The following is a 71,002-nucleotide window of genomic DNA, read 5'->3' on the forward strand; positions in this document are numbered from 1 at the left end:
TGGAACGAAATTTGAGGCTCCTCTCAGATTCCAGAACTTTCTGCCACAGAAATGTGAGGAACATGTGTTTTTTTAGCCAAATTTTGAGGTTTGCAAAGGATTCCAGGTAACAGAACCTGGTCCGAGCCCCAGAAGTCACCCCATCTTGGATTGCCCTAGGTCTCTAGTTTTCAGAAATGCACAGGTTTGGTAGGTATCCCTAGGTGCCGGCTGAGCTAGAGGCTAAAATCTACAGGTAGGCACTTTGCAAAAAACACCTCTGTTTTCTTTCAAAAAATTTGACGTGTCCACGTTGCGCTTTGTGGCATTTCCTGTCGCTGGTGCTAGGCCTACCCACACAAGTGAGGTATCATTTTTATCGTGAGACTTGGGGGAACGCTGGGTGGAAGGAAATTTGAGGCTCCTCTCAGATTCCAGAACTTTCTGCCACAGAAATGTGAGGAACATGTGTTTTTTTAGCCAAATTTTGAGGTTTGCACAGGATTCCGGGTAACAGAACCTGGTCCGAGCCCCACAAGTCACCCCATCTTGGATTCCCCTAGGTCTCTAGTTTTCAGAAATGCACAGGTTTGGTAGGTATCCCTAGGTGCCTGCTGAGCTAGAGGCCAAAATCTACAGGTAGGCACTTTGCAAAAAACACCTCTGTTTTCTTTAAAAAAATTGGAGGTGTCCACGTTGCGCTTTGGGGGATTTCCTGTCGTGGGTGCTAGGCCTGCCCACACAAGTGAGGTATCATTTGTATCAGGAGACTTGGAGGAACGCTGGGTGGAAGGAAATTTGAGGCTCCTCTCAGATTCCAGAACTTTCTGCCACAGAAATGTGAGGAACATGTGTTTTTTTAGCCAAATTTTGTGGTTTGCAAAGGAGTCTGGGTAACAGAACCTGGTCTGAGCCCCACAACTCACCCCATCTTGGATTCCCCTAGGTCTCTAGTTTTCAGAAATGCACAGGTTTGGTAGGTTTCCCTAGGTGCTGGCTGAGCTAGAGGCCAAAATCTACAGGTAGGCACTTTGCAAAAAACACCTCTGTTTTCTTTCAAAATATTGGATGTGTCCACGTTGCGCTTTGGGGCATTTCCTGTCGCGGGCGCTAGGCCTACCCACACAAGTGAGGTATCATTTTAATCGGGAGACTTGGGGAAACGCTGGGTGGAAGGAAATTTGTGGCTCCTCTCAGATTTCAGAACTTTCTGCCACAGAAATGTGAGGAACATGTGTTTTATTAGCCAAATTTTGAGGTTTGCAAAGGATTCTGGGTAACAGAACCTGGTCCGAGCCCTACAAGTCACCCCATCTTGGATTCCCCTAGGTCTCTAGTTTACAGAAATGCACAGGTTTGGTAGGTTTCCCTAGGTGCCGGCTGAGCTAGAGGCCAAAATCTACAGGTAGGCACTTTGCAAAAAACACCTCTGTTTTCTTTCAAAAAATTTGATGTGTCCACGTTGCGCTTTGTGGCATTTCCTGTCGCTGGTGCTAGGCCTACCCACACAAGTGAGGTATCATTTTTATCGTGAGACTTGGGGGAACGCTGGGTGGAAGGAAATTTGAGGCTCCTCTCAGATTCCAGAACTTTCTGCCACAGAAATGTGAGGAACATGTGTTTTTTTAGCCAAATTTTGAGGTTTGCAAAGGATTCCGGGTAACAGAACCTGGTCCGAGCCCCAGAAGTCACCCCATCTTGGATTGCCCTAGGTCTCTAGTTTTCAGAAATGCACAGGTTTGGTAGGTATCCCTAGGTGTCTGCTGAGCTAGAGGCCAAAATCTACAGGTAGGCACTTTGCAAAAAACACCTCTGTTTACTTTCAAAAAATTGGATGTGTCCACGTTGCGCTTTGGGGCATTTCCTGTCGCGGGCGCTAGGCCTACCCACACAAGTGAGGTATCATTTTTATCGGGAGACTTGGGGAAACGCTGGGTGGAAGGAAATTTGTAGCTCCTCTCAGATTTCAGAACTTTCTGCCACAGAAATGTGAGGAACATGTGTTTTCTTAGCCAAATTTTGAGGTTTGCAAAGGATTCTGGGTAACAGAACCTTGTCCGAGCCCTACAAGTCACCCCATCTTGGATTCCCCTAGGTCTCTAGTTTTCAGAAATGCACAGGTTTGGTAGGTTTCCCTAGGTGCTGGCTGAGCTAGAGGCCAAAATCTACAGGTAGGCACTTTGCAAAAAACACCTCTGTTTTCTTTAAAAAAATTGGATGTGTCCACGTTGCGCTTTGGGGCATTTCCTGTCGGGGGCGCTAGGCCTACCACACAAGTGAGGTATCATTTTTATCGGGAGACTTGGGGGAACACTGGGTGGAAGGAAATTTGTGGCTCCTCTCAGATTCCAGAACTTTCTGCCACAGAAATGTGAGGAACATGTGTTTTATTAGCCACATTTTGAGGTTTGCAAAGGATTCTGGGTAACAGAACCTGGTCCGAGCCCCACAAGTCACCCCATCTTGGATTCCCCTAGGTCTCTAGTTTTCAGAAATGCACAGGTTTGGTAGGTTTCCCTAGGTGCCGGCTGAGCTAGAGGCCAAAATCTACAGGTAGGCACTTTGCAAAAAACACCTCTGTTTTCTTTAAAAAAATTGGATGTGTCCACGTTGCGCTTTGGGGCATTTCCTGTCGCGGGCGCTAGGCCTACCCACACAAGTGAGGTATCATTTTTATCGGGAGACTTGGGGGAACACTGGGTGGAAGGAAATTTGTGGCTCCTCTCAGATTCCAGAACTTTCTGCCACAGAAATGTGAGGAACATGTGTTTTATTAGCCAAATTTTGAGGTTTGCAAAGGATTCTGGGTAACAGAACCTGGTCCGAGCCCCACAAGTCACCCCATCTTGGATTCCCCTAGGTCTCTAATTTTCAGAAATGCACAGGTTTGGTAGGTTTCCCTAGGTGCCGGCTGAGCTAGAGGCCAAAATCTACAGGTAGGCACTTTGCAAAAAACACCTCTGTTTTCTTTAAAAAAATTGGATGTGTCCAAGTTGTGCTTTGGGGCATTTCCTGTCGCGGGCGCTAGACCTACCCACACAAGTGAGGTATCATTGTTATCGGGAGACTTGGGGGAACGCTTGCTGGAAGAAAATTTGTGGCTCCTCTCAGTTTCCAGAACTTTCTGCCACAGAAATGTAAAGAACATGTGTTTTTTTAGCCAAATTTTGAGGTTTGCAAAGGATTCTGGGTAACAGAACCTGGTCTGAGCCCCACAAGTCACCCCATCTTGGATTCCCCTAGGTCTCTAGTTTTCAGAAATGCACAGGTTTGGTAGGTTTCCCTAGGTGCTGGCTGAGCTAGAGGCCAAAATCTACAGGTAGGCACTTTGCAAAAAACACCTCTGTTTTCTTTAAAAAAATTGGATGTGTCCACGTTGCGCTTTGGGGCATTTCCTGTCGGGGGCGCTAGGCCTACCACACAAGTGAGGTATCATTTTTATCGGGAGACTTGGGGGAACACTGGGTGGAAGGAAATTTGTGGCTCCTCTCAGATTCCAGAACTTTCTGCCACAGAAATGTGAGGAACATGTGTTTTATTAGCCACATTTTGAGGTTTGCAAAGGATTCTGGGTAACAGAACCTGGTCCGAGCCCCACAAGTCACCCCATCTTGGATTCCCCTAGGTCTCTAGTTTTCAGAAATGCACAGGTTTGGTAGGTTTCCCTAGGTGCCGGCTGAGCTAGAGGCCAAAATCTACAGGTAGGCACTTTGCAAAAAACACCTCTGTTTTCTTTAAAAAAATTGGATGTGTCCACGTTGCGCTTTGGGGCATTTCCTGTCGCCGGCGCTAGGCCTACCCACACAAGTGAGGTATCATTTTTATCGGGAGACTTGGGGGAACACTGGGTGGAAGGAAATTTGTGGCTCCTCTCAGATTCCAGAACTTTCTGCCACAGAAATGTGAGGAACATGTGTTTTATTAGCCAAATTTTGAGGTTTGCAAAGGATTCTGGGTAACAGAACCTGGTCCGAGCTCCACAAGTCACCCCATCTTGGATTCCCCTAGGTCTCTAGTTTTCAGAAATGCACAGGTTTGGTAGGTTTCCCTAGGTGCCGGCTGAGCTAGAGGCCAAAATCTACAGGTAGGCACTTTGCAAAAAACACCTCTGTTTTCTTTAAAAAAATTGGATGTGTCCAAGTTGTGCTTTGGGGCATTTCCTGTCGCGGGCGCTAGACCTACCCACACAAGTGAGGTATCATTGTTATCGGGAGACTTGGGGGAACGCTTGCTGGAAGAAAATTTGTGGCTCCTCTCAGTTTCCAGAACTTTCTGCCACAGAAATGTAAAGAACATGTGTTTTATTAGCCAAATTTTGAGGTTTGCAAAGGATTCTGGGTAACAGAACCTGGTCTGAGCCCCACAAGTCACCCCATCTTGGATTCCCCTAGGTCTCTAGTTTTCAGGAATGCACAGGTTTGGTAGGTTTCCCTAGGTGCCGGCTGAGCTAGAGGCCAAAATCTACAGGTAGGCACTTTGCAAAAAACACCTCTGTTTTCTTTCAAAATATTGGATGTGTCCACGTTGCGCTTTGGGGCATTTCCTGTCGCGGGCGCTAGGCCTACCCACACAAGTGAGGTATCATTTTTATCGGGAGACTTGGGGAAACGCTGGGTGGAAGGAAATTTGTGGCTCCTCTCAGATTTCAGAACTTTCTGCCACAGAAATGTGAGGAACATGTGTTTTCTTAGCCAAATTTTGAGGTTTGCAAAGGATTCTGGGTAACAGAACCTTGTCCGAGCCCTACAAGTCACCCCATCTTGGATTCCCCTAGGTCTCTAGTTTACAGAAATGGACAGGTTTGGTAGGTTTCCCTAGGTGCCGGCTGAGCTAGAGGCTAAAATCTACAGGTAGGCACTTTGCAAAAAACACCTCTGTTTTCTTTCAAAATATTTGAAGTGTCCACGTTGCGCTTTGTGGCATTTCCTGTCGCTGGTGCCAGGCCTACCCACACAAGTGAGGTATCATTTTTATCGTGAGACTTGGGGGAACGCTGGGTGGAACGAAATTTGAGGCTCCTCTCAGATTCCAGAACTTTCTGCCACAGAAATGTGAGGAACATGTGTTTTTTTAGCCAAATTTTGAGGTTTGCAAAGGATTCCGGGTAACAGAACCTGGTCCGAGCCCCAGAAGTCACCCCATCTTGGATTGCCCTAGGTCTCTAGTTTTCAGAAATGCACAGGTTTGGTAGGTATCCCTAGGTGCCGGCTGAGCTAGAGGCTAAAATCTACAGGTAGGCACTTTGCAAAAAACACCTCTGTTTTCTTTCAAAAAATTTGACGTGTCCACGTTGCGCTTTGTGGCATTTCCTGTCGCTGGTGCTAGGCCTACCCACACAAGTGAGGTATCATTTTTATCGTGAGACTTGGGGGAACGCTGGGTGGAAGGAAATTTGAGGCTCCTCTCAGATTCCAGAACTTTCTGCCACAGAAATGTGAGGAACATGTGTTTTTTTAGCCAAATTTTGAGGTTTGCACAGGATTCCGGGTAACAGAACCTGGTCCGAGCCCCACAAGTCACCCCATCTTGGATTCCCCTAGGTCTCTAGTTTTCAGAAATGCACAGGTTTGGTAGGTATCCCTAGGTGCCTGCTGAGCTAGAGGCCAAAATCTACAGGTAGGCACTTTGCAAAAAACACCTCTGTTTTCTTTAAAAAAATTGGATGTGTCCACGTTGCGCTTTGGGGCATTTCCTGTCGCGGGCGCTAGGCCTACCCACACAAGTGAGGTATCATTTTTATCGGGAGACTTGGGGGAACGCTGGGTGGAAGGAAATTTGAGGCTCCTCTCAGATTCCAGAACTTTCTGCCACAGAAATGTGAGGAACATGTGTTTTATTAGCCACATTTTGAGGTTTGCAAAGGATTCTGGGTAACAGAACCTGGTCCGAGCCCCACAAGTCACCCCATCTTGGATTCCCCTAGGTCTCTAGTTTTCAGGAATGCACAGGTTTGGTAGGTTTCCCTAGGTGCCGGCTGAGCTAGAGGCCAAAATCTACAGGTAGGCACTTTGCAAAAAACACCTCTGTTTTCTTTCAAAATATTGGATGTGTCCACGTTGCGCTTTGGGGCATTTCCTGTCGCGGGCGCTAGGCCTACCCACACAAGTGAGGTATCATTTTTATCGGGAGACTTGGGGAAACGCTGGGTGGAAGGAAATTTGTGGCTCCTCTCAGATTTCAGAACTTTCTGCCACAGAAATGTGAGGAACATGTGTTTTCTTAGCCAAATTTTGAGGTTTGCAAAGGATTCTGGGTAACAGAACCTTGTCCGAGCCCTACAAGTCACCCCATCTTGGATTCCCCTAGGTCTCTAGTTTACAGAAATGGACAGGTTTGGTAGGTTTCCCTAGGTGCCGGCTGAGCTAGAGGCTAAAATCTACAGGTAGGCACTTTGCAAAAAACACCTCTGTTTTCTTTCAAAATATTTGAAGTGTCCACGTTGCGCTTTGTGGCATTTCCTGTCGCTGGTGCCAGGCCTACCCACACAAGTGAGGTATCATTTTTATCGTGAGACTTGGGGGAACGCTGGGTGGAACGAAATTTGAGGCTCCTCTCAGATTCCAGAACTTTCTGCCACAGAAATGTGAGGAACATGTGTTTTTTTAGCCAAATTTTGAGGTTTGCAAAGGATTCCGGGTAACAGAACCTGGTCCGAGCCCCAGAAGTCACCCCATCTTGGATTGCCCTAGGTCTCTAGTTTTCAGAAATGCACAGGTTTGGTAGGTATCCCTAGGTGCCGGCTGAGCTAGAGGCTAAAATCTACAGGTAGGCACTTTGCAAAAAACACCTCTGTTTTCTTTCAAAAAATTTGACGTGTCCACGTTGCGCTTTGTGGCATTTCCTGTCGCTGGTGCTAGGCCTACCCACACAAGTGAGGTATCATTTTTATCGTGAGACTTGGGGGAACGCTGGGTGGAAGGAAATTTGAGGCTCCTCTCAGATTCCAGAACTTTCTGCCACAGAAATGTGAGGAACATGTGTTTTTTTAGCCAAATTTTGAGGTTTGCACAGGATTCCGGGTAACAGAACCTGGTCCGAGCCCCACAAGTCACCCCATCTTGGATTCCCCTAGGTCTCTAGTTTTCAGAAATGCACAGGTTTGGTAGGTATCCCTAGGTGCCTGCTGAGCTAGAGGCCAAAATCTACAGGTAGGCACTTTGCAAAAAACACCTCTGTTTTCTTTAAAAAAATTGGAGGTGTCCACGTTGCGCTTTGGGGGATTTCCTGTCGTGGGTGCTAGGCCTGCCCACACAAGTGAGGTATCATTTGTATCAGGAGACTTGGAGGAACGCTGGGTGGAAGGAAATTTGAGGCTCCTCTCAGATTCCAGAACTTTCTGCCACAGAAATGTGAGGAACATGTGTTTTTTTAGCCAAATTTTGTGGTTTGCAAAGGAGTCTGGGTAACAGAACCTGGTCTGAGCCCCACAACTCACCCCATCTTGGATTCCCCTAGGTCTCTAGTTTTCAGAAATGCACAGGTTTGGTAGGTTTCCCTAGGTGCTGGCTGAGCTAGAGGCCAAAATCTACAGGTAGGCACTTTGCAAAAAACACCTCTGTTTTCTTTCAAAATATTGGATGTGTCCACGTTGCGCTTTGGGGCATTTCCTGTCGCGGGCGCTAGGCCTACCCACACAAGTGAGGTATCATTTTAATCGGGAGACTTGGGGAAACGCTGGGTGGAAGGAAATTTGTGGCTCCTCTCAGATTTCAGAACTTTCTGCCACAGAAATGTGAGGAACATGTGTTTTATTAGCCAAATTTTGAGGTTTGCAAAGGATTCTGGGTAACAGAACCTGGTCCGAGCCCTACAAGTCACCCCATCTTGGATTCCCCTAGGTCTCTAGTTTACAGAAATGCACAGGTTTGGTAGGTTTCCCTAGGTGCCGGCTGAGCTAGAGGCCAAAATCTACAGGTAGGCACTTTGCAAAAAACACCTCTGTTTTCTTTCAAAAAATTTGATGTGTCCACGTTGCGCTTTGTGGCATTTCCTGTCGCTGGTGCTAGGCCTACCCACACAAGTGAGGTATCATTTTTATCGTGAGACTTGGGGGAACGCTGGGTGGAAGGAAATTTGAGGCTCCTCTCAGATTCCAGAACTTTCTGCCACAGAAATGTGAGGAACATGTGTTTTTTTAGCCAAATTTTGAGGTTTGCAAAGGATTCCGGGTAACAGAACCTGGTCCGAGCCCCAGAAGTCACCCCATCTTGGATTGCCCTAGGTCTCTAGTTTTCAGAAATGCACAGGTTTGGTAGGTATCCCTAGGTGTCTGCTGAGCTAGAGGCCAAAATCTACAGGTAGGCACTTTGCAAAAAACACCTCTGTTTACTTTCAAAAAATTGGATGTGTCCACGTTGCGCTTTGGGGCATTTCCTGTCGCGGGCGCTAGGCCTACCCACACAAGTGAGGTATCATTTTTATCGGGAGACTTGGGGAAACGCTGGGTGGAAGGAAATTTGTAGCTCCTCTCAGATTTCAGAACTTTCTGCCACAGAAATGTGAGGAACATGTGTTTTCTTAGCCAAATTTTGAGGTTTGCAAAGGATTCTGGGTAACAGAACCTTGTCCGAGCCCTACAAGTCACCCCATCTTGGATTCCCCTAGGTCTCTAGTTTTCAGAAATGCACAGGTTTGGTAGGTTTCCCTAGGTGCTGGCTGAGCTAGAGGCCAAAATCTACAGGTAGGCACTTTGCAAAAAACACCTCTGTTTTCTTTAAAAAAATTGGATGTGTCCACGTTGCGCTTTGGGGCATTTCCTGTCGGGGGCGCTAGGCCTACCACACAAGTGAGGTATCATTTTTATCGGGAGACTTGGGGGAACACTGGGTGGAAGGAAATTTGTGGCTCCTCTCAGATTCCAGAACTTTCTGCCACAGAAATGTGAGGAACATGTGTTTTATTAGCCACATTTTGAGGTTTGCAAAGGATTCTGGGTAACAGAACCTGGTCCGAGCCCCACAAGTCACCCCATCTTGGATTCCCCTAGGTCTCTAGTTTTCAGAAATGCACAGGTTTGGTAGGTTTCCCTAGGTGCCGGCTGAGCTAGAGGCCAAAATCTACAGGTAGGCACTTTGCAAAAAACACCTCTGTTTTCTTTAAAAAAATTGGATGTGTCCACGTTGCGCTTTGGGGCATTTCCTGTCGCGGGCGCTAGGCCTACCCACACAAGTGAGGTATCATTTTTATCGGGAGACTTGGGGGAACACTGGGTGGAAGGAAATTTGTGGCTCCTCTCAGATTCCAGAACTTTCTGCCACAGAAATGTGAGGAACATGTGTTTTATTAGCCAAATTTTGAGGTTTGCAAAGGATTCTGGGTAACAGAACCTGGTCCGAGCCCCACAAGTCACCCCATCTTGGATTCCCCTAGGTCTCTAATTTTCAGAAATGCACAGGTTTGGTAGGTTTCCCTAGGTGCCGGCTGAGCTAGAGGCCAAAATCTACAGGTAGGCACTTTGCAAAAAACACCTCTGTTTTCTTTAAAAAAATTGGATGTGTCCAAGTTGTGCTTTGGGGCATTTCCTGTCGCGGGCGCTAGACCTACCCACACAAGTGAGGTATCATTGTTATCGGGAGACTTGGGGGAACGCTTGCTGGAAGAAAATTTGTGGCTCCTCTCAGTTTCCAGAACTTTCTACCACAGAAATGTAAAGAACATGTGTTTTTTTAGCCAAATTTTGAGGTTTGCAAAGGATTCTGGGTAACAGAACCTGGTCTGAGCCCCACAAGTCACCCCATCTTGGATTCCCCTAGGTCTCTAGTTTTCAGAAATGCACAGGTTTGGTAGGTTTCCCTAGGTGCTGGCTGAGCTAGAGGCCAAAATCTACAGGTAGGCACTTTGCAAAAAACACCTCTGTTTTCTTTAAAAAAATTGGATGTGTCCACGTTGCGCTTTGGGGCATTTCCTGTCGCGGGCGCTAGGCCTACCCACACAAGTGAGGTATCATTTTTATCGGGAGACTTGGGGGAACACTGGGTGGAAGGAAATTTGTGGCTCCTCTCAGATTCCAGAACTTTCTGCCACAAAAATGTGAGGAACATGTGTTTTATTAGCCACATTTTGAGGTTTGCAAAGGATTCTGGGTAACAGAACCTGGTCCGAGCCCCACAAGTCACCCCATCTTGGATTCCCCTAGGTCTCTAGTTTTCAGAAATGCACAGGTTTGGTAGGTTTCCCTAGGTGCCGGCTGAGCTAGAGGCCAAAATCTACAGGTAGGCACTTTGCAAAAAACACCTCTGTTTTCTTTAAAAAAATTGGATGTGTCCAAGTTGTGCTTTGGGGCATTTCCTGTCGCGGGCGCTAGACCTACCCACACAAGTGAGGTATCATTGTTATCGGGAGACTTGGGGGAACGCTTGCTGAAAGAAAATTTGTGGCTCCTCTCAGTTTCCAGAACTTTCTGCCACAGAAATGTAAAGAACATGTGTTTTTTTAGCCAAATTTTGAGGTTTGCAAAGGATTCTGGGTAACAGAACCTGGTCCGAGCCCCACAAGTCACCCCATCTTGGATTCCCCTAGGTCTCTAGTTTTCAGAAATGCACAGGTTTGGTAGGTTTCCCTAGGTGCCGGCTGAGCTAGAGGCCAAAATCTACAGGTAGGCACTTTGCAAAAAACACCTCTGTTTTCTTTCAAAATATTGGATGTGTCCACGTTGCGCTTTGGGGCATTTCCTGTCGCGGGCGCTAGGCCTACCCACACAAGTGAGGTATCATTTTTATCGGGAGACTTGGGGAAACGCTGGGTGGAAGGAAATTTGTGGCTCCTCTCAGATTTCAGAACTTTCTGCCACAGAAATGTGAGGAACATGTGTTTTATTAGCCAAATTTTGAGGTTTGCAAAGGATTCTGGGTAACAGAACCTGGTCCGAGCCCTACAAGTCACCCCATCTTGGATTCCCCTAGGTCTCTAGTTTACAGAAATGCACAGGTTTGGTAGGTTTCCCTAGGTGCCGGCTGAGCTAGAGGCCAAAATCTACAGGTAGGCACTTTGCAAAAAACACCTCTGTTTTCTTTCAAAAAATTTGATGTGTCCACGTTGCGCTTTGTGGCATTTCCTGTCGCTGGTGCTAGGCCTACCCACACAAGTGAGGTATCATTTTTATCGTGAGACTTGGGGGAACGGTGGGTGGAAGGAAATTTGAGGCTCCTCTCAGATTCCAGAACTTTCTGCCACAGAAATGTGAGGAACATGTGTTTTTTTAGCCAAATTTTGAGGTTTGCAAAGGATTCCGGGTAACAGAACCTGGTCCGAGCCCCAGAAGTCACCCCATCTTGGATTGCCCTAGGTCTCTAGTTTTCAGAAATGCACAGGTTTGGTAGGTATCCCTAGGTGTCTGCTGAGCTAGAGGCCAAAATCTACAGGTAGGCACTTTGCAAAAAACACCTCTGTTTACTTTCAAAAAATTGGATGTGTCCACGTTGCGCTTTGGGGCATTTCCTGTCGCGGGCGCTAGGCCTACCCACACAAGTGAGGTATCATTTTTATCGGGAGACTTGGGGAAACGCTGGGTGGAAGGAAATTTGTGGCTCCTCTCAGATTTCAGAACTTTCTGCCACAGAAATGTGAGGAACATGTGTTTTATTAGCCACATTTTGAGGTTTGCAAAGGATTCTGGGTAACAGAACCTGGTCCGAGCCCCACAAGTCACCCCATCTTGGATTCCCCTAGGTCTCTAGTTTTCAGAAATGCACAGGTTTGGTAGGTTTCCCTAGGTGCCGGCTGAGCTAGAGGCCAAAATCTACAGGTAGGCACTTTGCAAAAAAATCCTCTGTTTTCTTTAAAAAAATTGGATGTGTCCAAGTTGTGCTTTGGGGCATTTCCTGTTGCGGGCGCTAGACCTACCCACACAAGTGAGGTATCATTGTTATCGGGAGACTTGGGGGAACGCTTGCTGGAAGAAAATTTGTGGCTCCTCTCAGTTTCCAGAACTTTCTGCCACAGAAATGTGAGGAACATGTGTTTTTTTAGCCACATTTTGAGGTTTGCAAAGGATTCTGGGTAACAGAACCTGGTCCGAGCCCCACAAGTCACCCCATCTTGGATTCCCCTAGGTCTCTAGTTTTCAGAAATGCACAGGTTTGGTAGGTTTCCCTAGGTGCCGGCTGAGCTAGAGGCCAAAATCTACAGGTAGGCACTTTGCAAAAAACACCTCTGTTTTCTTTCAAAATATTGGATGTGTCCACGTTGCGCTTTGGGGCATTTCCTGTCGCGGGCGCTAGGCCTACCCACACAAGTGAGGTATCATTTTTATCGGGAGACTTGGGGAAACGCTGGGTGGAAGGAAATTTGTGGCTCCTCTCAGATTTCAGAACTTTCTGCCACAGAAATGTGAGGAACATGTGTTTTATTAGCCAAATTTTGAGGTTTGCAAAGGATTCTGGGTAACAGAACCTGGTCCGAGCCCTACAAGTCACCCGATCTTGGATTCCCCTAGGTCTCTAGTTTTCAGAAATGCACAGGTTTGGTAGGTTTCCCTAGGTGCTGGCTGAGCTAGAGGCCAAAATCTACAGGTAGGCACTTTGCAAAAAACACCTCTGTTTTCTTTAAAAAAATTGGATGTGTCCACGTTGCGCTTTGGGGCATTTCCTGTCGGGGGCGCTAGGCCTACCCACACAAGTGAGGTATCATTTTTATCGGGAGACTTGGGGGAACACTGGGTGGAAGGAAATTTGTGGCTCCTCTCAGATTCCAGAACTTTCTGCCACAGAAATGTGAGGAACATGTGTTTTATTAGCCACATTTTGAGGTTTGCAAAGGATTCTGGGTAACAGAACCTGGTCCGAGCCCCACAAGTCACCCCATCTTGGATTCCCCTAGGTCTCTAGTTTTCAGAAATGCACAGGTTTGGTAGGTTTCCCTAGGTGCCGGCTGAGCTAGAGGCCAAAATCTACAGGTAGGCACTTTGCAAAAAACACCTCTGTTTTCTTTAAAAAAATTGGATGTGTCCAAGTTGTGCTTTGGGGCATTTCCTGTTGCGGGCGCTAGACCTACCCACACAAGTGAGGTATCATTGTTATCGGGAGACTTGGGGGAACGCTTGCTGGAAGAAAATTTGTGGCTCCTCTCAGTTTCCAGAACTTTCTGCCACAGAAATGTGAGGAACATGTGTTTTTTTAGCCACATTTTGAGGTTTGCAAAGGATTCTGGGTAACAGAACCTGGTCCGAGCCCCACAAGTCACCCCATCTTGGATTCCCCTAGGTCTCTAGTTTTCAGAAATGCACAGGTTTGGTAGGTTTCCCTAGGTGCCGGCTGAGCTAGAGGCCAAAATCTACAGGTAGGCACTTTGCAAAAATCACCTCTGTTTTCTTTAAAAAAATTGGATGTGTCCAAGTTGTGCTTTGGGGCATTTCCTGTCGCGGGCGCTAGACCTACCCACACAAGTGAGGTATCATTGTTATCGGGAGACTTGGGGGAACGCTTGCTGGAAGAAAATTTGTGGCTCCTCTCAGTTTCCAGAACTTTCTGCCACAGAAATGTAAAGAACATGTGTTTTTTATCCAAATTTTGAGGTTTGCAAAGGATTCTGGGTAACAGAACCTGGTCTGAGCCCCACAAGTCACCCCATCTTGGATTCCCCTAGGTCTCTAGTTTTCAGAAATGCACAGGTTTGGTAGGTTTCCCTAGGTGCTGGCTGAGCTAGAGGCCAAAATCTACAGGTAGGCACTTTGCAAAAAACACCTCTGTTTTCTTTAAAAAAATTGGATGTGTCCACGTTGTGCTTTGGGGCATTTCCTGTTGCGGGCGCTAGACCTACCCACACAAGTGAGGTATCATTGTTATCGGGAGACTTGGGGGAACGCTTGCTGGAAGAAAATTTGTGGCTCCTCTCAGTTTCCAGAACTTTCTGCCACAGAAATGTGAGGAACATGTGTTTTTTTAGCCACATTTTGAGGTTTGCAAAGGATTCTGGGTAACAGAACCTGGTCCGAGCCCCACAAGTCACCCCATCTTGGATTCCCCTAGGTCTCTAGTTTTCAGAAATGCACAGGTTTGGTAGGTTTCCCTAGGTGCCGGCTGAGCTAGAGGCCAAAATCTACAGGTAGGCACTTTGCAAAAATCACCTCTGTTTTCTTTAAAAAAATTGGATGTGTCCAAGTTGTGCTTTGGGGCATTTCCTGTCGCGGGCGCTAGACCTACCCACACAAGTGAGGTATCATTGTTATCGGGAGACTTGGGGGAACGCTTGCTGGAAGAAAATTTGTGGCTCCTCTCAGTTTCCAGAACTTTCTGCCACAGAAATGTAAAGAACATGTGTTTTTTTATCCAAATTTTGAGGTTTGCAAAGGATTCTGGGTAACAGAACCTGGTCTGAGCCCCACAAGTCACCCCATCTTGGATTCCCCTAGGTCTCTAGTTTTCAGAAATGCACAGGTTTGGTAGGTTTCCCTAGGTGCTGGCTGAGCTAGAGGCCAAAATCTACAGGTAGCCACTTTGCAAAAAACACCTCTGTTTTCTTTAAAAAAATTGGATGTGTCCACGTTGCGCTTTGGGGCATTTCCTGTCGCGGGCGCTAGGCCTACCCACACAAGTGAGGTATCATTTTTATCGGGAGACTTGGGGGAACACTGGGTGGAAGGAAATTTGTGGCTCCTCTCAGATTCCAGAACTTTCTGCCACAGAAATGTGAGGAACATGTGTTTTATTAGCCACATTTTGAGGTTTGCAAAGGATTCTGGGTAACAGAACCTGGTCCGAGCCCCACAAGTCACCCCATCTTGGATTCCCCTAGGTCTCTAGTTTTCAGAAATGCACAGGTTTGGTAGGTTTCCCTAGGTGCCGGCTGAGCTAGAGGCCAAAATCTACAGGTAGGCACTTTGCAAAAAACACCTCTGTTTTCTTTAAAAAAATTGGATGTGTCCAAGTTGTGCTTTGGGGCATTTCCTGTCGCGGGCGCTAGACCTACCCACACAAGTGAGGTATCATTGTTATCGGGAGACTTGGGGGAACGCTTGCTGGAAGAAAATTTGTGGCTCCTCTCAGTTTCCAGAACTTTCTGCCACAGAAATGTAAAGAACATGTGTTTTTTTAGCCAAATTTTGAGGTTTGCAAAGGATTCTGGGTAACAGAACCTGGTCCGAGCCCCACAAGTCACCCCATCTTGGATTCCCCTAGGTCTCTAGTTTTCAGGAATGCACAGGTTTGGTAGGTTTCCCTAGGTGCCGGCTGAGCTAGAGGCCAAAATCTACAGGTAGGCACTTTGCAAAAAACACCTCTGTTTTCTTTCAAAAAATTTGATGTGTCCACGTTGCGCTTTGTGGCATTTCCTGTCGCTGGTGCTAGGCCTACCCACACAAGTGAGGTATCATTTTTATCGTGAGACTTGGGGGAACGCTGGGTGGAAGGAAATTTGAGGCTCCTCTCAGATTCCAGAACTTTCTGCCACAGAAATGTGAGGAACATGTGTTTTTTTAGCCAAATTTTGAGGTTTGCAAAGGATTCCGGGTAACAGAACCTGGTCCGAGCCCCAGAAGTCACCCCATCTTGGATTGCCCTAGGTCTCTAGTTTTCAGAAATGCACAGGTTTGGTAGGTATCCCTAGGTGTCTGCTGAGCTAGAGGCCAAAATCTACAGGTAGGCACTTTGCAAAAAACACCTCTGTTTACTTTCAAAAAATTGGATGTGTCCACGTTGCGCTTTGGGGCATTTCCTGTCGCGGGCGCTAGGCCTACCCACACAAGTGAGGTATCATTTTTATCGGGAGACTTGGGGAAACGCTGGGTGGAAGGAAATTTGTGGCTCCTCTCAGATTTCAGAACTTTCTGCCACAGAAATGTGAGGAACATGTGTTTTATTAGCCAAATTTTGAGGTTTGCAAAGGATTCTGGGTAACAGAACCTGGTCCGAGCCCTACAAGTCACCCCATCTTGGATTCCCCTAGGTCTCTAGTTTACAGAAATGCACAGGTTTGGTAGGTTTCCCTAGGTGCCGGCTGAGCTAGAGGCCAAAATCTACAGGTAGGCACTTTGCAAAAAACACCTCTGTTTTCTTTCAAAAAATTTGATGTGTCCACGTTGCGCTTTGTGGCATTTCCTGTCGCTGGTGCTAGGCCTACCCACACAAGTGAGGTATCATTTTTATCGTGAGACTTGGGGGAACGCTGGGTGGAAGGAAATTTGAGGCTCCTCTCAGATTCCAGAACTTTCTGCCACAGAAATGTGAGGAACATGTGTTTTTTTAGCCAAATTTTGAGGTTTGCAAAGGATTCCGGGTAACAGAACCTGGTCCGAGCCCCAGAAGTCACCCCATCTTGGATTGCCCTAGGTCTCTGGTTTTCAGAAATGCACAGGTTTGGTAGGTATCCCTAGGTGTCTGCTGAGCTAGAGGCCAAAATCTACAGGTAGGCACTTTGCAAAAAACACCTCTGTTTACTTTCAAAAAATTGGATGTGTCCACGTTGCGCTTTGGGGCATTTCCTGTCGCGGGCGCTAGGCCTAACCACACAAGTGAGGTATCATTTTTATCGGGAGACTTGGGGAAACGCTGGGTGGAAGGAAATTTGTTTCTCCTCTCAGATTTCAGAACTTTCTGCCACAGAAATGTGAGGAACATGTGTTTTTTTAGCCAAATTTTGAGGTTTGCAAAGGATTCCCCGTAACAGAACCTGGTCCGAGCCCCACAAGTCACCCCATCTTGGATTCCCCTAGGTCTCTAGTTTTCAGGAATGCACAGGTTTGGTAGGTTTCCCTAGGTGCCGGCTGAGCTAGAGGCCAAAATCTACAGGTAGGCACTTTGCAAAAAACACCTCTGTTTTCTTTCAAAAAATTTGATGTGTCCACGTTGCGCTTTGTGGCATTTCCTGTCGCTGGTGCTAGGCCTACCCACACAAGTGAGGTATCATTTTTATCGTGAGACTTGGGGGAACGCTGGGTGGAAGGAAATTTGAGGCTCCTCTCAGATTCCAGAACTTTCTGCCACAGAAATGTGAGGAACATGTGTTTTTTTAGCCAAATTTTGAGGTTTGCAAAGGATTCCGTGTAACAGAACCTGGTCTGAGCCCCAGAAGTCACCCCATCTTGGATTGCCCTAGGTCTCTAGTTTTCAGAAATGCACAGGTTTGGTAGGTATCCCTAGGTGTCTGCTGAGCTAGAGGCCAAAATCTACAGGTAGGCACTTTGCAAAAAACACCTCTGTTTACTTTCAAAAAATTGGATGTGTCCACGTTGCGCTTTGGGGCATTTCCTGTCGCGGGCGCTAGGCCTACCCACACAAGTGAGGTATCATTTTTATCGGGAGACTTGGGGAAACGCTGGGTGGAAGGAAATTTGTGGCTCCTCTCAGATTTCAGAACTTTCTGCCACAGAAATGTGAGGAACATGTGTTTTATTAGCCAAATTTTGAGGTTTGCAAAGGATTCTGGGTAACAGAACCTGGTCCGAGCCCTACAAGTCACCCAATCTTGGATTCCCCTAGGTCTCTAGTTTACAGAAATGCACAGGTTTGGTAGGTTTCCCTAGGTGCCGGCTGAGCTAGAGGCCAAAATCTACAGGTAGGCACTTTGCAAAAAACACCTCTGTTTTCTTTCAAAAAATTTGATGTGTCCACGTTGCGCTTTGTGGCATTTCCTGTCGCTGGTGCTAGGCCTACCCACACAAGTGAGGTATCATTTTTATCGTGAGACTTGGGGGAACGCTGGGTGGAAGGAAATTTGAGGCTCCTCTCAGATTCCAGAACTTTCTGCCACAGAAATGTGAGGAACATGTGTTTTTTTAGCCAAATTTTGAGGTTTGCAAAGGATTCCGGGTAACAGAACCTGGTCCGAGCCCCAGAAGTCACCCCATCTTGGATTGCCCTAGGTCTCTAGTTTTCAGAAATGCACAGGTTTGGTAGGTATCCCTAGGTGTCTGCTGAGCTAGAGGCCAAAATCTACAGGTAGGCACTTTGCAAAAAACACCTCTGTTTACTTTCAAAAAATTGGATGTGTCCACGTTGCGCTTTGGGGCATTTCCTGTCGCGGGCGCTAGGCCTACCCACACAAGTGAGGTATCATTTTTATCGGGAGACTTGGGGAAACGCTGGGTGGAAGGAAATTTGTGGCTCCTCTCAGATTTCAGAACTTTCTGCCACAGAAATGTGAGGAACATGTGTTTTCTTAGCCAAATTTTGAGGTTTGCAAAGGATTCTGGGTAACAGAACCTTGTCCGAGCCCTACAAGTCACCCCATCTTGGATTCCCCTAGGTCTCTAGTTTACAGAAATGGACAGGTTTGGTAGGTTTCCCTAGGTGCCGGCTGAGCTAGAGGCTAAAATCTACAGGTAGGCACTTTGCAAAAAACACCTCTGTTTTCTTTCAAAAAATTTGAAGTGTCCACGTTGCGCTTTGTGGCATTTCCTGTCGCTGGTGCCAGGCCTACCCACACAAGTGAGGTATCATTTTTATCGTGAGACTTGGGGGAACGCTGGGTGGAAGGGAATTTGAGGCTCCTCTCAGATTCCAGAACTTTCTGCCACAGAAATGTGAGGAACATGTGTTTTCTTAGCCAAATTTTGAGGTTTGCAAAGGATTCTGGGTAACAGAACCTTGTCCGAGCCCTACAAGTCACCCCATCTTGGATTCCCCTAGGTCTCTAGTTTTCAGAAATGCACAGGTTTGGTAGGTTTCCCTAGGTGCTGGCTGAGCTAGAGGCCAAAATCTACAGGTAGGCACTTTGCAAAAAACACCTCTGTTTTCTTTCAAAAAATTGGATGTGTCCACGTTGCGCTTTGGGGCATTTCCTGTCGCGGGCGCTAGGCCTACCCACACAAGTGAGGTATCATTTTTATCGGGAGACTTGGGGGAACACTGGGTGGAAGGAAATTTGTGGCTCCTCTCAGATTCCAGAACTTTCTGCCACAGAAATGTGAGGAACATGTGTTTTATTAGCCACATTTTGAGGTTTGCAAAGGATTCTGGGTAACAGAACCTGGTCCGAGCCCCACAAGTCACCCCATCTTGGATTCCCCTAGGTCTCTAGTTTTCAGAAATGCACAGGTTTGGTAGGTTTCCCTAGGTGCCGGCTGAGCTAGAGGCCAAAATCTACAGGTAGGCACTTTGCAAAAAACACCTCTGTTTTCTTTAAAAAAAATTGGATGTGTCCAAGTTGTGCTTTGGGGCATTTCCTGTTGCGGGCGCTAGACCTACCCACACAAGTGAGGTATCATTGTTATCGGGAGACTTGTGGGAACGCTTGCTGGAAGAAAATTTGTGGCTCCTCTCAGTTTCCAGAACTTTCTGCCACAGAAATGTAAAGAACATGTGTTTTTTTATCCAAATTTTGAGGTTTGCAAAGGATTCTGGGTAACAGAACCTGGTCTGAGCCCCACAAGTCACCCCATCTTGGATTCCCCTAGGTCTCTAGTTTTCAGAAATGCACAGGTTTGGTAGGTTTCCCTAGGTGCCGGCTGAGCTAGAGGCCAAAATCTACAGGTAGGCACTTTGCAAAAAACACCTCTGTTTTCTTTAAAAAAATTGGATGTGTCCAAGTTGTGCTTTGGGGCATTTCCTGTCGCGGGCGCTAGACCTACCCACACAAGTGAGGTATCATTGTTATCGGGAGACTTGGGGGAACGCTTGCTGGAAGAAAATTTGTGGCTCCTCTCAGTTTCCAGAACTTTCTGCCACAGAAATGTAAAGAACATGTGTTTTTTTAGCCAAATTTTGAGGTTTGCAAAGGATTCTGGGTAACAGAACCTGGTCTGAGCCCCACAAGTCACCCCATCTTGGATTCCCCTAGGTCTCTAGTTTTCAGAAATGCACAGGTTTGGTAGGTTTCGCTAGGTGCTGGCTGAGCTAGAGGCCAAAATCTACAGGTAGGCACTTTGCAAAAAACACCTCTGTTTTCTTTAAAAAAATTGGATGTGTCCACCTTGCGCTTTGGGGCATTTCCTGTCGCGGGCGCTAGGCCTACCCACACAAGTGAGGTATCATTTTTATCGGGAGACTTGGGGAAACGCTGGGTGGAAGGAAATTTGTGGCTCCTCTCAGATTTCAGAACTTTCTGCCACAGAAATGTGAGGAACATGTGTTTTCTTAGCCAAATGTTGAGGTTTGCAAAGGATTCTGGGTAACAGAACCTTGTCCGAGCCCTACAAGTCACCCCATCTTGGATTCCCCTAGGTCTCTAGTTTACAGAAATGGACAGGTTTGGTAGGTTTCCCTAGGTGCCGGCTGAGCTAGAGGCTAAAATCTACAGGTAGGCACTTTGCAAAAAACACCTCTGTTTTCTTTCAAAAAATTTGAAGTGTCCACGTTGCGCTTTGTGGCATTTCCTGTCGCTGGTGCCAGGCCTACCCACACAAGTGAGGTATCATTTTTATCGTGAGACTTGAGGGAACGCTGGGTGGAAGGGAATTTGAGGCTCCTCTCAGATTCCAGAACTTTCTGCCACAGAAATGTGAGGAACATGTGTTTTCTTAGCCAAATTTTGAGGTTTGCAAAGGATTCTGGGTAAAAGAACCTTGTCCGAGCCCTACAAGTCACCCCATCTTGGATTCCCCTAGGTCTCTAGTTTTCAGAAATGCACAGGTTTGGTAGGTTTCCCTAGGTGCTGGCTGAGCTAGAGGACAAAATCTACAGGTAGGCACTTTGCAAAAAACACCTCTGTTTTCTTTAAAAAAATTGGATGTGTCCACGTTGCGCTTTGGGGCATTTCCTGTCGCGGGCGCTAGGCCTACCCACACAAGTGAGGTATCATTTTTATCGGGAGACTTGGGGGAACACTGGGTGGAAGGAAATTTGTGGCTCCTCTCAGATTCCAGAACTTTCTGCCACAGAAATGTGAGGAACATGTGTTTTATTAGCCACATTTTGAGGTTTGCAAAGGATTCTGGGTAACAGAACCTGGTCCGAGCCCCACAAGTCACCCCATCTTGGATTCCCCTAGGTCTCTAGTTTTCAGAAATGCACAGGTTTGGTAGGTTTCCCTAGGTGCCGGCTGAGCTAGAGGCCAAAATCTACAGGTAGGCACTTTGCAAAAAACACCTCTGTTTTCTTTAAAAAAATTGGATGTGTCCACGTTGCGCTTTGGGGCATTTCCTGTCGCGGGCGCTAGGCCTACCCACACAAGTGAGGTATCATTTTTATCGGGAGACTTGGGGGAACACTGGGTGGAAGGAAATTTGTGGCTCCTCTCAGATTCCAGAACTTTCTGCCACAGAAATGTGAGGAACATGTGTTTTATTAGCCACATTTTGAGGTTTGCAAAGGATTCTGGGTAACAGAACCTGGTCCGAGCCCCACAAGTCACCCCATCTTGGATTCCCCTAGGTCTCTAGTTTTCAGAAATGCACAGGTTTGGTAGGTTTCCCTAGGTGCCGGCTGAGCTAGAGGCCAAAATCTACAGGTAGGCACTTTGCAAAAAACACCTCTGTTTTCTTTAAAAAAAATTGGATGTGTCCAAGTTGTGCTTTGGGGCATTTCCTGTTGCGGGCGCTAGACCTACCCACACAAGTGAGGTATCATTGTTATCGGGAGACTTGTGGGAACGCTTGCTGGAAGAAAATTTGTGGCTCCTCTCAGTTTCCAGAACTTTCTGCCACAGAAATGTAAAGAACATGTGTTTTTTTATCCAAATTTTGAGGTTTGCAAAGGATTCTGGGTAACAGAACCTGGTCTGAGCCCCACAAGTCACCCCATCTTGGATTCCCCTAGGTCTCTAGTTTTCAGAAATGCACAGGTTTGGTAGGTTTCCCTAGGTGCCGGCTGAGCTAGAGGCCAAAATCTACAGGTAGGCACTTTGCAAAAAACACCTCTGTTTTCTTCAAAAAAATTGGATGTGTCCAAGTTGTGCTTTGGGGCATTTCCTGTCGCGGGCGCTAGACCTACCCACACAAGTGAGGTATCATTGTTATCGGGAGACTTGGGGGAACGCTTGCTGGAAGAAAATTTGTGGCTCCTCTCAGTTTCCAGAACTTTCTGCCACAGAAATGTAAAGAACATGTGTTTTTTTAGCCAAATTTTGAGGTTTGCAAAGGATTCTGGGTAACAGAACCTGGTCTGAGCCCCACAAGTCACCCCATCTTGGATTCCCCTAGGTCTCTAGTTTTCAGAAATGCACAGGTTTGGTAGGTTTCCCTAGGTGCTGGCTGAGCTAGAGGCCAAAATCTACAGGTAGGCACTTTGCAAAAAACACCTCTGTTTTCTTTAAAAAAATTGGATGTGTCCACCTTGCGCTTTGGGGCATTTCCTGTCGCGGGCGCTAGGCCTACCCACACAAGTGAGGTATCATTTTTATCGGGAGACTTGGGGGAACACTGGGTGGAAGGAAATTTGTGGCTCCTCTCAGATTCCAGAACTTTCTGCCACAGAAATGTGAGGAACATGTGTTTTATTAGCCACATTTTGAGGTTTGCAAAGGATTCTGGGTAACAGAACCTGGTCCGAGCCCCACAAGTCACCCCATCTTGGATTCCCCTTGGTCTCTAGTTTTCAGAAATGCACAGGTTTGGTAGGTTTCCCTAGGTGCCGGCTGAGCTAGAGGCCAAAATCTACAGGTAGGCACTTTGCAAAAAACACCTCTGTTTTCTTTAAAAAAATTGGATGTGTCCAAGTTGTGCTTTGGGGCATTTCCTGTTGCGGGCGCTAGACCTACCCACACAAGTGAGGTATCATTGTTATCGGGACTCTTGGGGGAACGCTTGCTGGAAGAAAATTTGTGGCTCCTCTCAGTTTCCAGAACTTTCTGCCACAGAAATGTAAAGAACATGTGTTTTTTTAGCCAAATTTTGAGGTTTGCAAAGGATTCTGGGTAACAGAACCTGGTCCGAGCCCCACAAGTCACCCCATCTTGGATTCCCCTAGGTCTCTAGTTTTCAGGAATGCACAGGTTTGGTAGGTTTCCCTAGGTGCCGGCTGAGCTAGAGGCCAAAATCTACAGGTAGGCACTTTGCAAAAAACACCTCTGTTTTCTTTCAAAATATTGGATGTGTCCACGTTGCGCTTTGGGGCATTTCCTGTCGCGGGCGCTAGGCCTACCCACACAAGTGAGGTATCATTTTTATCGGGAGACTTGGGGAAACGCTGGGTGGAAGGAAATTTGTGGCTCCTCTCAGATTTCAGAACTTTCTGCCACAGAAATGTGAGGAACATGTGTTTTATTAGCCAAATTTTGAGGTTTGCAAAGGATTCTGGGTAACAGAACCTGGTCCGAGCCCTACAAGTCACCCCATCTTGGATTCCCCTAGGTCTCTAGTTTACAGAAATGCACAGGTTTGGTAGGTTTCCCTAGGTGCCGGCTGAGCTAGAGGCCAAAATCTACAGGTAGGCACTTTGCAAAAAACACCTCTGTTTTCTTTCAAAAAATGTGATGTGTCCACGTTGCGCTTTGTGGCATTTCCTGTCGCTGGTGTTAGGCCTACCCACACAAGTGAGGTATCATTTTTATCGTGAGACTTGGGGGAACGCTGGGTGGAAGGAAATTTGAGGCTCCTCTCAGATTCCAGAACTTTCTGCCACAGAAATGTGAGGAACATGTGTTTTTTTAGCCAAATTTTGAGGTTTGCAAAGGATTCCGGGTAACAGAACCTGGTCCGAGCCCCAGAAGTCACCCCATCTTGGATTGCCCTAGGTCTCTAGTTTTCAGAAATGCACAGGTTTGGTAGGTATCCCTAGGTGTCTGCTGAGCTAGAGGCCAAAATCTACAGGTAGGCACTTTGCAAAAAACACCTCTGTTTACTTTCAAAAAATTGGATGTGTCCACGTTGCGCTTTGGGGCATTTCCTGTCGCGGGCGCTAGGCCTACCCACACAAGTGAGGTATCATTTTTATCGGGAGACTTGGGGAAACGCTGGGTGGAAGGAAATTTGTGGCTCCTCTCAGATTTCAGAACTTTCTGCCACAGAAATGTGAGGAACATGTGTTTTCTTAGCCAAATTTTGAGGTTTGCAAAGGATTCTGGGTAACAGAACCTTGTCCGAGCCCTACAAGTCACCCCATCTTGGATTCCCCTAGGTCTCTAGTTTACAGAAATGGACAGGTTTGGTAGGTTTCCGTAGGTGCCGGCTGAGCTAGAGGCTAAAATCTACAGGTAGGCACTTTGCAAAAAACACCTCTGTTTTCTTTCAAAAAATTTGAAGTGTCCACGTTGCGCTTTGTGGCATTTCCTGTCGCTGGTGCAAGGCCTACCCACACAAGTGAGGTATCATTTTTATCGTGAGACTTGGGGGAACGCTGGGTGGAAGGGAATTTCAGGCTCCTCTCAGATTCCAGAACTTTCTGCCACAGAAATGTGAGAAACATGTGTTTTTTTAGCCAAATTTTGAGGTTTGCAAAGGATTCCGGGTAACAGAACCTGGTCCGAGCCCCAGAAGTCACCCCATCTTGGATTGCCCTAGGTCTCTAGTTTTCAGAAATGCACAGGTTTGGTAGGTATCCCTAGGTGTCTGCTGAGCTAGAGGCCAAAATCTACAGGTAGGCACTTTGCAAAAAACACCTCTGTTTACTTTCAAAAAATTGGATGTGTCCACGTTGCGCTTTGGGGCATTTCCTGTCGCGGGCGCTAGGCCTACCCACACAAGTGAGGTATCATTTTTATCGGGAGACTTGGGGAAACGCTGGGTGGAAGGAAATTTGTGGCTCCTCTCAGATTTCAGAACTTTCTGCCACAGAAATGTGAGGAACATGTGTTTTCTTAGCCAAATTTTGAGGTTTGCAAAGGATTCTGGGTAACATAACCTTGTCCGAGCCCTACAAGTCACCCCATCTTGGATTCCCCTAGGTCTCTAGTTTTCAGAAATGCACAGGTTTGGTAGGTTTCCCTAGGTGCTGGCTGAGCTAGAGGCCAAAATCTACAGGTAGGCACTTTGCAAAAAACACCTCTGTTTTCTTTAAAAAAATTGGATGTGTCCACGTTGCGCTTTGGGGCATTTCCTGTCGCGGGCGCTAGGCCTACCCACACAAGTGAGGTATCATTTTTATCGGGAGACTTGGGGGAACACTGGGAGGAAGGAAATTTGTGGCTCCTCTCAGATTCCAGAACTTTCTGCCACAGAAATGTGAGGAACATGTGTTTTATTAGCCACATTTTGAGGTTTGCAAAGGATTCTGGGTAACAGAACCTGGTCCGAGCCCCACAAGTCACCCCATCTTGGATTCCCCTAGGTCTCTAGTTTTCAGAAATGCACAGGTTTGGTAGGTTTCCCTAGGTGCCGGCTGAGCTAGAGGCCAAAATCTACAGGTAGGCACTTTGCAAAAAACACCTCTGTTTTCTTTAAAAAAATTGGATGTGTCCAAGTTGTGCTTTGGGGCATTTCCTGTTGCGGGCGCTAGACCTACCCACACAAGTGAGGTATCATTGTTATCGGGAGACTTGGGGGAACGCTTGCTGGAAGAAAATTTGTGGCTCCTCTCAGTTTCCAGAACTTTCTGCCACAGAAATGTGAGGAACAGGTGTTTTTTTAGCCACATTTTGAGGTTTGCAAAGGATTCTGGGTAACAGAACCTGGTCCGAGCCCCACAAGTCACCCCATCTTGGATTCCCCTAGGTCTCTAGTTTTCAGAAATGCACAGGTTTGGTAGGTTTCCCTAGGTGCCGGCTGAGCTAGAGGCCAAAATCTACAGGTAGGCACTTTGCAAAAAACACCTCTGTTTTCTTTAAAAAAATTGGATGTGTCCAAGTTGTGCTTTGGGGCATTTCCTGTTGCGGGCGCTAGACCTACCCACACAAGTGAGGTATCATTGTTATCGGGAGACTTGGGGGAACGCTTGCTGGAAGAAAATTTGTGGCTCCTCTCAGTTTCCAGAACTTTCTGCCACAGAAATGTGAGGAACATGTGTTTTTTTAGCCAAATTTTGAGGTTTGCAAAGGATTCCGGGTAACAGAACCTGGTCCGAGCCCCAGAAGTCACCCCATCTTGGATTGCCCTAGGTCTCTAGTTTTCAGAAATGCACAGGTTTGGTAGGTATCCCTAGGTGTCTGCTGAGCTAGAGGCCAAAATCTACAGGTAGGCACTTTGCAAAAAACACCTCTGTTTACTTTCAAAAAATTGGATGTGTCCACGTTGCGCTTTGGGGCATTTCCTGTCGCGGGCGCTAGGCCTACCCACACAAGTGAGGTATCATTTTTATCGGGAGACTTGGGGAAACGCTGGGTGGAAGGAAATTTGTGGCTCCTCTCAGATTTCAGAACTTTCTGCCACAGAAATGTAAAGAACATGTGTTTTTTTAGCCAAATTTTGAGGTTTGCAAAGGATTCTGGGTAACAGAACCTGGTCTGAGCCCCACAAGTCACCCCATCTTGGATTCCCCTAGGTCTCTAGTTTTCAGAAATGCACAGGTTTGGTAGGTTTCCCTAGGTGCTGGCTGAACTAGAGGCCCAAATCTACAGATAGGCACTTTGCAAAAAACACCTCTGTTTTCTTTAAAAAAATTGGATGTGTCCACGTTGCGCTTTGGGGCATTTCCTGTCGCGGGCGCTAGGCCTACCCACACAAGTGAGGTATCATTTTTATCGGGAGACTTGGGGGAACACTGGGTGGAAGGAAATTTGTGGCTCCTCTCAGATTCCAGAACTTTCTGCCACAGAAATGTGAGGAACATGTGTTTTATTAGCCACATTTTGAGGTTTGCAAAGGATTCTGGGTAACAGAACCTGGTCCGAGCCCCACAAGTCACCCCATCTTGGATTCCCCTAGGTCTCTAGTTTTCAGAAATGCACAGGTTTGGTAGGTTTCCCTAGGTGCCGGCTGAGCTAGAGGCCAAAATCTACAGGTAGGCACTTTGCAAAAAACACCTCTGTTTTCTTTAAAAAAATTGGATGTTTCCAAGTTGTGCTTTGGGGCATTTCCTGTTGCGGGCGCTAGACCTACCCACACAAGTGAGGTATCATTGTTATCGGGAGACTTGGGGGAACGCTTGCTGGAAGAAAATTTGTGGCTCCTCTCAGTTTCCAGAACTTTCTGCCACAGAAATGTAAAGAACGTGTTTTTTTAGCCAAATTTTGAGGTTTGCAAAGGATTCTGGGTAACAGAACCTGGTCTGAGCCCCACAAGTCACCCCATCTTGGATTCCCCTAGGTCTCTAGTTTTCAGAAATGCACAGGTTTGGTAGGTTTCCCTAGGTGCCGGCTGAGCTAGAGGCCAAAATCTACAGGTAGGCACTTTGCAAAAAACACCTCTGTTTTCTTTAAAAAAATTGGATGTGTCCAAGTTGTGCTTTGGGGCATTTCCTGTCGCGGGCGCTAGACCTACCCACACAAGTGAGGTATCATTGTTATCGGGAGACTTGGGGGAACGCTTGCTGGAAGAAAATTTGTGGCTCCTCTCAGTTTCCAGAACTTTCTGCCACAGAAATGTAAAGAACATGTGTTTTTTTAGCCAAATTTTGAGGTTTGCAAAGGATTCTGGGTAACAGAACCTGGTCTGAGCCCCACAAGTCACCCCATCTTGGATTCCCCTAGGTCTCTAGTTTTCAGAAATGCACAGGTTTGGTAGGTTTCCCTAGGTGCTGGCTGAGCTAGAGGCCAAAATCTACAGGTAGGCACTTTGCAAAAAACACCTCTGTTTTCTTTCAAAAAATTGGATGTGTCCACGTTGCGCTTTGGGGCATTTCCTGTCGCGGGCGCTAGGCCTACCCACACAAGTGAGGTATCATTTTTATCGGGAGACTTGGGGGAACACTGGGTGGAAGGAAATTTGTGGCTCCTCTCAGATTCCAGAACTTTCTGCCACAGAAATGTGAGGAACATGTGTTTTATTAGCCACATTTTGAGGTTTGCAAAGGATTCTGGGTAACAGAACCTGGTCCGAGCCCCACAAGTCACCCCATCTTGGATTCCAATAGGTCTCTAGTTTTCAGAAATGCACAGGTTTGGTAGGTTTCCCTAGGTGCCGGCTGAGCTAGAGGCCAAAATCTACAGGTAGGCACTTTGCAAAAAACACCTCTGTTTTCTTTAAAAAAATTGGATGTGTCCAAGTTGTGCTTTGGGGCATTTCCTGTCGCGGGCGCTAGACCTACCCACACAAGTGAGGTATCATTGTTATCGGGACTCTTGGGGGAACGCTTGCTGGAAGAAAATTTGTGGCTCCTCTCAGTTTCCAGAACTTTCTGCCACAGAAATGTAAAGAACATGTGTTTTTTTAGCCAAATTTTGAGGTTTGCAAAGGATTCTGGGTAACAGAACCTGGTCCGAGCCCCACAAGTCACCCCATCTTGGATTCCCCTAGGTCTCTAGTTTTCAGGAATGCACAGGTTTGGTAGGTTTCCCTAGGTGCCGGCTGAGCTAGAGGCCAAAATCTACAGGTAGGCACTTTGCAAAAAACACCTCTGTTTTCTTTCAAAATATTGGATGTGTCCACGTTGTGCTTTGGGGCATTTCCTGTCGCGGGCGCTAGACCTACCCACACAAGTGAGGTATCATTGTTATCGGGAGACTTGGGGGAACGCTTGCTGGAAGAAAATTTGTGGCTCCTCTCAGTTTCCAGAACTTTCTGCCACAGAAATGTAAAGAACATGTGTTTTTTTAGCCAAATTTTGAGGTTTGCAAAGGATTCTGGGTAACAGAACCTGGTCTGAGCCCCACAAGTCACCCCATCTTGGATTCCCCTAGGTCTCTAGTTTTCAGAAATGCACAAGTTTGGTAGGTTTCCCTAGGTGCTGGCTGAGCTAGAGGCCAAAATCTACAGGTAGGCACTTTGCAAAAAACACCTCTGTTTTCTTTAAAAAAATTGGATGTGTCCACGTTGCGCTTTGGGGCATTTCCTGTCGCGGGCGCTAGGCCTACCCACACAAGTGAGGTATCATTTTTATCGGGAGACTTGGGGGAACACTGGGTGGAAGGAAATTTGTGGCTCCTCTCAGATTCCAGAACTTTCTGCCACAGAAATGTGAGGAACATGTGTTTTATTAGCCACATTTTGAGGTTTGCAAAGGATTCTGGGTAACAGAACCTGGTCCGAGCCCCACAAGTCACCCCATCTTGGATTCCAATAGGTCTCTAGTTTTCAGAAATGCACAGGTTTGGTAGGTTTCCCTAGGTGCCGGCTGAGCTAGAGGCCAAAATCTACAGGTAGGCACTTTGCAAAAAACACCTCTGTTTTCTTTAAAAAAATTGGATGTGTCCAAGTTGTGCTTTGGGGCATTTCCTGTCGCGGGCGCTAGACCTACCCACACAAGTGAGGTATCATTGTTATCGGGACTCTTGGGGGAACGCTTGCTGGAAGAAAATTTGTGGCTCCTCTCAGTTTCCAGAACTTTCTGCCACAGAAATGTAAAGAACATGTGTTTTTTTAGCCAAATTTTGAGGTTTGCAAAGGATTCTGGGTAACAGAACCTGGTCCGAGCCCCACAAGTCACCCCATCTTGGATTCCCCTAGGTCTCTAGTTTTCAGGAATGCACAGGTTTGGTAGGTTTCCCTAGGTGCCGGCTGAGCTAGAGGCCAAAATCTACAGGTAGGCACTTTGCAAAAAACACCTCTGTTTTCTTTCAAAATATTGGATGTGTCCACGTTTCGCTTTGGGGCATTTCCTGTCGCGGGCGCTAGGCCTACCCACACAAGTGAGGTATCATTTTTATCGGGAGACTTGGGGAAACGCTGGGTGGAAGGAAACTTGTGGCTCCTCTCAGATTTCAGAACTTTCTGCCACAGAAATGTGAGGAACATGTGTTTTATTAGCCAAATTTTTAAGTTTGCAAAGGATTCTGGGTAACAGAACCTGGTCCGAGCCCTACAAGTCACCCCATCTTGGATTCCCCTAGGTCTCTAGTTTACAGAAATGCACAGGTTTGGTAGGTTTCCCTAGGTGCCGGCTGAGCTAGAGGCCAAAATCTACAGGTAGGCAATTTGCAAAAAACACCTCTGTTTTCTTTCAAAAAATTTGATGTGTCCACGTTGCGCTTTGTGGCATTTCCTTTCGCTGGTGCTAGGCCTACCCACACAAGTGAGGTATCATTTTTATCGTGAGACTTGGGGGAACGCTGGGTGGAAGGAAATTTGAGGCTCCTCTCAGATTCCAGAACTTTCTGCCACAGAAATGTGAGGAACATCTGTTTTTTTAGCCAAATTTTGAGGTTTGCAAAGGATTCTGGGTAACAGAACCTGGTCTGAGCCCCACAAGTCACCCCATCTTGGATTCCCCTAGGTCTCTAGTTTTCAGAAATGCACAGGTTTGGTAGGTTTCCCTAGGTGCTGGCTGAGCTAGAGGCCAAAATCTACAGGTAGGCACTTTGCAAAAAACACCTCTGTTTTCTTTAAAAAAATTGGATGTGTCCACCTTGCGCTTTGGGGCATTTCCTGTCGCGGGCGCTAGGCCTACCCACACAAGTGAGGTATCATTTTTATCGGGAGACTTGGGGAAACGCTGGGTGGAAGGAAATTTGTGGCTCCTCTCAGATTTCAGAACTTTCTGCCACAGAAATGTGAGGAACATGTGTTTTCTTAGCCAAATTTTGAGGTTTGCAAAGGATTCTGGGTAACAGAACCTTGTCCGAGCCCTACAAGTCACCCCATCTTGGATTCCCCTAGGTCTCTAGTTTACAGAAATGGACAGGTTTGGTAGGTTTCCCTAGGTGCCGGCTGAGCTAGAGGCTAAAATCTACAGGTAGGCACTTTGCAAAAAACACCTCTGTTTTCTTTCAAAAAATTTGAAGTGTCCACGTTGCGCTTTGTGGCATTTCCTGTCGCTGGTGCCAGGCCTACCCACACAAGTGAGGTATCATTTTTATCGTGAGACTTGGGGGAACGCTGGGTGGAAGGGAATTTGAGGCTCCTCTCAGATTCCAGAACTTTCTGCCACAGAAATGTGAGGAACATGTGTTTTTTTAGCCAAATTTTGTGGTTTGCAAAGGAGTCTGGGTAACAGAACCTGGTCTGAGCCCCACAACTCACCCCATCTTGGATTCCCCTAGGTCTCTAGTTTTCAGAAATGCACAGGTTTGGTAGGTTTCCCTAGGTGCTGGCTGAGCTAGAGGCCAAAATCTACAGGTAGGCACTTTGCAAAAAACACCTCTGTTTTCTTTCAAAAAATTGGATGTGTCCACGTTGCGCTTTGGGGCATTTCCTGTCGCGGGCGCTAGGCCTACCCACACAAGTGAGGTATCATTTGTATCAGGAGACTTGGAGGAACGCTGGGTGGAAGGAAATTTGAGGCTCCTCTCAGATTCCAGAACTTTCTGCCACAGAAATGTGAGGAACATGTGTTTTTTTAGCCAAATTTTGTGGTTTGCAAAGGAGTCTGGGTAACAGAACCTGGTCTGAGCCCCACAACTCACCCCATCTTGGATTCCCCTAGGTCTCTAGTTTTCAGAAATGCACAGGTTTGGTAGGTTTCCCTAGGTGCTGGCTGAGCTAGAGGCCAAAATCTACAGGTAGGCACTTTGCAAAAAACACCTCTGTTTTCTTTCAAAAAATTGGATGTGTCCACGTTGCGCTTTGGGGCATTTCCTGTCGCGGGCGCTAGGCCTACCCACACAAGTGAGGTATCATTTTTATCGGGAGACTTGGGGGAACACTGGGTGGAAGGAAATTTGTGGCTCCTCTCAGATTCCAGAACTTTCTGCCACAGAAATGTGAGGAACATGTGTTTTATTAGCCACATTTTGAGGTTTGCAAAGGATTCTGGGTAACAGAACCTGGTCCGAGCCCCACAAGTCACCCCATCTTGGATTCCCCTAGGTCTCTAGTTTTCAGAAATGCACAGGTTTGGTAGGTTTCCCTAGGTGCCGGCTGAGCTAGAGGCCAAAATCTACAGGTAGGCACTTTGCAAAAAACACCTCTGTTTTCTTTAAAAAAATTGGATGTGTCCAAGTTGTGCTTTGGGGCATTTCCTGTCGCGGGCGCTAGACCTACCCACACAAGTGAGGTATCATTGTTATCGGGAGACTTGGGGGAACGCTTGCTGGAAGAAAATTTGTGGCTCCTCTCAGTTTCCAGAACTTTCTGCCACAGAAATGTAAAGAACATGTGTTTTTTTAGCCAAATTTTGAGGTTTGCAAAGGATTCTGGGTAACAGAACCTGGTCCGAGCCCCACAAGTCACCCCATCTTGGATTCCCCTAGGTCTCTAGTTTTCAGGAATGCACAGGTTTGGTAGGTTTCCCTAGGTGCCGGCTGAGCTAGAGGCCAAAATCTACAGGTAGGCACTTTGCAAAAAACACCTCTGTTTTCTTTCAAAATATTGGATGTGTCCACGTTGCGCTTTGGGGCATTTCCTGTCGCGGGCGCTAGGCCTACCCACACAAGTGAGGTATCATTTTTATCGGGAGACTTGGGGAAACGCTGGGTGGAAGGAAATTTGTGGCTCCTCTCAGATTTCAGAACTTTCTGCCACAGAAATGTGAGGAACATGTGTTTTATTAGCCAAATTTTGAGATTTGCAAAGGATTCTGGGTAACAGAACCTGGTCCGAGCCCTACAAGTCACCCCATCTTGGATTCCCCTAGGTCTCTAGTTTACAGAAATGCACAGGTTTGGTAGGTTTCCCTAGGTGCCGGCTGAGCTAGAGGCCAAAATCTACAGGTAGGCACTTTGCAAAAAACACCTCTGTTTTCTTTCAAAAAATTTGATGTGTCCACGTTGCGCTTTGTGGCATTTCCTGTCGCTGGTGCTAGGCCTACCCACACAAGTGAGGTATCATTTTTATCGTGAGACTTGGGGGAACGCTGGGTGGAAGGAAATTTGAGGCTCCTCTCAGATTCCAGAACTTTCTGCCACAGAAATGTGAGGAACATGTGTTTTTTTAGCCAAATTTTGAGGTTTGCAAAGGATTCCGGGTAACAGAACCTGGTCCGAGCCCCAGAAGTCACCCCATCTTGGATTGCCCTAGGTCTCTAGTTTTCAGAAATGCACAGGTTTGGTAGGTATCCCTAGGTGTCTGCTGAGCTAGAGGCCAAAATCTACAGGTAGGCACTTTGCAAAAAACACCTCTGTTTACTTTCAAAAAATTGGATGTGTCCACGTTGCGCTTTGGGGCATTTCCTGTCGCGGGCGCTAGGCCTACCCACACAAGTGAGGTATCATTTTTATCGGGAGACTTGGGGAAACGCTGGGTGGAAGGAAATTTGTGGCTCCTCTCAGATTTCAGAACTTTCTGCCACAGAAATGTGAGGAACATGTGTTTTCTTAGCCAAATTTTGAGGTTTGCAAAGGATTCTGGGTAACAGAACCTTGTCCGAGCCCTACAAGTCACCCCATCTTGGATTCCCCTAGGTCTCTAGTTTTCAGAAATGCACAGGTTTGGTAGGTTTCCCTAGGTGCTGGCTGAGCTAGAGGCCAAAATCTACAGGTAGGCACTTTGCAAAAAACACCTCTGTTTTCTTTAAAAAAATTGGATGTGTCCACGTTGCGCTTTGGGGCATTTCCTGTCGCGGGCGCTAGGCCTACCCACACAAGTGAGGTATCATTTTTATCGGGAGACTTGGGGGAACACTGGGAGGAAGGAAATTTGTGGCTCCTCTCAGATTCCAGAACTTTCTGCCACAGAAATGTGAGGAACATGTGTTTTATTAGCCACATTTTGAGGTTTGCAAAGGATTCTGGGTAACAGAACCTGGTCCGAGCCCCACAAGTCACCCCATCTTGGATTCCCCTAGGTCTCTAGTTTTCAGAAATGCACAGGTTTGGTAGGTTTCCCTAGGTGCCGGCTGAGCTAGAGGCCAAAATCTACAGGTAGGCACTTTGCAAAAAACACCTCTGTTTTCTTTAAAAAAATTGTATGTTTCCAAGTTGTGCTTTGGGGCATTTCCTGTTGCGGGCGCTAGACCTACCCACACAAGTGAGGTATCATTGTTATCGGGAGACTTGGGGGAACGCTTGCTGGAAGAAAATTTGTGGCTCCTCTCAGTTTCCAGAACTTTCTGCCACAGAAATGTGAGGAACATGTGTTTTTTTAGCCACATTTTGAGGTTTGCAAAGGATTCTGGGTAACAGAACCTGGTCCGAGCCCCACAAGTCACCCCATCTTGGATTCCCCTAGGTCTCTAGTTTTCAGAAATGCACAGGTTTGGTAGGTTTCCCTAGGTGCCGGCTGAGCTAGAGGCCAAAATCTACAGGTAGGCACTTTGCAAAAAACACCTCTGTTTTCTTTAAAAAAATTGGATGTGTCCACGTTGCGCTTTGGGGCATTTCCTGTCGCGGGCGCTAGGCCTACCCACACAAGTGAGGTATCATTTTTATCGGGAGACTTGGGGGAACACTGGGTGGAAGGAAATTTGTGGCTCCTCTCAGATTCCAGAACTTTCTGCCACAGAAATGTGAGGAACATGTGTTTTATTAGCCACATTTTGAGGTTTGCAAAGGATTCTGGGTAACAGAACCTGGTCCGAGCCCCACAAGTCACCCCATCTTGGATTCCCCTAGGTCTCTAGTTTTCAGAAATGCACAGGTTGGGTAGGTTTCCCTATGTGCCGGCTGAGCTAGAGGCCAAAATCTACAGGTAGGCACTTTGCAAAAAACACCTCTGTTTTCTTTAAAAAAATTGGATGTGTCCAAGTTGTGCTTTGGGGCATTTCCTGTTGCGGGCGCTAGACCTACCCACACAAGTGAGGTATCATTGTTATCGGGAGACTTGGGGGAACGCTTGCTGGAAGAAAATTTGTGGCTCCTCTCAGTTTCCAGAACTTTCTGCCACAGAAATGTAAAGAACATGTGTTTTTTTAGCCAAATTTTGAGGTTTGCAAAGGATTCTGGGTAACAGAACCTGGTCTGAGCCCCACAAGTCACCCCATCTTGGATTCCCCTAGGTCTCTAGTTTTCAGAAATGCACAGGTTTGGTAGGTTTCCCTAGGTGCCGGCTGAGCTAGAGGCCAAAATCTACAGGTAGGCCCTTTGCAAAAAACACCTCTGTTTTCTTTAAAAAAATTGGATGTGTCCAAGTTGTGCTTTGGGGCATTTCCTGTCGCGGGCGCTAGACCTACCCACACAAGTGAGGTATCATTGTTATCGGGAGACTTGGGGGAACGCTTGCTGGAAGAAAATTTGTGGCTCCTCTCAGTTTCCAGAACTTTCTGCCACGGAAATGTAAAGAACATGTGTTTTTTTAGCCAAATTTTGAGGTTTGCAAAGGATTCTGGGTAACAGAACCTGGTCTGAGCCCCACAAGTCACCCCATCTTGGATTCCCCTAGGTCTCTAGTTTTCAGAAATGCACAGGTTTGGTAGGTTTCCCTAGGTGCTGGCTGAGCTAGAGGCCAAAATCTACAGGTAGGCACTTTGCAAAAAACACCTCTGTTTTCTTTCAAAAAATTGGATGTGTCCACGTTGCGCTTTGGGGCATTTCCTGTCGCGGGCGCTAGGCCTACCCACACAAGTGAGGTATCATTTTTATCGGGAGACTTGGGGGAACACTGGGTGGAAGGAAATTTGTGGCTCCTCTCAGATTCCAGAACTTTCTGCCACAGAAATGTGAGGAACATGTGTTTTATTAGCCACATTTTGAGGTTTGCAAAGGATTCTGGGTAACAGAACCTGGTCCGAGCCCCACAAGTCACCCCATCTTGGATTCCCCTAGGTCTCTAGTTTTCAGAAATGCACAGGTTTGGTAGGTTTCCCTAGGTGCCGGCTGAGCTAGAGGCCAAAATCTACAGGTAGGCACTTTGCAAAAAACACCTCTGTTTTCTTTAAAAAAATTGGATGTGTCCAAGTTGTGCTTTGGGGCATTTCCTGTCGCGGGCGCTAGACCTACCCACACAAGTGAGGTATCATTGTTATCGGGACTCTTGGGGGAACGCTTGCTGGAAGAAAATTTGTGGCTCCTCTCAGTTTCCAGAACTTTCTGCCACAGAAATGTAAAGAACATGTGTTTTTTTAGCCAAATTTTGAGGTTTGCAAAGGATTCTGGGTAACAGAACCTGGTCCGAGCCCCACAAGTCACCCCATCTTGGATTCCCCTAGGTCTCTAGTTTTCAGGAATGCACAGGTTTGGTAGGTTTCCCTAGGTGCCGGCTGAGATAGAGGCCAAAATCTACAGGTAGGCACTTTGCAAAAAACACCTCTGTTTTCTTTCAAAATATTGGATGTGTCCATGTTGCGCTTTGGGGCATTTCCTGTCGCGGGCGCTAGGCCTACCCACACAAGTGAGGTATCATTTTTATCGGGAGACTTGGGGAAACGCTGGGTGGAAGGAAATTTGTGGCTCCTCTCAGATTTCAGAACTTTCTGCCACAGAAATGTGAGGAACATGTGTTTTCTTAGCCAAATTTTGAGGTTTGCAAAGGATTCTGGGTAACAGAACCTTGTCCGAGCCCTACAAGTCACCCCATCTTGGATTCCCCTAGGTCTCTAGTTTTCAGAAATGCACAGGTTTGGTAGGTATCCCTAGGTGCCGGCTGAGCTAGAGGCCAAAATCTACAGGTAGGCACTTTGCAAAAAACACCTCTGTTTTCTTTCAAAAAATTGGAGGTGTCCACGTTGCGCTTTGGGGGATTTCCTGTCGTGGGTGCTAGGCCTACCCACACAAGTGAGCTATCATTTGTATCAGGAGACTTGGAGGAACGCTGGGTGGAAGGAAATTTGAGGCTCCTCTCAGATTCCAGAACTTTCTGCCACAGAAATGTGAGGAACGTGTTTTTTTAGCCAAATTTTGTGGTTTGCAAAGGAGTCTGGGTAACAGAACCTGGTCTGAGCCCCACAACTCACCCCATCTTGGATTCCCCTAGGTCTCTAGTTTTCAGAAATGCACAGGTTTGGTAGGTTTCCCTAGGTGCTGGCTGAGCTAGAGGCCAAAATCTACAGGTAGGCACTTTGCAAAAAACACCTCTGTTTTCTTTCAAAAAATTGGATGTGTCCACGTTGCGCTTTGGGGCATTTCCTGTCGCGGGCGCTAGGCCTACCCACACAAGTGAGGTATCATTTTTATCGGGAGACTTGGGGGAACACTGGGTGGAAGGAAATTTGTGGCTCCTCTCAGATTCCAGAACTTTCTGCCACAGAAATGTGAGGAACATGTGTTTTATTAGCCAAATTTTGAGGTTTGCAAAGGATTCTGGGTAACAGAACCTGGTCCGAGCCCTACAAGTCACCCCATCTTGGATTCCCCTAGGTCTCTAGTTTACAGAAATGCACAGGTTTGGTAGGTTTCCCTAGGTGCCGGCTGAGCTAGAGGCCAAAATCTACAGGTAGGCACTTTGCAAAAAACACCTCTGTTTTCTTTAAAAAAATTGGATGTGTCCAAGTTGTGCTTTGGGGCATTTCCTGTCGCGGGCGCTAGACCTACCCACACAAGTGAGGTATCATTGTTATCGGGAGACTTGGGGGAACGCTTGCTGGAAGAAAATTTGTGGCTCCTCTCAGTTTCCAGAACTTTCTGCCACAGAAATGTAAAGAAGATGTGTTTTTTTAGCCAAATTTTGAGGTTTGCAAAGGATTCTGGGTAACAGAACCTGGTCTGAGCCCCACAAGTCACCCCATCTTGGATTCCCCTAGGTCTCTAGTTTTCAGAAATGCACAGGTTTGGTAGGTTTCCCTAGGTGCTGGCTGAGCTAGAGGCCAAAATCTATAGGTAGGCACTTTGCAAAAAACACCTCTGTTTTCTTTAAAAAAATTGGATGTGTCCACGTTGCGCTTTGGGGCATTTCCTGTCGCGGGCGCTAGGCCTACCCACACAAGTGAGGTATAATTTTTATCGGGAGACTTGGGGGAACACTGGGTGGAAGGAAATTTGTGGCTCCTCTCAGATTCCAGAACTTTCTGCCACAGAAATGTGAGGAACATGTGTTTTATTAGCCACATTTTGAGGTTTGCAAAGGATTCTGGGTAACAGAACCTGGTCCGAGCCCCACAAGTCACCCCATCTTGGATTCCCCTACGTCTCTAGTTTTCAGAAATGCACAGGTTTGGTAGGTTTCCCTAGGTGCCGGCTGAGCTAGAGGCCAAAATCTACAGGTAGGCACTTTCCAAAAAACACCTCTGTTTTCTTTAAAAAAATTGGATGTGTCCAAGTTGTGCTTTGGGGCATTTCCTGTCGCGGGCGCTAGACCTACCCACACAAGTGAGGTATCATTGTTATCGGGAGACTTGGGGGAACGCTTGCTGGAAGAAAATTTGTGGCTCCTCTCAGTTTCCAGAACTTTCTGCCACAGAAATGTAAAGAACATGTGTTTTTTTAGCCAAATTTTGAGGTTTGCAAAGGATTCTGGGTAACAGAACCTGGTCCGAGCCCCACAAGTCACCCCATCTTGGATTCCCCTAGGTCTCTAGTTTTCAGGAATGCACAGGTTTGGTAGGTTTCCCTAGGTGCCGGCTGAGCTAGAGGCCAAAATCTACAGGTAGGCACTTTGCAAAAAACACCTCTGTTTTCTTTCAAAATATTGGATGTGTCCACGTTGCGCTTTGGGGCATTTCCTGTCGCGGGCGCTAGGCCTACCCACACAAGTGAGGTATAATTTTTTATCGGGAGACTTGGGGAAACGCTGGGTGGAAGGAAATTTGTGGCTACTCTCAGATTCCAGAACTTTCTGCCACAGAAATATGACGAACATGTGTTTTATTAGCCAAATTTTGAGGTTTGCAAAGGATTCTGGGTAACAGAACCTGGTCCGAGCCCTACAAGTCACCCCATCTTGGATTACCCTAGGTCTCTAGTTTTCAGAAATGCACAGGTTTGGTAGGTTTCCCTAGGTGCCGGCTGAGCTAGAGGCCAAAATCTACAGGTAGGCACTTTGCAAAAAACACCTCTGTTTTCTTTCAAAAAATTGGATGTGTCCACGTTGTGCTTTGGGGCATTTCCTGTCGCTGGTGCTAGGCCTACCCACACAAGTGAGGTACAATTTTTATCGGGAGACTTGGGGGAACGCTGGGTGGAAGGAAATTTGAGGCTCCTCTCAGATTCCAGAACTTTCGGCCACAGAAATGTGAGGAACATGTGTTTTATTAGCCAAATTTTGAGGTTTGCAAAGGATTCTGGGTAACAGAACCTTGTCCGAGCCCTACAAGTCACCCCATCTTGGATTCCCCTAGGTCTCTAGTTTACAGAAATGGACAGGTTTGGTAGGTTTCCCTAGGTGCCGGCTGAGCTAGAGGCTAAAATCTACAGGTAGGCACTTTGCAAAAAACACCTCTGTTTTCTTTCAAAAAATTTGACGTGTCCACGTTGCGCTTTGTGGCATTTCCTGTCGCTGGTGCTAGGCCTACCCACACAAGTGAGGTATCATTTTTATCGTGAGACTTGGGGGAACGCTGTGTGGAAGGAAATTTGAGGCTCCTCTCAGATTCCAGAACTTTCTGCCACAGAAATGTGAGGAACATGAGTTTTTTTAGCCAAATTTTGAGGTTTGCACAGGATTCCGGGTAACAGAACCTGGTCCGAGCCCCACAAGTCACCCCATCTTGGATTCCCCTAGGTCTCTAGTTTTCAGAAATGCACAGGTTTTGTTGGTATCCCTAGGTGCCTGCTGAGCTAGAGGCCAAAATCTACAGGTAGGCACTTTGCAAAAAACACCTCTGTTTTCTTTCAAAAAATTGGAGGTGTCCACGTTGCGCTTTGGGGGATTTCCTGTCGTGGGTGCTAGGCCTACCCACACAAGTGAGGTATCATTTGTATCAGGAGACTTGGAGGAACGCTGGGTGGAAGGAAATTTGTGGCTCCTCTCAGATTCCAGAACTTTCTGCCACAGAAATGTGAGGAACATGTGTTTTATTAGCCAAGTTTTGAGGTTTGCAAAGGATTCTGGGTAACAGAACCTGGTCCGAGCCCCACAAGTCACCCCATCTTGGATTCCCCTAGGTCTCTAATTTTCAGAAATGCACAGGTTTGGTAGGTTTCCCTAGGTGCCGGCTGAGCTAGAGGCCAAAATCTACAGGTAGGCACTTTGCAAAAAACACCTCTGTTTTCTTTAAAAAAATTGGATGTGTCCAAGTTGTGCTTTGGGGCATTTCCTGTCGCGGGCGCTAGACCTACCCACACAAGTGAGGTATCATTGTTATCGGGAGACTTGGGGGAACGCTTGCTGGAAGACAATTTGTGGCTCCTCTCAGTTTCCAGAACTTTCTGCCACAGAAATGTAAAGAACATGTGTTTTTTTAGCCAAATTTTGAGGTTTGCAAAGGATTCTGGGTAACAGAACCTGGTCTGAGCCCCACAAGTCACCCCATCTTGGATACCCCTAGGTCTCTAGTTTTCAGAAATGCACAGGTTTGGTAGGTTTCCCTAGGTGCTGGCTGAGCTAGAGGCCAAAATCTACAGGTAGGCACTTTGCAAAAAACACCTCTGTTTTCTTTCAAAAAATTGGATGTGTCCACGTTGCGCTTTGGGGCATTTCCTGTCGCGGGCGCTAGGCCTACCCACACAAGTGAGGTATCATTTTTATCGGGAGACTTGGGGGAACACTGGGTGGAAGGAAATTTGTGGCTCCTCTCAGATTCCAGAACTTTCTGCCACAGAAATGTGAGGAACATGTGTTTTATTAGCCACATTTTGAGGTTTGCAAAGGATTCTGGGTAACAGAACCTGGTCCGAGCCCCACAAGTCACCCCATCTTGGATTCCCCTAGGTCTCTAGTTTTCAGAAATGCACAGGTTTGGTAGGTTTCCCTAGGTGCCGGCTGAGCTAGAGGCCAAAATCTACAGGTAGGCACTTTGCAAAAAACACCTCTGTTTTCTTTAAAAAAATTGGATGTGTCCAAGTTGTGCTTTGGGGCATTTCCTGTCGCGGGCGCTAGACCTACCCACACAAGTGAGGTATCATTGTTATCGGGAGACTTGGGGGAACGCTTGCTGGAAGAAAATTTGTGGCTCCTCTCAGTTTCCAGAACTTTCTGCCACAGAAATGTAAAGAACATGTGTTTTTTTAGCCAAATTTTGAGGTTTGCAAAGGATTCTAGGTAACAGAACCTGGTCCGAGCCCCACAAGTCACCCCATCTTGGATTCCCCTAGGTCTCTAGTTTTCAGGAATGCACAGGTTTGGTAGGTTTCCCTAGGTGCCGGCTGAGCTAGAGGCCAAAATCTACAGGTAGGCACTTTGCAAAAAACACCTCTGTTTTCTTTCAAAATATTGGATGTGTCCACGTTGCGCTTTGGGGCATTTCCTGTCGCGGGCGCTAGGCCTACCCACACAAGTGAGGTATCATTTTTATCGGGAGACTTGGGGAAACGCTGGGTGGAAGGAAATTTGTGGCTCCTCTCAGATTTCAGAACTTTCTGCCACAGAAATGTGAGGAACATGTGTTTTATTAGCCAAATTTTGAGGTTTGCAAAGGATTCTGGGTAACAGAACCTGGTCCGAGCCCTACAAGTCACCCCATCTTGGATTCCCCTAGGTCTCTAGTTTACAGAAATGCACAGGTTTGGTAGGTTTCCCTAGGTGCCGGCTGAGCTAGAGGCCAAAATCTACAGGTAGGCACTTTGCAAAAAACACCTCTGTTTTCTTTCAAAAAATTTGATGTGTCCACGTTGCGCTTTGTGGCATTTCCTGTCGCTGGTGCTAGGCCTACCCACACAAGTGAGGTATCATTTTTATCGTGAGACTTGGGGGAACGCTGGGTGGAAGGAAATTTGAGGCTCCTCTCAGATTCCAGAACTTTCTGCCACAGAAATGTGAGGAACATGTGTTTTTTTAGCCAAATTTTGAGGTTTGCAAAGGATTCCGGGTAACAGAACCTGGTCCGAGCCCCAGAAGTCACCCCATCTTGGATTGCCCTAGGTCTCTAGTTTTCAGAAATGCACAGGTTTGGTATGTATCCCTAGGTGTCTGCTGAGCTAGAGGCCAAAATCTACAGGTAGGCACTTTGCAAAAAACACCTCTGTTTACTTTCAAAAAATTGGATGTGTCCACGTTGCGCTTTGGGGCATTTCCTGTCGCGGGCGCTAGGCCTACCCACACAAGTGAGGTATCATTTTTATCGGGAGACTTGGGGAAACGCTGGGTGGAAGGAAATTTGTGGCTCCTCTCAGATTTCAGAACTTTCTGCCACAGAAATGTGAGGAACATGTGTTTTCTTAGCCAAATTTTGAGGTTTGCAAAGGATTCTGGGTAACAGAACCTTGTCCGAGCCCTACAAGTCACCCCATCTTGGATTCCCCTAGGTCTCTAGTTTACAGAAATGGACAGGTTTGGTAGGTTTCCCTAGGTGCCGGCTGAGCTAGAGGCTAAAATCTACAGGTAGGCACTTTGCAAAAAACACCTCTGTTTTCTTTCAAAAAATTTGAAGTGTCCACGTTGCGCTTTGTGGCATTTCCTGTCGCTGGTGCCAGGCCTACCCACACAAGTGAGGTATCATTTTTATCGTGAGACTTGGGGGAACGCTGGGTGGAAAGAAATTTGAGGCTCCTCTCAGATTCCAGAACTTTCTGCCACAGAAATGTGAGGAACATGTGTTTTTTTAGCCAAATTTTGAGGTTTGCACAGGATTCCGGGTAACAGAACCTGGTCCGAGCCCCACAAGTCACCCCATCTTGGATTCCCCTAGGTCTCTAGTTTTCAGAAATGCACAGGTTTGGTAGGTATCCCTAGGTGCCTGCTGAGCTAGAGGCCAAAATCTACAGGTAGGCACTTTGCAAAAAACACCTCTGTTTTCTTTAAAAAAATTGGATGTGTCCACGTTGCGCTTTGGGGGATTTCCTGTCGTGGGTGCTAGGCATACCCACACAAGTGAGGTATCATTTGTATCAGGAGACTTGGAGGAACGCTGGGGGGAAGGAAATTTGAGGCTCCTCTCAGATTCCAGAACTTTCTGCCACAGAAATGTGAGGAACATGTGTTTTTTTATCCAAATTTTGTGGTTTGCAAAGGAGTCTGGGTAACAGAACCTGGTCTGAGCCCCACAACTCACCCCATCTTGGATTCCCCTAGGTCTCTAGTTTTCAGAAATGCACAGGTTTGGTAGGTTTCCCTAGGTGCTGGCTGAGCTAGAGGCCAAAATCTACAGGTAGGCACTTTGCAAAAAACACCTCTGTTTTCTTTCAAAAAATTGGATGTGTCCACGTTGTGCTTTGGGGCATTTCCTGTCGCGGGCGCTAGACCTACCCACACAAGTGAGGTATCATTGTTATCGGGAGACTTGGGGGAACGCTTGCTGGAAGAAAATTTGTGGCTCCTCTCAGTTTCCAGAACTTTCTGCCACAGAAATGTAAAGAAGATGTGTTTTTTTAGCCAAATTTTGAGGTTTGCAAAGGATTCTGGGTAACAGAACCTGGTCTGAGCCCCACAAGTCACCCCATCTTGGATTCCCCTAGGTCTCTAGTTTTCAGAAATGCACAGGTTTGGTAGGTTTCCCTAGGTGCTGGCTGAGCTAAAGGCCAAAATCTACAGGTAGGCACTTTGCAAAAAACACCTCTGTTTTCTTTAAAAAAATTGGATGTGTCCACGTTGCGCTTTGGGGCATTTCCTGTCGCGGGCGCTAGGCCTACCCACACAAGTGAGGTATCATTTTTATCGGGAGACTTGGGGGAACACTGGGTGGAAGGAAATTTGTGGCTCCTCTCAGATTCCAGAACTTTCTGCCACAGAAATGTAAAGAACATGTGTTTTTTTAGCCAAATTTTGAGGTTTGCAAAGGATTCTGGGTAACAGAACCTGGTCCGAGCCCCACAAGTCACCCCATCTTGGATTCCCCTAGGTCCCTAGTTTTCAGGAATGCACAGGTTTGGTAGGTTTCCCTAGGTGCCGGCTGAGCTAGAGGCCAAAATCTACAGGTAGGCACTTTGCAAAAAACACCTCTGTTTTCTTTCAAAAAATTTGACGTGTCCACGTTGCGCTTTGTGGCATTTCCTGTCGCTGGTGCTAGGCCTACCCACACAAGTGAGGTATCATTTTTATCGTGAGACTTGGGGGAACGCTGTGTGGAAGGAAATTTGAGGCTCCTCTCAGATTCCAGAACTTTCTGCCACAGAAATGTGAGGAACATGTGTTTTTTCAGCCAAATTTTGAGGTTTGCACAGGATTCCGGGTAACAGAACCTGGTCCGAGCCCCACAAGTCACCCCATCTTGGATTCCCCTAGGTCTCTAGTTTTCAGAAATGCACAGGTTTGGTAGGTTTCCCTAGGTGCCGGCTGAGCTAGAGGCCAAAATCTACAGGTAGGCACTTTGCAAAAAACACCTCTGTTTTCTTTAAAAAAATTGGATGTGTCCAAGTTGTGCTTTGGGGCATTTCCTGTTGCGGGCGCTAGACCTACCCACACAAGTGAGGTATCATTGTTATCGGGAGACTTGGGGGAACGCTTGCTGGAAGAAAATTTGTGGCTCCTCTCAGTTTCCAGAACTTTCTGCCACAGAAATGTGAGGAACATGTGTTTTTTTAGCCACATTTTGAGGTTTGCAAAGGATTCTGGGTAACAGAACCTGGTCCGAGCCCCACAAGTCACCCCATCTTGGATTCCCCTAGGTCTCTAGTTTTCAGAAATGCACAGGTTTGGTAGGTTTCCCTAGGTGCCGGCTGAGCTAGAGGCCAAAATCTACAGGTAGGCACTTTGCAAAAAACACCTCTGTTTTCTTTAAAAAAATTGGATGTGTCCACGTTGCGCTTTGGGGCATTTCCTGTCGCGGGCGCTAGGCCTACCCACACAAGTGAGGTATCATTTTTATCGGGAGACTTGGGGGAACACTGGGTGGAAGGAAATTTGTGGCTCCTCTCAGATTCCAGAACTTTCTGCCACAGAAATGTGAGGAACATGTGTTTTATTAGCCACATTTTGAGGTTTGCAAAGGATTCTGGGTAACAGAACCTGGTCCGAGCCCCACAAGTCACCCCATCTTGGATTCCCCTAGGTCTCTAGTTTTCAGAAATGCACAGGTTTGGTAGGTTTCCCTAGGTGCCGGCTGAGCTAGAGGCCAAAATCTACAGGTAGGCACTTTGCAAAAAACACCTCTGTTTTCTTTAAAAAAATTGGATGTGTCCAAGTTGTGCTTTGGGGCATTTCCTGTTGCGGGCGCTAGACCTACCCACACAAGTGAGGTATCATTGTTATCGGGAGACTTGGGGGAACGCTTGCTGGAAGAAAATTTGTGGCTCCTCTCAGTTTCCAGAACTTTCTGCCACAGAAATGTAAAGAACATGTGTTTTTTTAGCCAAATTTTGAGGTTTGCAAAGGATTCTGGGTAACAGAACCTGGTCTGAGCCCCACAAGTCACCCCATCTTGGATTCCCCTAGGTCTCTAGTTTTCAGAAATGCACAGGTTTGGTAGGTTTCCCTAGGTGCCGGCTGAGCTAGAGGCCAAAATCTACAGGTAGGCCCTTTGCAAAAAACACCTCTGTTTTCTTTAAAAAAATTGGATGTGTCCAAGTTGTGCTTTGGGGCATTTCCTGTCGCGGGCGCTAGACCTACCCACACAAGTGAGGTATCATTGTTATCGGGAGACTTGGGGGAACGCTTGCTGGAAGAAAATTTGTGGCTCCTCTCAGTTTCCAGAACTTTCTGCCACAGAAATGTAAAGAACATGTGTTTTTTTAGCCAAATTTTGAGGTTTGCAAAGGATTCTGGGTAACAGAACCTGGTCTGAGCCCCACAAGTCACCCCATCTTGGATTCCCCTAGGTCTCTAGTTTTCAGAAATGCACAGGTTTGGTAGGTTTCCCTAGGTGCTGGCTGAGCTAGAGGCCAAAATCTACAGGTAGGCACTTTGCAAAAAACACCTCTGTTTTCTTTCAAAAAATTGGATGTGTCCACGTTGCGCTTTGGGGCATTTCCTGTCGCGGGCGCTAGGCCTACCCACACAAGTGAGGTATCATTTTTATCGGGAGACTTGGGGGAACACTGGGTGGAAGGAAATTTGTGGCTCCTCTCAGATTCCAGAACTTTCTGCCACAGAAATGTGAGGAACATGTGTTTTATTAGCCACATTTTGAGGTTTGCAAAGGATTCTGGGTAACAGAACCTGGTCCGAGCCCCACAAGTCACCCCATCTTGGATTCCCCTAGGTCTCTAGTTTTCAGAAATGCACAGGTTTGGTAGGTTTCCCTAGGTGCCGGCTGAGCTAGAGGCCAAAATCTACAGGTAGGCACTTTGCAAAAAACACCTCTGTTTTCTTTAAAAAAATTGGATGTGTCCAAGTTGTGCTTTGGGGCATTTCCTGTCGCGGGCGCTAGACCTACCCACACAAGTGAGGTATCATTGTTATCGGGACTCTTGGGGGAACGCTTGCTGGAAGAAAATTTGTGGCTCCTCTCAGTTTCCAGAACTTTCTACCACAGAAATGTAAAGAACGTGTGTTTTTTTAGCCAAATTTTGAGGTTTGCAAAGGATTCTGGGTAACAGAACCTGGTCCGAGCCCCACAAGTCACCCCATCTTGGATTCCCCTAGGTCTCTAGTTTTCAGGAATGCACAGGTTTGGTAGGTTTCCCTAGGTGCCGGCTGAGCTAGAGGCCAAAATCTACAGGTAGGCACTTTGCAAAAAACACCTCTGTTTTCTTTCAAAATATTGGATGTGTCCATGTTGCGCTTTGGGGCATTTCCTGTCGCGGGCGCTAGGCCTACCCACACAAGTGAGGTATCATTTTTATCGGGAGACTTGGGGAAACGCTGGGTGGAAGGAAATTTGTGGCTCCTCTCAGATTTCAGAACTTTCTGCCACAGAAATGTGAGGAACATGTGTTTTCTTAGCCAAATTTTGAGGTTTGCAAAGGATTCTGGGTAACAGAACCTTGTCCGAGCCCTACAAGTCACCCCATCTTGGATTCCCCTAGGTCTCTAGTTTACAGAAATGGACAGGTTTGGTAGGTTTCCCTAGGTGACGGCTGAGCTAGAGGCTAAAATCTACAGGTAGGCACTTTGCAAAAAACACCTCTGTTTTCTTTCAAAAAATTTGAAGTGTCCACGTTGCGCTTTGTGGCATTTCCTGTCGCTGGTGCCAGGCCTACTGACAAAGAGTGAGGTATCATTTATATCGTGAGACTTGGGGGAACGCTGGGTGGAAGGAAATTTGAGGCTCCTCTCAGATTCCAGAACTTTCTGCCACAGAAATGTGAGGAACATGTGTTTTTTTAGCCAAATTTTGAGGTTTGCACAGGATTCCGGGTAACAGAACCTGGTCCGAGCCCCACAAGTCACCCCATCTTGGATTCCCCTAGGTCTCTAGTTTTCAGAAATGCACAGGTTTGGTAGGTATCCCTAGGTGCCGGCTGAGCTAGAGGCCAAAATCTACAGGTAGGCACTTTGCAAAAAACACCTCTGTTTTCTTTCAAAAAATTGGAGGTGTCCACGTTGCGCTTTGGGGGATTTCCTGTCGTGGGTGCTAGGCCTACCCACACAAGTGAGCTATCATTTGTATCAGGAGACTTGGAGGAACGCTGGGTGGAAGGAAATTTGAGGCTCCTCTCAGATTCCAGAACTTTCTGCCACAGAAATGTGAGGAACATGTGTTTTTTTAGCCAAATTTTGTGGTTTGCAAAGGAGTCTGGGTAACAGAACCTGGTCTGAGCCCCACAACTCACCCCATCTTGGATTCCCCTAGGTCTCTAGTTTTCAGAAATGCACAGGTTTGGTAGGTTTCCCTAGGTGCTGGCTGAGCTAGAGGCCAAAATCTACAGGTAGGCACTTTGCAAAAAACACCTCTGTTTTCTTTCAAAAAATTGGATGTGTCCATGTTGCGCTTTGGGGCATTTCCTGTCGCGGGCGCTAGGCCTACCCACACAAGTGAGGTATCATTTTTATCGGGAGACTTGGGGGAACACTGGGTGGAAGGAAATTTGTGGCTCCTCTCAGATTCCAGAACTTTCTGCCACAGAAATGTGAGGAACATGTGTTTTATTAGCCAAATTTTGAGGTTTGCAAAGGATTCTGGGTAACAGAACCTGGTCCGAGCCCTACAAGTCACCCCATCTTGGATTCCCCTAGGTCTCTAGTTTACAGAAATGCACAGGTTTGGTAGGTTTCCCTAGGTGCCGGCTGAGCTAGAGGCCAAAATCTACAGGTAGGCACTTTGCAAAAAACACCTCTGTTTTCTTTAAAAAAATTGGATGTGTCCAAGTTGTGCTTTGGGGCATTTCCTGTCGCGGGCGCTAGACCTACCCACACAAGTGAGGTATCATTGTTATCGGGAGACTTGGGGGAACGCTTGCTGGAAGAAAATTTGTGGCTCCTCTCAGTTTCCAGAACTTTCTGCCACAGAAATGTAAAGAAGATGTGTTTTTTTAGCCAAATTTTGAGGTTTGCAAAGGATTCTGGGTAACAGAACCTGGTCTGAGCCCCACAAGTCACCCCATCTTGGATTCCCCTAGGTCTCTAGTTTTCAGAAATGCACAGGTTTGGTAGGTTTCCCTAGGTGCTGGCTGAGCTAGAGGCCAAAATCTATAGGTAGGCACTTTGCAAAAAACACCTCTGTTTTCTTTAAAAAAATTGGATGTGTCCACGTTGCGCTTTGGGGCATTTCCTGTCGCGGGCGCTAGGCCTACCCACACAAGTGAGGTATAATTTTTATCGGGAGACTTGGGGGAACACTGGGTGGAAGGAAATTTGTGGCTCCTCTCAGATTCCAGAACTTTCTGCCACAGAAATGTGAGGAACATGTGTTTTATTAGCCACATTTTGAGGTTTGCAAAGGATTCTGGGTAACAGAACCTGGTCCGAGCCCCACAAGTCACCCCATCTTGGATTCCCCTACGTCTCTAGTTTTCAGAAATGCACAGGTTTGGTAGGTTTCCCTAGGTGCCGGCTGAGCTAGAGGCCAAAATCTACAGGTAGGCACTTTGCAAAAAACACCTCTGTTTTCTTTAAAAAAATTGGATGTGTCCAAGTTGTGCTTTGGGGCATTTCCTGTCGCGGGCGCTAGACCTACCCACACAAGTGAGGTATCATTGTTATCGGGAGACTTGGGGGAACGCTTGCTGGAAGAAAATTTGTGGCTCCTCTCAGTTTCCAGAACTTTCTGCCACAGAAATGTAAAGAACATGTGTTTTTTTAGCCAAATTTTGAGGTTTGCAAAGGATTCTGGGTAACAGAACCTGGTCCGAGCCCCACAAGTCACCCCATCTTGGATTCCCCTAGGTCTCTAGTTTTCAGGAATGCACAGGTTTGGTAGGTTTCCCTAGGTGCCGGCTGAGCTAGAGGCCAAAATCTACAGGTAGGCACTTTGCAAAAAACACCTCTGTTTTCTTTCAAAATATTGGATGTGTCCACGTTGCGCTTTGGGGCATTTCCTGTCGCGGGCGCTAGGCCTACCCACACAAGTGAGGTATCATTTTTATCGGGAGACTTGGGGAAACGCTGGGTGGAAGGAAATTTGTGGCTCCTCTCAGATTTCAGAACTTTCTGCCACAGAAATGTGAGGAACATGTGTTTTATTAGCCAAATTTTGAGGTTTGCAAAGGATTCTGGGTAACAGAACCTGGTCCGAGCCCTACAAGTCACCCCATCTTGGATTCCCCTAGGTCTCTAGTTTACAGAAATGCACAGGTTTGGTAGGTTTCCCTAGGTGCCGGCTGAGCTAGAGGCCAAAATCTACAGGTAGGCACTTTGCAAAAAACACCTCTGTTTTCTTTCAAAAAATTTGATGTGTCCACGTTGCGCTTTGTGGCATTTCCTGTCGCTGGTGCTAGGCCTACCCACACAAGTGAGGTATCATTTTTATCGTGAGACTTGGGGGAACGCTGGGTGGAAGGAAATTTGAGGCTCCTCTCAGATTCCAGAACTTTCTGCCACAGAAATGTGAGGAACATGTGTTTTTTTAGCCAAATTTTGAGGTTTGCAAAGGATTCCGGGTAACAGAACCTGGTCCGAGCCCCAGAAGTCACCCCATCTTGGATTGCCCTAGGTCTCTAGTTTTCAGAAATGCACAGGTTTGGTATGTATCCCTAGGTGTCTGCTGAGCTAGAGGCCAAAATCTACAGGTAGGCACTTTGCAAAAAACACCTCTGTTTACTTTCAAAAAATTGGATGTGTCCACGTTGCGCTTTGGGGCATTTCCTGTCGCGGGCGCTAGGCCTACCCACACAAGTGAGGTATCATTTTTATCGGGAGACTTGGGGAAACGCTGGGTGGAAGGAAATTTGTGGCTCCTCTCAGATTTCAGAACTTTCTGCCACAGAAATGTGAGGAACATGTGTTTTCTTAGCCAAATTTTGAGGTTTGCAAAGGATTCTGGGTAACAGAACCTTGTCCGAGCCCTACAAGTCACCCCATCTTGGATTCCCCTAGGTCTCTAGTTTACAGAAATGGACAGGTTTGGTAGGTTTCCCTAGGTGCCGGCTGAGCTAGAGGCTAAAATCTACAGGTAGGCACTTTGCAAAAAACACCTCTGTTTTCTTTCAAAAAATTTGAAGTGTCCACGTTGCGCTTTGTGGCATTTCCTGTCGCTGGTGCCAGGCCTACCCACACAAGTGAGGTATCATTTTTATCGTGAGACTTGGGGGAACGCTGGGTGGAAAGAAATTTGAGGCTCCTCTCAGATTCCAGAACTTTCTGCCACAGAAATGTGAGGAACATGTGTTTTTTTAGCCAAATTTTGAGGTTTGCACAGGATTCCGGGTAACAGAACCTGGTCCGAGCCCCACAAGTCACCCCATCTTGGATTCCCCTAGGTCTCTAGTTTTCAGAAATGCACAGGTTTGGTAGGTATCCCTAGGTGCCTGCTGAGCTAGAGGCCAAAATCTACAGGTAGGCACTTTGCAAAAAACACCTCTGTTTTCTTTCAAAAAATTGGATGTGTCCACGTTGCGCTTTGGGGGATTTCCTGTCGTGGGTGCTAGGCATACCCACACAAGTGAGGTATCATTTGTATCAGGAGACTTGGAGGAACGCTGGGGGGAAGGAAATTTGAGGCTCCTCTCAGATTCCAGAACTTTCTGCCACAGAAATGTGAGGAACATGTGTTTTTTTATCCAAATTTTGTGGTTTGCAAAGGAGTCTGGGTAACAGAACCTGGTCTGAGCCCCACAACTCACCCCATCTTGGATTCCCCTAGGTCTCTAGTTTTCAGAAATGCACAGGTTTGGTAGGTTTCCCTAGGTGCTGGCTGAGCTAGAGGCCAAAATCTACAGGTAGGCACTTTGCAAAAAACACCTCTGTTTTCTTTCAAAAAATTGGATGTGTCCACGTTGTGCTTTGGGGCATTTCCTGTTGCGGGCGCTAGACCTACCCACACAAGTGAGGTATCATTGTTATCGGGAGACTTGGGGGAACGCTTGCTGGAAGAAAATTTGTGGCTCCTCTCAGTTTCCAGAACTTTCTGCCACAGAAATGTAAAGAAGATGTGTTTTTTTAGCCAAATTTTGAGGTTTGCAAAGGATTCTGGGTAACAGAACCTGGTCTGAGCCCCACAAGTCACCCCATCTTGGATTCCCCTAGGTCTCTAGTTTTCAGAAATGCACAGGTTTGGTAGGTTTCCCTAGGTGCTGGCTGAGCTAAAGGCCAAAATCTACAGGTAGGCACTTTGCAAAAAACACCTCTGTTTTCTTTAAAAAAATTGGATGTGTCCACGTTGCGCTTTGGGGCATTTCCTGTTGCGGGCGCTAGGCCTACCCACACAAGTGAGGTATCATTTTTATCGGGAGACTTGGGGGAACACTGGGTGGAAGGAAATTTGTGGCTCCTCTCAGATTCCAGAACTTTCTGCCACAGAAATGTGAGGAACATGTGTTTTATTAGCCACATTTTGAGGTTTGCAAAGGATTCTGGGTAACAGAACCTGGTCCGAGCCCCACAAGTCACCCCATCTTGGATTCCCCTACGTCTCTAGTTTTCAGAAATGCACAGGTTTGGTAGGTTTCCCTAGGTGCCGGCTGAGCTAGAGGCCAAAATCTACAGGTAGGCACTTTGCAAAAAACACCTCTGTTTTCTTTAAAAAAATTGGATGTGTCCAAGTTGTGCTTTGGGGCATTTCCTGTCGCGGGCGCTAGACCTACCCACACAAGTGAGGTATCATTGTTATCGGGAGACTTGGGGGAACGCTTGCTGGAAGACAATTTGTGGCTCCTCTCAGTTTCCAGAACTTTCTGCCACAGAAATGTAAAGAACATGTGTTTTTTTAGCCAAATTTTGAGGTTTGCAAAGGATTCTGGGTAACAGAACCTGGTCCGAGCCCCACAAGTCACCCCATCTTGGATTCCCCTAGGTCCCTAGTTTTCAGGAATGCACAGGTTTGGTAGGTTTCCCTAGGTGCCGGCTGAGCTAGAGGCCAAAATCTACAGGTAGGCACTTTGCAAAAAACACCTCTGTTTTCTTTCAAAATATTGGATGTGTCCACGTTGCGCTTTGGGGCATTTCCTGTCGCGGGCGCTAGGCCTACCCACACAAGTGAGGTATAATTTTTTATCGGGAGACTTGGGGAAACGCTGGGTGGAAGGAAATTTGTGGCTCCTCTCAGATTCCAGAACTTTCTGCCACAGAAATATGAGGAACATGTGTTTTATTAGCCAAATTTTGAGGTTTGCAAAGGATTCTGGGTAACAGAACCTGGTCCGAGCCCTGCAAGTCACCCCATCTTGGATTACCCTAGGTCTCTAGTTTTCAGAAATGCACAGGTTTGGTAGGTTTCCCTAGGTGCCGGCTGAGCTAGAGGCCAAAATCTACAGGTAGGCACTTTGCAAAAAACACCTCTGTTTTCTTTAAAAAAATTGGATGTGTCCACGTTGTGCTTTGGGGCATTTCCTGTCGCTGGTGCTAGGCCTACCCACACAAGTGAGGTACAATTTTTATCGGGAGACTTGGGGGAACGCTGGGTGGAAGGAAATTTGAGGCTCCTCTCAGATTCCAGAACTTTCGGCCACAGAAATGTGAGGAACATGTGTTTTCTTAGCCAAATTTTGAGGTTTGCAAAGGATTCTGGGTAACAGAACCTTGTCCGAGCCCTACAAGTCACCCCATCTTGGATTCCCCTAGGTCTTTAGTTTACAGAAATGGACAGGTTTGGTAGGTTTCCCTAGGTGCCGGCTGAGCTAGAGGCTAAAATCTACAGGTAGGCACTTTGCAAAAAACACCTCTGTTTTCTTTCAAAAAATTTGACGTGTCCACGTTGCGCTTTGTGGCATTTCCTGTCGCTGGTGCTAGGCCTACCCACACAAGTGAGGTATCATTTTTATCGTGAGACTTGGGGGAACGCTGTGTGGAAGGAAATTTGAGGCTCCTCTCAGATTCCAGAACTTTCTGCCACAGAAATGTGAGGAACATGTGTTTTTTTAGCCAAATTTTGAGGTTTGCACAGGATTCCGGGTAACAGAACCTGGTCCGAGCCCCACAAGTCACCCCATCTTGGATTCCCCTAGGTCTCTAGTTTTCAGAAATGCACAGGTTTTGTAGGTATCCCTAGGTGCCTGCTGAGCTAGAGGCCAAAATCTACAGGTAGGCAATTTGCAAAAAACACCTCTGTTTTCTTTCAAAAAATTGGAGGTGTCCACGTTGCGCTTTGGGGGATTTCCTGTCGTGGGTGCTAGGCCTACCCACACAAGTGAGGTATCATTTGTATCAGGAGACTTGGAGGAACGCTGGGTGGAAGGAAATTTGAGGCTCCTCTCAGATTCCAGAACTTTCTGCCACAGAAATGTGAGGAACATGTGTTTTTTTAGCCAAATTTTGTGGTTTGCAAAGGAGTCTGGGTAACAGAACCTGGTCTGAGCCCCACAACTCACCCCATCTTGGATTCCCCTAGGTCTCTAGTTTTCAGAAATGCACAGGTTTGGTAGGTTTCCCTAGGTGCTGGCTGAGCTAGAGGCCAAAATCTACAGGTAGGCACTTTGCAAAAAACACCTCTGTTTTCTTTCAAAAAATTGGATGTGTCCACGTTGCGCTTTGGGGCATTTCCTGTCGCGGGCGCTAGGCCTACCCACACAAGTGAGGTATCATTTTTATCGGGAGACTTGGGGGAACACTGGGTGGAAGGAAATTTGTGGCTCCTCTCAGATTCCAGAACTTTCTGCCACAGAAATGTGAGGAACATGTGTTTTATTAGCCAAATTTTGAGGTTTGCAAAGGATTCTGGGTAACAGAACCTGGTCCGAGCCCCACAAGTCACCCCATCTTGGATTCCCCTAGGTCTCTAATTTTCAGAAATGCACAGGTTTGGTAGGTTTCCCTAGGTGCCGGCTGAGCTAGAGGCCAAAATCTACAGGTAGGCACTTTGCAAAAAACACCTCTGTTTTCTTTAAAAAAATTGGATGTGTCCAAGTTGTGCTTTGGGGCATTTCCTGTCGCGGGCGCTAGACCTACCCACACAAGTGAGGTATCATTGTTATCGGGAGACTTGGGGGAACGCTTGCTGGAAGACAATTTGTGGCTCCTCTCAGTTTCCAGAACTTTCTGACACAGAAATGTAAAGAACATGTGTTTTTTTAGCCAAATTTTGAGGTTTGCAAAGGATTCTGGGTAACAGAACCTGGTCTGAGCCCCACAAGTCACCCCATCTTGGATTCCCCTAGGTCTCTAGTGTACAGAAATGCACAGGTTTGGTAGGTTTCCCTAGGTGCCGGCTGAGCTAGAGGCCAAAATCTACAGGTAGGCACTTTGCAAAAAACACCTCTGTTTTCTTTCAAAAAATTGGATGTGTCCACGTTGCGCTTTGGGGCATTTCCTGTCGCTGGTGCTAGGCCTACCCACACAAGTGAGGTATCATTTTTATCGTGAGACTTGGGGGAACGCTGGGTGGAAGGGAATTTGAGGCTCCTCTCAGATTCCAGAACTTTCTGCCACAGAAATGTGAGGAACATGTGTTTTTTTAGCCAAATTTTGAGGTTTGCTAAGGATTCCGGGTAACAGAACCTGGTCCGAGCCCCAGAAGTCACCCCATCTTGGATTGCCCTAGGTCTCTAGTTTTCAGAAATGCACAGGTTTGGTAGGTATCCCTAGGTGTCTGCTGAGCTAGAGGCCAAAATCTACAGGTAGGCACTTTGCAAAAAACACCTCTGTTTTCTTTAAAAAAATTGGATGTGTCCACGTTGTGCTTTGTGGCATTTCCTGTCGCTGGTGCTAGGCCTACCCACACAAGTGAGGTACAATTTTTATCGGGAGACTTGGGGGAACGCTGGGTGGAAGGAAATTTGAGGCTCCTCTCAGATTCCAGAACTTTCGGCCACAGAAATGTGAGGAACATGTGTTTTCTTAGCCAAATTTTGAGGTTTGCAAAGGATTCTGGGTAACAGAACCTTGTCCGAGCCCTACAAGTCACCCCATCTTGGATTCCCCTAGGTCTTTAGTTTACAGAAATGGACAGGTTTGGTAGGTTTCCCTAGGTGCCGGCTGAGCTAGAGGCTAAAATCTACAGGTAGGCACTTTGCAAAAAACACCTCTGTTTTCTTTCAAAAAATTTGACGTGTCCACGTTGCGCTTTGTGGCATTTCCTGTCGCTGGTGCTAGGCCTACCCACACAAGTGAGGTATCATTTTTATCGTGAGACTTGGGGGAACGCTGTGTGGAAGGAAATTTGAGGCTCCTCTCAGATTCCAGAACTTTCTGCCACAGAAATGTGAGGAACATGTGTTTTTTTAGCCAAATTTTGAGGTTTGCACAGGATTCCGGGTAACAGAACCTGGTCCGAGCCCCACAAGTCACCCCATCTTGGATTCCCCTAGGTCTCTAGTTTTCAGAAATGCACAGGTTTTGTAGGTATCCCTAGGTGCCTGCTGAGCTAGAGGCCAAAATCTACAGGTAGGCACTTTGCAAAAAACACCTCTGTTTTCTTTCAAAAAATTGGAGGTGTCCACGTTGCGCTTTGGGGGATTTCCTGTCGTGGGTGCTAGGCCTACCCACACAAGTGAGGTATCATTTGTATCAGGAGACTTGGAGGAACGCTGGGTGGAAGGAAATTTGAGGCTCCTCTCAGATTCCAGAACTTTCTGCCACAGAAATGTGAGGAACATGTGTTTTTTTAGCCAAATTTTGTGGTTTGCAAAGGAGTCTGGGTAACAGAACCTGGTCTGAGCCCCACAACTCACCCCATCTTGGATTCCCCTAGGTCTCTAGTTTTCAGAAATGCACAGGTTTGGTAGGTTTCCCTAGGTGCTGGCTGAGCTAGAGGCCAAAATCTACAGGTAGGCACTTTGCAAAAAACACCTCTGTTTTCTTTCAAAAAATTGGATGTGTCCACGTTGCGCTTTGGGGCATTTCCTGTCGCGGGCGCTAGGCCTACCCACACAAGTGAGGTATCATTTTTATCGGGAGACTTGGGGGAACACTGGGTGGAAGGAAATTTGTGGCTCCTCTCAGATTCCAGAACTTTCTGCCACAGAAATGTGAGGAACATGTGTTTTATTAGCCAAATTTTGAGGTTTGCAAAGGATTCTGGGTAACAGAACCTGGTCCGAGCCCCACAAGTCACCCCATCTTGGATTCCCCTAGGTCTCTAATTTTCAGAAATGCACAGGTTTGGTAGGTTTCCCTAGGTGCCGGCTGAGCTAGAGGCCAAAATCTACAGGTAGGCACTTTGCAAAAAACACCTCTGTTTTCTTTAAAAAAATTGGATGTGTCCAAGTTGTGCTTTGGGGCATTTCCTGTCGCGGGCGCTAGACCTACCCACACAAGTGAGGTATCATTGTTATCGGGAGACTTGGGGGAACGCTTGCTGGAAGACAATTTGTGGCTCCTCTCAGTTTCCAGAACTTTCTGACACAGAAATGTAAAGAACATGTGCTTTTTTAGCCAAATTTTGAGGTTTGCAAAGGATTCTGGGTAACAGAACCTGGTCTGAGCCCCACAAGTCACCCCATCTTGGATTCCCCTAGGTCTCTAGTGTACAGAAATGCACAGGTTTGGTAGGTTTCCCTAGGTGCCGGCTGAGCTAGAGGCCAAAATCTACAGGTAGGCACTTTGCAAAAAACACCTCTGTTTTCTTTCAAAAAATGTGATGTGTCCACGTTGCGCTTTGTGGCATTTCCTGTCGCTGGTGCTAGGCCTACCCACACAAGTGAGGTATCATTTTTATCGTGAGACTTGGGGGAACGCTGGGTGGAAGGGAATTTGAGGCTCCTCTCAGATTCCAGAACTTTCTGCCACAGAAATGTGAGGAACATGTGTTTTTTTAGCCAAATTTTGAGGTTTGCTAAGGATTCCGGGTAACAGAACCTGGTCCGAGCCCCAGAAGTCACCCCATCTTGGATTGCCCTAGGTCTCTAGTTTTCAGAAATGCACAGGTTTGGTAGGTATCCCTAGGTGTCTGCTGAGCTAGAGGCCAAAATCTACAGGTAGGCACTTTGCAAAAAACACCTCTGTTTACTTTCAAAAAATTGGATGCGTCCACGTTGCGCTTTGGGGCATTTCCTGTCGCGGGCGCTAGGCCTACCCACACAAGTGAGGTATCATTTTTATCGGGAGACTTGGGGAAACGCTGGGTGGAAGGAAATTTGTGGCTCCTCTCAGATTTCAGAACTTTCTGCCACAGAAATGTGAGGAACATGTGTTTTCTTAGCCAAATTTTGAGGTTTGCAAAGGATTCTGGGTAACAGAACCTTGTCCGAGCCCTACAAGTCACCCCATCTTGGATTCCCCTAGGTCTCTAGTTTACAGAAATGGACAGGTTTGGTAGGTTTCCCTAGGTGCCGGCTGAGCTAGAGGCTAAAATCTACAGGTAGGCACTTTGCAAAAAACACCTCTGTTTTCTTTCAAAAAATTTGAAGTGTCCACGTTGCGCTTTGTGGCATTTCCTGTCGCTGGTGCCAGGCCTACCCACACAAGTGAGGTATCATTTTTATCGTGAGACTTGGGGGAACGCTGGGTGGAAGGAAATTTGAGGCTCCTCTCAGATTCCAGAACTTTCTGCCACAGAAATGTGAGGAACATGTGTTTTTTTAGCCAAATTTTGAGGTTTGCACAGGATTCCGGGTAACAGAACCTGGTCCGAGCCCCACAAGTCACCCCATCTTGGATTCCCCTAGGTCTCTAGTTTACAGAAATGGACAGGTTTGGTAGGTTTCCCTAGGTGCCGGCTGAGCTAGAGGCTAAAATCTACAGGTAGGCACTTTGCAAAAAACACCTCTGTTTTCTTTTAAAAAATTGGATGTGTCCAAGTTGTGCTTTGGGGCATTTCCTGTCGCGGGCGCTAGACCTACCCACACAAGTGAGGTATCATTGTTATCGGGAGACTTGGGGGAACGCTTGCTGGAAGAAAATTTGTGGCTCCTCTCAGTTTCCAGAACTTTCTGCCACAGAAATGTAAAGAAGATGTGTTTTTTTAGCCAAATTTTGAGGTTTGCAAAGGATTCTGGGTAACAGAACCTGGTCTGAGCCCCACAAGTCACCCCATCTTGGATTCCCCTAGGTCTCTAGTTTTCAGAAATGCACAGGTTTAGTAGGTTTCCCAAGGTGCTGGCTGAGCTAGAGGCCAAAATCTACAGGTAGGCACTTTGCAAAAAACACCTCTGTTTTCTTTAAAAAAATTGGATGTGTCCACGTTGCGCTTTGGGGCATTTCCTGTCGCGGGCGCTAGGCCTACCCACACAAGTGAGGTATCATTTTTATCGGGAGACTTGGGGGAACACTGGGTGGAAGGAAATTTGTGGCTCCTCTCAGATTCCAGAACTTTCTGCCACAGAAATGTGAGGAACATGTGTTTTATTAGCCACATTTTGAGGTTTGCAAAGGATTCTGGGTAACAGAACCTGGTCCGAGCCCCACAAGTCACCCCATCTTGGATTCCCCTACGTCTCTAGTTTTCAGAAATGCACAGGTTTGGTAGGTTTCCCTAGGTGCCGGCTGAGCTAGAGGCCAAAATCTACAGGTAGGCACTTTGCAAAAAACACCTCTGTTTTCTTTCAAAAAATTGGAGGTGTCCACGTTGCGCTTTGGGGGATTTCCTGTCGTGGGTGCTAGGCCTACCCACACAAGTGAGGTATCATTTGTATCAGGAGACTTGGAGGAACGCTGGGTGGAAGGAAATTTGAGGCTCCTCTCAGATTCCAGAACTTTCTGCCACAGAAATGTGAGGAACATGTGTTTTTTTAGCCAAATTTTGTGGTTTGCAAAGGAGTCTGGGTAACAGAACCTGGTCTGAGCCCCACAACTCACCCCATCTTGGATTCCCCTAGGTCTCTAGTTTTCAGAAATGCACAGGTTTGGTAGGTTTCCCTAGGTGCTGGCTGAGCTAGAGGCCAAAATCTACAGGTAGGCACTTTGCAAAAAACACCTCTGTTTTCTTTCAAAAAATTGGATGTGTCCACGTTGCGCTTTGGGGCATTTCCTGTCGCGGGCGCTAGGCCTACCCACACAAGTGAGGTATCATTTTTATCGGGAGACTTGGGGGAACACTGGGTGGAAGGAAATTTGTGGCTCCTCTCAGATTCCAGAACTTTCTGCCACAGAAATGTGAGGAACATGTGTTTTATTAGCCAAATTTTGAGGTTTGCAAAGGATTCTGGGTAACAGAACCTGGTCCGAGCCCCACAAGTCACCCCATCTTGGATTCCCCTAGGTCTCTAATTTTCAGAAATGCACAGGTTTGGTAGGTTTCCCTAGGTGCCGGCTGAGCTAGAGGCCAAAATCTACAGGTAGGCACTTTGCAAAAAACACCTCTGTTTTCTTTAAAAAAATTGGATGTGTCCAAGTTGTGCTTTGGGGCATTTCCTGTCGCGGGCGCTAGACCTACCCACACAAGTGAGGTATCATTGTTATCGGGAGACTTGGGGGAACGCTTGCTGGAAGACAATTTGTGGCTCCTCTCAGTTTCCAGAACTTTCTGACACAGAAATGTAAAGAACATGTGCTTTTTTAGCCAAATTTTGAGGTTTGCAAAGGATTCTGGGTAACAGAACCTGGTCTGAGCCCCACAAGTCACCCCATCTTGGATTCCCCTAGGTCTCTAGTGTACAGAAATGCACAGGTTTGGTAGGTTTCCCTAGGTGCCGGCTGAGCTAGAGGCCAAAATCTACAGGTAGGCACTTTGCAAAAAACACCTCTGTTTTCTTTCAAAAAATGTGATGTGTCCACGTTGCGCTTTGTGGCATTTCCTGTCGCTGGTGCTAGGCCTACCCACACAAGTGAGGTATCATTTTTATCGTGAGACTTGGGGGAACGCTGGGTGGAAGGGAATTTGAGGCTCCTCTCAGATTCCAGAACTTTCTGCCACAGAAATGTGAGGAACATGTGTTTTTTTAGCCAAATTTTGAGGTTTGCTAAGGATTCCGGGTAACAGAACCTGGTCCGAGCCCCAGAAGTCACCCCATCTTGGATTGCCCTAGGTCTCTAGTTTTCAGAAATGCACAGGTTTGGTAGGTATCCCTAGGTGTCTGCTGAGCTAGAGGCCAAAATCTACAGGTAGGCACTTTGCAAAAAACACCTCTGTTTACTTTCAAAAAATTGGATGCGTCCACGTTGCGCTTTGGGGCATTTCCTGTCGCGGGCGCTAGGCCTACCCACACAAGTGAGGTATCATTTTTATCGGGAGACTTGGGGAAACGCTGGGTGGAAGGAAATTTGTGGCTCCTCTCAGATTTCAGAACTTTCTGCCACAGAAATGTGAGGAACATGTGTTTTCTTAGCCAAATTTTGAGGTTTGCAAAGGATTCTGGGTAACAGAACCTTGTCCGAGCCCTACAAGTCACCCCATCTTGGATTCCCCTAGGTCTCTAGTTTACAGAAATGGACAGGTTTGGTAGGTTTCCCTAGGTGCCGGCTGAGCTAGAGGCTAAAATCTACAGGTAGGCACTTTGCAAAAAACACCTCTGTTTTCTTTCAAAAAATTTGAAGTGTCCACGTTGCGCTTTGTGGCATTTCCTGTCGCTGGTGCCAGGCCTACCCACACAAGTGAGGTATCATTTTTATCGTGAGACTTGGGGGAACGCTGGGTGGAAGGAAATTTGAGGCTCCTCTCAGATTCCAGAACTTTCTGCCACAGAAATGTGAGGAACATGTGTTTTTTTAGCCAAATTTTGAGGTTTGCACAGGATTCCGGGTAACAGAACCTGGTCCGAGCCCCACAAGTCACCCCATCTTGGATTCCCCTAGGTCTCTAGTTTACAGAAATGGACAGGTTTGGTAGGTTTCCCTAGGTGCCGGCTGAGCTAGAGGCTAAAATCTACAGGTAGGCACTTTGCAAAAAACACCTCTGTTTTCTTTTAAAAAATTGGATGTGTCCAAGTTGTGCTTTGGGGCATTTCCTGTCGCGGGCGCTAGACCTACCCACACAAGTGAGGTATCATTGTTATCGGGAGACTTGGGGGAACGCTTGCTGGAAGAAAATTTGTGGCTCCTCTCAGTTTCCAGAACTTTCTGCCACAGAAATGTAAAGAAGATGTGTTTTTTTAGCCAAATTTTGAGGTTTGCAAAGGATTCTGGGTAACAGAACCTGGTCTGAGCCCCACAAGTCACCCCATCTTGGATTCCCCTAGGTCTCTAGTTTTCAGAAATGCACAGGTTTAGTAGGTTTCCCAAGGTGCTGGCTGAGCTAGAGGCCAAAATCTACAGGTAGGCACTTTGCAAAAAACACCTCTGTTTTCTTTAAAAAAATTGGATGTGTCCACGTTGCGCTTTGGGGCATTTCCTGTCGCGGGCGCTAGGCCTACCCACACAAGTGAGGTATCATTTTTATCGGGAGACTTGGGGGAACACTGGGTGGAAGGAAATTTGTGGCTCCTCTCAGATTCCAGAACTTTCTGCCACAGAAATGTGAGGAACATGTGTTTTATTAGCCACATTTTGAGGTTTGCAAAGGATTCTGGGTAACAGAACCTGGTCCGAGCCCCACAAGTCACCCCATCTTGGATTCCCCTACGTCTCTAGTTTTCAGAAATGCACAGGTTTGGTAGGTTTCCCTAGGTGCCGGCTGAGCTAGAGGCCAAAATCTACAGGTAGGCACTTTGCAAAAAACACCTCTGTTTTCTTTAAAAAAATTGGATGTGTCCAAGTTGTGCTTTGGGGCATTTCCTGTCGCGGGCGCTAGACCTACCCACACAAGTGAGGTATCATTGTTATCGGGAGACTTGGGGGAACGCTTGCTGGAAGAAAATTTGTGGCTCCTCTCAGTTTCCAGAACTTTCTGCCACAGAAATGTAAAGAACATGTGTTTTTTTAGCCAAATTTTGAGGTTTGCAAAGGATTCTGGGTAACAGAACCTGGTCCGAGCCCCACAAGTCACCCCATCTTGGATTCCCCTAGGTCTCTAGTTTTCAGGAATGCACAGGTTTGGTAGGTTTCCCTAGGTGCCGGCTGAGCTAGAGGCCAAAATCTACAGGTAGGCACTTTGCAAAAAACACCTCTCTTTTCTTTCAAAATATTGGATGTGTCCACGTTGCACTTTGGGGCATTTCCTGTCGCGGGCGCTAGGCCTACCCACACAAGTGAGGTATAATTTTTTATCGGGAGACTTGGGGAAACGCTGGGTGGAAGGAAATTTGTGGCTCCTCTCAGATTCCAGAACTTTCTGCCACAGAAATATGAGGAACATGTGTTTTATTAGCCAAATTTTGAGGTTTGCAAAGGATTCTGGGTAACAGAACCTGGTCCGAGCCCTACAAGTCACCCCATCTTGGATTACCCTAGGTCTCTAGTTTTCAGAGATGCACAGGTTTGGTAGGTTTCCCTAGGTGCCGGCTGAGCTAGAGGCCAAAATCTACAGGTAGGCACTTTGCAAAAAACACCTCTGTTTTCTTTAAAAAAATTGGATGTGTCCACGTTGTGCTTTGTGGCATTTCCTGTCGCTGGTGCTAGGCCTACCCACACAAGTGAGGTACAATTTTTATCGGGAGACTTGGGGGAACGCTGGGTGGAAGGAAATTTGAGGCTCCTCTCAGATTCCAGAACTTTCGGCCACAGAAATGTGAGGAACATGTGTTTTCTTAGCCAAATTTTGAGGTTTGCAAAGGATTCTGGGTAACAGAACCTTGTCCGAGCCCTACAAGTCACCCCATCTTGGATTCCCCTAGGTCTCTAGTTTACAGAAATGGACAGGTTTGGTAGGTTTCCCTAGGTGCCGGCTGAGCTAGAGGCTAAAATCTACAGGTAGGCACTTTGCAAAAAACACCTCTGTTTTCTTTCAAAAAATTTGACGTGTCCACGTTGCGCTTTGGGGGATTTCCTGTCGTGGGTGCTAGGCCTACCCACACAAGTGAGGTATCATTTGTATCAGGAGACTTGGAGGAACGCTGGGTGGAAGGAAATTTGAGGCTCCTCTCAGATTCCAGAACTTTCTGCCACAGAAATGTGAGGAACATGTGTTTTTTTAGCCAAATTTTGTGGTTTGCAAAGGAGTCTGGGTAACAGAACCTGGTCTGAGCCCCACAACTCACCCCATCTTGGATTCCCCTAGGTCTCTAGTTTTCAGAAATGCACAGGTTTGGTAGGTTTCCCTAGGTGCTGGCTGAGCTAGAGGCCAAAATCTACAGGTAGGCACTTTGCAAAAAACACCTCTGTTTTCTTTCAAAAAATTGGATGTGTCCACGTTGCGCTTTGGGGCATTTCCTGTCGCGGGCGCTAGGCCTACCCACACAAGTGAGGTATCATTTTTATCGGGAGACTTGGGGGAACACTGGGTGGAAGGAAATTTGTGGCTCCTCTCAGATTCCAGAACTTTCTGCCACAGAAATGTGAGGAACATGTGTTTTATTAGCCAAATTTTGAGGTTTGCAAAGGATTCTGGGTAACAGAACCTGGTCCGAGCCCCACAAGTCACCCCATCTTGGATTCCCCTAGGTCTCTAATTTTCAGAAATGCACAGGTTTGGTAGGTTTCCCTAGGTGCCGGCTGAGCTAGAGGCCAAAATCTACAGGTAGGCACTTTGCAAAAAACACCTCTGTTTTCTTTAAAAAAATTGGATGTGTCCAAGTTGTGCTTTGGGGCATTTCCTGTCGCGGGCGCTAGACCTACCCACACAAGTGAGGTATCATTGTTATCGGGAGACTTGGGGGAACGCTTGCTGGAAGACAATTTGTGGCTCCTCTCAGTTTCCAGAACTTTCTGACACAGAAATGTAAAGAACATGTGCTTTTTTAGCCAAATTTTGAGGTTTGCAAAGGATTCTGGGTAACAGAACCTGGTCTGAGCCCCACAAGTCACCCCATCTTGGATTCCCCTAGGTCTCTAGTGTACAGAAATGCACAGGTTTGGTAGGTTTCCCTAGGTGCCGGCTGAGCTAGAGGCCAAAATCTACAGGTAGGCACTTTGCAAAAAACACCTCTGTTTTCTTTCAAAAAATTTGAAGTGTCCACGTTGCGCTTTGTGGCATTTCCTGTCGCTGGTGCTAGGCCTACCCACACAAGTGAGGTATCATTTTTATCGTGAGACTTGGGGGAACGCTGGGTGGAAGGGAATTTGAGGCTCCTCTCAGATTCCAGAACTTTCTGCCACAGAAATGTGAGGAACATGTGTTTTTTTAGCCAAATTTTGAGGTTTGCTAAGGATTCCGGGTAACAGAACCTGGTCCGAGCCCCAGAAGTCACCCCATCTTGGATTGCCCTAGGTCTCTAGTTTTCAGAAATGCACAGGTTTGGTAGGTATCCCTAGGTGTCTGCTGAGCTAGAGGCCAAAATCTACAGGTAGGCACTTTGCAAAAAACACCTCTGTTTACTTTCAAAAAATTGGATGTGTCCACGTTGCGCTTTGGGGCATTTCCTGTCGCGGGCGCTAGGCCTACCCACACAAGTGAGGTATCATTTTTATCGGGAGACTTGGGGAAACGCTGGGTGGAAGGAAATTTGTGGCTCCTCTCAGATTTCAGAACTTTCTGCCACAGAAATGTGAGGAACATGTGTTTTCTTAGCCAAATTTTGAGGTTTGCAAAGGATTCTGGGTAACAGAACCTTGTCCGAGCCCTACAAGTCACCCCATCTTGGATTCCCCTAGGTCTCTAGTTTACAGAAATGGACAGGTTTGGTAGGTTTCCCTAGGTGCCGGCTGAGCTAGAGGCTAAAATCTACAGGTAGGCACTTTGCAAAAAACACCTCTGTTTTCTTTCAAAAAATTTGAAGTGTCCACGTTGCGCTTTGTGGCATTTCCTGTCGCTGGTGCCAGGCCTACCCACACAAGTGAGGTATCATTTTTATCGTGAGACTTGGGGGAACGCTGGGTGGAAGGAAATTTGAGGCTCCTCTCAGATTCCAGAACTTTCTGCCACAGAAATGTGAGGAACATGTGTTTTTTTAGCCAAATTTTGAGGTTTGCACAGGATTCCGGGTAACAGAACCTGGTCCGAGCCCCACAAGTCACCCCATCTTGGATTCCCCTAGGTCTCTAGTTTTCAGAAATGCACAGGTTTGGTAGGTATCCCTAGGTGCCTGCTGAGCTAGAGGCCAAAATCTACAGGTAGGCACTTTGCAAAAAACACCTCTGTTTTCTTTCAAAAAATTGGATGTGTCCACGTTGCGCTTTGGGGGATTTCCTGTCGTGGGTGCTAGGCATACCCACACAAGTGAGGTATCATTTGTATCAGGAGACTTGGAGGAACGCTGGGGGGAAGGAAATTTGAGGCTCCTCTCAGATTCCAGAACTTTCTGCCACAGAAATGTGAGGAACATGTGTTTTTTTAGCCAAATTTTGTGGTTTGCAAAGGAGTCTGGGTAACAGAACCTGGTCTGAGCCCCACAACTCACCCCATCTTGGATTCCCCTAGGTCTCTAGTTTTCAGAAATGCACAGGTTTGGTAGGTTTCCCTAGGTGCTGGCTGAGCTAGAGGCCAAAATCTACAGGTAGGCACTTTGCAAAAAACACCTCTGTTTTCTTTCAAAAAATTGGATGTGTCCACGTTGCGCTTTGGGGCATTTCCTGTCGCGGCTGCTAGGCCTACCCACACAAGTGAGGTATCATTTTTATCGGGAGACTTGGGGGAACACTGGGTGGAAGGAAATTTGTGGCTCCTCTCAGATTCCAGAACTTTCTGCCACAGAAATGTGAGGAACATGTGTTTTATTAGCCAAATTTTGAGGTTTGCAAAGGATTCTGGGTAACAGAACCTGGTCCGAGCCCTACAAGTCACCCCATCTTGGATTCCCCTAGGTCTCTAGTTTACAGAAATGCACAGGTTTGGTAGGTTTCCCTAGGTGCCGGCTGAGCTAGAGGCCAAAATCTACAGGTAGGCACTTTGCAAAAAACACCTCTGTTTTCTTTTAAAAAATTGGATGTGTCCAAGTTGTGCTTTGGGGCATTTCCTGTCGCGGGCGCTAGACCTACCCACACAAGTGAGGTATCATTGTTATCGGGAGACTTGGGGGAACGTTTGCTGGAAGAAAATTTGTGGCTCCTCTCAGTTTCCAGAACTTTCTGCCACAGAAATGTAAAGAAGATGTGTTTTTTTAGCCAAATTTTGAGGTTTGCAAAGGATTCTGGGTAACAGAACCTGGTCTGAGCCCCACAAGTCACCCCATCTTGGATTCCCCTAGGTCTCTAGTTTTCAGAAATGCACAGGTTTAGTAGGTTTCCCTAGGTGCTGGCTGAGCTAGAGGCCAAAATCTACAGGTAGGCACTTTGCAAAAAACACCTCTGTTTTCTTTAAAAAAATTGGATGTGTCCACGTTGCGCTTTGGGGCATTTCCTGTCGCGGGCGCTAGGCCTACCCACACAAGTGAGGTATCATTTTTATCGGGAGACTTGGGGGAACACTGGGTGGAAGGAAATTTGTGGCTCCTCTCAGATTCCAGAACTTTCTGCCACAGAAATGTGAGGAACATGTGTTTTATTAGCCACATTTTGAGGTTTGCAAAGGATTCTGGGTAACAGAACCTGGTCCGAGCCCCACAAGTCACCCCATCTTGGATTCCCCTACGTCTCTAGTTTTCAGAAATGCACAGGTTTGGTAGGTTTCCCTAGGTGCCGGCTGAGCTAGAGGCCAAAATCTACAGGTAGGCACTTTGCAAAAAACACCTCTGTTTTCTTTAAAAAAATTGGATGTGTCCAAGTTGTGCTTTGGGGCATTTCCTGTCGCGGGCGCTAGACCTACCCACACAAGTGAGGTATCATTGTTATCGGGAGACTTGGGGGAACGCTTGCTGGAAGAAAATTTGTGGCTCCTCTCAGTTTCCAGAACTTTCTGCCACAGAAATGTAAAGAACATGTGTTTTTTTAGCCAAATTTTGAGGTTTGCAAAGGATTCTGGGTAACAGAACCTGGTCCGAGCCCCACAAGTCACCCCATCTTGGATTCCCCTAGGTCTCTAGTTTTCAGGAATGCACAGGTTTGGTAGGTTTCCCTAGGTGCCGGCTGAGCTAGAGGCCAAAATCTACAGGTAGGCACTTTGCAAAAAACACCTCTGTTTTCTTTCAAAATATTGGATGTGTCCACGTTGCACTTTGGGGCATTTCCTGTCGCGGGCGCTAGGCCTACCCACACAAGTGAGGTATAATTTTTTATCGGGAGACTTGGGGAAACGCTGGGTGGAAGGAAATTTGTGGCTCCTCTCAGATTCCAGAACTTTCTGCCACAGAAATATGAGGAACATGTGTTTTATTAGCCAAATTTTGAGGTTTGCAAAGGATTCTGGGTAACAGAACCTGGTCCGAGCCCTACAAGTCACCCCATCTTGGATTACCCTAGGTCTCTAGTTTTCAGAAATGCACAGGTTTGGTAGGTTTCCCTAGGTGCCGGCTGAGCTAGAGGCCAAAATCTACAGGTAGGCACTTTGCAAAAAACACCTCTGTTTTCTTTCAAAAAATTGGATGTGTCCACGTTGTGCTTTGTGGCATTTCCTGTCGCTGGTGCTAGGCCTACCCACACAAGTGAGGTACAATTTTTATCGGGAGACTTGGGGGAACGCTGGGTGGAAGGAAATTTGAGGCTCCTCTCAGATTCCAGAACTTTCGGCCACAGAAATGTGAGGAACATGTGTTTTCTTAGCCAAATTTTGAGGTTTGCAAAGGATTCTGGGTAACAGAACCTTGTCGGCGCCCTACAAGTCACCCCATCTTGGATTCCCCTAGGTCTCTAGTTTACAGAAATTGACAGGTTTGGTAGGTTTCCCTAGGTGCCGGCTGAGCTAGAGGCTAAAATCTACAGGTAGGCACTTTGCAAAAAACACCTCTGTTTTCTTTCAAAAAATTTGACGTGTCCACGTTGCGCTTTGTGGAATTTCCTGTCGCTGGTGCTAGGCCTACCCACACAAGTGAGGTATCATTTTTATCGTGAGACTTGGGGGAACGCTGTGTGGAAGGAAATTTGAGGCTCCTCTCAGATTCCAGAACTTTCTGCCACAGAAATGTGAGGAACATGTGTTTTTTTAGCCAAATTTTGAGGTTTGCACAGGATTCCGGGTAACAGAACCTGGTCCGAGCCCCACAAGTCACCCCATCTTGGATTCCCCTAGGTCTCTAGTTTTCAGAAATGCACAGGTTTTGTAGGTATCCCTAGGTGCCTGCTGAGCTAGAGGCCAAAATCTACAGGTAGGCACTTTGCAAAAAACACCTCTGTTTTCTTTCAAAAAATTGGAGGTGTCCACGTTGCGCTTTGGGGGATTTCCTGTCGTGGGTGCTAGGCCTACCCACACAAGTGAGGTATCATTTGTATCAGGAGACTTGGAGGAACGCTGGGTGGAAGGAAATTTGAGGCTCCTCTCAGATTCCAGAACTTTCTGCCACAGAAATGTGAGGAACATGTGTTTTTTTAGCCAAATTTTGTGGTTTGCAAAGGAGTCTGGGTAACAGAACCTGGTCTGAGCCCCACAACTCACCCCATCTTGGATTCCCCTAGGTCTCTAGTTTTCAGAAATGCACAGGTTTGGTAGGTTTCCCTAGGTTCTGGCTGAGCTAGAGGCCAAAATCTACAGGTAGGCACTTTGCAAAAAACACCTCTGTTTTCTTTCAAAAAATTGGATGTGTCCACGTTGCGCTTTGGGGCATTTCCTGTCGCGGGCGCTAGGCCTACCCACACAAGTGAGGTATCATTTTTATCGGGAGACTTGGGGGAACACTGGGTGGAAGGAAATTTGTGGCTCCTCTCAGATTCCAGAACTTTCTGCCACAGAAATGTGAGGAACATGTGTTTTATTAGCCAAATTTTGAGGTTTGCAAAGGATTCTGGGTAACAGAACCTGGTCCGAGCCCCACAAGTCACCCCATCTTGGATTCCCCTAGGTCTCTAATTTTCAGAAATGCACAGGTTTGGTAGGTTTCCCTAGGTGCCGGCTGAGCTAGAGGCCAAAATCTACAGGTAGGCACTTTGCAAAAAACACCTCTGTTTTCTTTAAAAAAATTGGATGTGTCCAAGTTGTGCTTTGGGGCATTTCCTGTCGCGGGCGCTAGACCTACCCACACAAGTGAGGTATCATTGTTATCGGGAGACTTGGGGGAACGCTTGCTGGAAGACAATTTGTGGCTCCTCTCAGTTTCCAGAACTTTCTGCCACAGAAATGTAAAGAACATGTGTTTTTTTAGCCAAATTTTGAGGTTTGCAAAGGATTCTGGGTAACAGAACCTGGTCCGAGCCCCACAAGTCACCCCATCTTGGATTCCCCTAGGTCTCTAGTTTTCAGGAATGCACAGGTTTGGTAGGTTTCCCTAGGTGCCGGCTGAGCTAGAGGCCAAAATCTACAGGTAGGCACTTTGCAAAAAACACCTCTGTTTTCTTTCAAAATATTGGATGTGTCCACGTTGCGCTTTGGGGCATTTCCTGTCGCGGGCGCTAGGCCTACCCACACAAGTGAGGTATCATTTTTATCGGGAGACTTGGGGAAACGCTGGGTGGAAGGAAATTTGTGGCTCCTCTCAGATTTCAGAACTTTCTGCCACAGAAATGTGAGGAACATGTGTTTTATTAGCCAAATTTTGAGGTTTGCAATGGATTCTGGGTAACAGAACCTGGTCCGAGCCCTACAAGTCACCCCATCTTGGATTCCCCTAGGTCTCTAGTTTACAGAAATGCACAGGTTTGGTAGGTTTCCCTAGGTGCCGGCTGAGCTAGAGGCCAAAATCTACAGGTAGGCACTTTGCAAAAAACACCTCTGTTTTCTTTCAAAAAATTTGATGTGTCCACGTTGCGCTTTGTGGCATTTCCTGTCGCTGGTGCTAGGCCTACCCACACAAGTGAGGTATCATTTTTATCGTGAGACTTGGGGGAACGCTGGGTGGAAGGAAATTTGAGGCTCCTCTCAGATTTCAGAACTTTCTGCCACAGAAATGTGAGGAACATGTGTTTTTTTAGCCAAATTTTGAGGTTTGCAAAGGATTCCGGGTAACAGAACCTGGTCCGAGCCCCAGAAGTCACCCCATCTTGGATTGCCCTAGGTCTCTAGTTTTCAGAAATGCACAGGTTAGGTAGGTATCCCTAGGTGTCTGCTGAGCTAGAGGCCAAAATCTACAGGTAGGCACTTTGCAAAAAACACCTCTGTTTACTTTAAAAAAATTGGATGTGTCCACGTTGCGCTTTGGGGCATTTCCTGTCACGGGCGCTAGGCCTACCCACACAAGTGAGGTATCATTTTTATCGGGAGACTTGGGGGAACACTGGGTGGAAGGAAATTTGTGGCTCCTCTCAGATTCCAGAACTTTCTGCCACAGAAATGTGAGGAACATGTGTTTTATTAGCCAAATTTTGAGGTTTGCAAAGGATTCTGGGTAACAGAACCTGGTCCGAGCCCCACAAGTCACCTCATCTTGGATTCCCCTAGGTCTCTAATTTTCAGAAATGCACAGGTTTGGTAGGTTTCCCTAGGTGCCGGCTGAGCTAGAGGCCAAAATCTACAGGTAGGCACTTTGCAAAAAACACCTCTGTTTTCTTTAAAAAAATTGGATGTGTCCAAGTTGTGCTTTGGGGCATTTCCTGTCGCGGGCGCTAGACCTACCCACACAAGTGAGGTATCATTGTTATCGGGAGACTTGGGGGAACGCTTGCTGGAAGAAAATTTGTGGCTCCTCTCAGTTTCCAGAACTTTCTGCCACAGAAATGTAAAGAACATGTGTTTTTTTAGCCACATTTTGAGGTTTGCAAAGGATTCTGGGTAACAGAACCTGGTCTGAGCCCCACAAGTCACCCCATCTTGGATTCCCCTAGGTCTCTAGTTTTCAGAAATGCACAGGTTTGGTAGGTTTCCCTAGGTGCTGGCTGAGCTAGAGGCCAAAATCTACAGGTAGGCACTTTGCAAAAAACACCTCTGTTTTCTTTAAAAAAATTGGATGTGTCCACGTTGCGCTTTGGGGCATTTCCTGTCGCGGGCGCTAGGCCTACCCACACAAGTGAGGTATCATTTTTATCGGGAGACTTGGGGGAACACTGGGTGGAAGGAAATTTGTGGCTCCTCTCAGATTCCAGAACTTTCTGCCACAGAAATGTGAGGAACATGTGTTTTATTAGCCACATTTTGAGGTTTGCAAAGGATTCTGGGTAACAGAACCTGGTCCGAGCCCCACAAGTCACCCCATCTTG

Source organism: Pleurodeles waltl, chromosome 9 (assembly GCF_031143425.1).
Source record: "Pleurodeles waltl isolate 20211129_DDA chromosome 9, aPleWal1.hap1.20221129, whole genome shotgun sequence".
NCBI classification, from domain to species: domain Eukaryota; kingdom Metazoa; phylum Chordata; class Amphibia; order Caudata; family Salamandridae; genus Pleurodeles; species Pleurodeles waltl.